The 64,525-nt window shown below is 41.8% G+C and overlaps 3 protein-coding genes across 3 annotated transcripts in view; 2 read left to right on the forward strand and 1 right to left on the reverse strand.

Annotated features, from left to right (window-relative positions):
- The first annotated feature begins 34,574 nt into the window (after positions 1 to 34,574).
- LOC133412586 (alcohol dehydrogenase 1-like) lies at positions 34,575 to 51,459 on the forward strand. The gene is made up of 9 exons (XM_061696014.1): positions 34,575 to 34,651; positions 39,070 to 39,171; positions 42,683 to 42,824; positions 42,936 to 43,023; positions 46,318 to 46,537; positions 48,225 to 48,485; positions 48,570 to 48,702; positions 50,817 to 50,955; positions 51,049 to 51,459. Exons 1-9 carry the CDS (start codon positions 34,634 to 34,636, stop codon positions 51,080 to 51,082), a joined length of 1,137 nt encoding a protein of 378 aa, XP_061551998.1. The 5' UTR covers positions 34,575 to 34,633; the 3' UTR covers positions 51,083 to 51,459.
- A 1,870-nt stretch (positions 51,460 to 53,329) lies between these two features.
- On the forward strand, positions 53,330 to 59,269 carry LOC133412428 (calumenin-B-like). The gene is made up of 7 exons (XM_061695612.1): positions 53,330 to 53,475; positions 54,111 to 54,326; positions 54,754 to 54,947; positions 55,031 to 55,200; positions 55,285 to 55,345; positions 57,490 to 57,683; positions 58,687 to 59,269. The coding sequence occupies exons 2-7, from the start codon at positions 54,112 to 54,114 to the stop codon at positions 58,789 to 58,791; spliced, it is 939 nt and encodes a 312-aa protein (XP_061551596.1). The 5' UTR covers positions 53,330 to 53,475; position 54,111; the 3' UTR covers positions 58,792 to 59,269.
- Positions 59,270 to 63,454: 4,185 nt separating this feature from the next.
- The window catches only part of metap1 (methionyl aminopeptidase 1), a 22,018-nt gene continuing 20,947 nt past the window's right edge, over positions 63,455 to 64,525 (reverse strand). Inside the window, exon 11 of the mRNA XM_061695611.1 lies at positions 63,455 to 63,873. Within this exon, the coding sequence (XP_061551595.1) occupies positions 63,707 to 63,873 (167 nt within the window). The 3' untranslated portion in view covers positions 63,455 to 63,706. The remainder of the gene's footprint in view (positions 63,874 to 64,525) is intronic.

Here is a 64,525-nt window from a genome sequence, read left to right on the forward strand (position 1 = left end):
CAATTTTTTTTTTTTTAGATTCCCTGCACTCCAACTGTCTTGCCTGCTTCCATGCACTTATATCCACCTTATTTTTTCCTTCGCTTCACCAAAACAAAAACCTCCCCTCTCACCACCACCCTATCCCCTTCCTCCGTGACAGTTCCATTGCAGTGTTATTTATTTCTTATTGTTTGCTTTGAAACAAAATGTTGATAGGTACACTTGCTTAAGAAACTTCACACACACACACTCTTACTCATAATGTCAGACTGATGTTAGACACGTTGTGTTAGAGTCGCCTCATGGGAAGTAGGCTGTGTAGAAAATGGGGGGAAAAAACACCACTTGCAATCATGAAGTAGTTTCAAGGGTTGTTAATCTGCATGTAATTTGCATCTATCGCACTAAAAACATCAACACGAAGTCAATATTTCTAAGGAGTTATCTCTAATACTTAGGTAATAATTTTTTGACAGTAAAGCTGAAGTCTGCACCTCCATGGGTTCATATAGTTTTATGAAGCTAAAGGCCTTCAACAGCATTGTACCTAAAATGAAGTACTCCCTGCTGTGCCCCATTCCAAGTTCTCCTGAAGGTGCAACTTTTTAGCCATAATACTTAGTCATATTTCAATAGCACCTATGGAGGTCGTGCAGGTCTGCTTCGAGGCTGCTGCTCTATCAAAGTCACTGAAGCCATCAGCAGTACATCAAAAAATATTTATCCCCTCTGTCTTCTCACCTCCCTTCTCTTAATTTTCTCGCTTCAACTTTTTTCTTGCTTTTTCCTTTTCTTTCTTGTGTTAATGTTGGAGTCATATAGTGGGGTTTTTACATCAGGGGCACATGCCAATGAATAATATAGGTAATGTTTTTTTTTTTTAATGCATATTCATGTCACAACTACACTACTGCGTGTATTTGATGTATTGGAAAGATATTGAAAAATAATAAAATCCACTTGATCTCCCTGCCCATAATGCAGCATCAACAATGCATTGGTATACACAAAGATATTAAGCAGCAAAAATAAAATGAAGGAAAACATTAAAATAAAAGCTTATGAGCACAGTGCAAGTTACCTTTCAGTCAATGAACTTATCCTGTTCAGGGTCGCAGTCAAAGGCGACTTAAGGCGAAAGGTGGACTACACACTGACGTGGTCGCCTTTCAGTTGCAGGGCACATAAAGACACAGACAACGATTCGCACTCACATTCACACTGTCACTGAGTAGCAACTGAACACACCCTGCCTACACCGAAGTCAGGCGAATATACCACTACACCATCAGTGACTTATTACGCATGCAATAATGGATAAACAAAAGTAGCGAATGGGATATCGATCGTAATGGAGTAAAAGTATCGATTCTTCTTGACATAAATACTCAAGTAAAAGTAAAAAGTATGGTGTATTCAAACTACTCTGGCAAGTACAATTAATCCAAAGTGTTACTTGAGTAAATGTAACGGAGAAAATGGAGCAAGTTACTACCCACCTCTGTTTACATTCAGCACATTTTCATGTAAAATGCAATTGATATAAATAGAGCTGTGTGATACAACGATATACAGTGGGGGTACAATGGTGGGAACCCTTTTATTTCTCTATAAATTGGTCAAAATGTAGTCTGATCTTCATTTAAATCAAAAGAATAAACATGACATGACCACAAAATCGATCATCGAACTGCGGTCGAGGGAGTTCTGGTCCCAAGTGTGCGAGTGTGTGTGGACACCCTCATGTCTGAACATGGTGTTTGTTATGAACAATCCATGATGAGCACACAAGTCCAATAACAGTACACTGCTTCAATTCTGATTAGGGGGGCGTTGTTTACCGATCAGTCCCCTCCAGGTCTCACTGTCATTGCCCACATGAGTATTAAAGTCCCCCAGCAGAACAAGGGAGTCCCCAGCAGGAGCAGTCTCCAATACCCCCTCCAAAGACTCCAAAAAGGGTCAGTACTCTGTGCTGCTGTTTGGTGCATAGGCACAAAAAACAGTCAGCATCCATTCCACCCACTCAAAGGCGGAGAGAGGTTACCATCACATCCATTGGGGTAAACCCCAACATGCAAGCGCCTAGGTTTGGGGCAATAAGAATGGCCAAACCTCTTTGGCGCTTCTCACTGGGGCAACTCCAGAGGATATAATATATGGTATACATAGTAGAGTCCAACCCCTGTCAATGAGGACTGGTACCAGAGCTTTCAAGGTTGGTCTGACTACTGTACATCTAGTTGGAACTTCTCAAACTTGCACACAGCTCAGGCTCCGTCTCTGCCAGAGAGGTGACATTCCACATCCCTAGAGCCAGCTTCTGTCGACGGGGATCAGATCACCAAGGTCCCCAGCATCAGCTGCAACCGAGCTCTCTAAGCACCCGATCCCCTTATCCCCTCCCACAGGTTGTGAGCCCATGGGAAGGGAGACCCACTTTGCCTCTTCAGGCTGTGGGTCCGTCCACCAGGCGCTTGCCATTGAGCGCCACCTCCAGGCCTGGCTCCAGAGGGGGGTCCCGGTGACCTGCGTCAGGGCGAAGGAAATTCAGGTCCATATTGTATTCATCAGAGGAGGTCATTGAACCATACTTTGTCAGATCCCTCACCTGGGATCTTTTTGCCCTGAATTACCTTGCCAGGGGCATAAAGCCCCAGACAACTCAGCTCCTCGGATAATTCGGACACACAGAACCCTTTCACCACAATAAGGTGATAGCTCGGGAAGGGGACATATCGTACATATTTCCTTTTTTAAACAAAGGAGATCTGGATTGATTGTTGTTGTTATGGTGGTGTAGGAGTTGGAGAAAGAAATGTAGGATTTTCCTGGAATGTTTTAAAACAATAACATTTCCCACTTTTATTTTATAACAAAGGCCCAACTTGAATTATTGTTGTTTTTATTGCTTAAAATGATCTGGTGTGATTAAGATGATTTAAAATAAATCAATTCAGATACCATGCTTTGATTTTGTGTTTGAAAACAAACTCTTGTATATTTTAATGCGTTTGATTACTTTCATCATCAATTATGTTTATGACGTCTAAATTAATGAGTATGTGAATTCTAACTTAAGTAAATGAAGTTTGATTAAACACATGCTATTGTACTTCATTCAAATAAATGCCATAAAAACATCAATAAAGTGGAAAAGGAGGAACAATCTCTTTATTGAGCCAAAGCTGGCATAGAAAGCTTCTACTGCACATGGCACTGAAAGAAACTTGCTCGGATAATATTGCACATTACTGTCAAATATTCATCATATAACTGTTGCTACTATAGAGTTTCTCAGTCCAAATGTTAATTTGACCTCTATCGTTAAACATTTTTACTATCCCTGTACATTCATAAAACTGTGATATAAACAGAGTCTGTCCTCTCACTGAGCAAGCAATAAAAGAGTCAGCCTAGCTCATTTGGGACTGACCAATTCCCCTCACCTTGACAGGAATAATAAATCAGTTATGGTCCCGAAGTTGCATAATTGCAAATTATCTGGGTCATCTAGATCTTGAAGGTGAGGTCAAATATTGCAGAAGAAGAAGCACACCCTCTCATGTAACCGACTGGTGTAGCCAACAGTGTTTCCACTGCAATGGCATGTTTTGTTTCCATCCATTTTCTGAGCCGCTTCTCTTCACAAGGGTCGCGGGAGTGCTGGAGCCTATCCCAGCTATCCTCGGGCATAAAGCGGGGTACACCCTGAATTGGTTGCCAGCCAATCGCAGGGGACACATAAATAACAACCATACGCACTCACATTCACACCTACGGGCAATTTAGAGACTTCAATTAACCTACCATGCATCTTTTTGGGATGTGGGAGGAAACCGGAGTGCCCGGAGAAAACTCACGCAGGCACGGACGGGGAGAACCTGCAAACTCCACACAGGTGGGGCCGGGGATTGAACCTCGATCATCAGAACTGTGAGGCAGACGCTATAACCAGTCTACACCGTGCCGTGCATTTTTTTATATATATAAGTTAAATTAAATTAATATTTTGATTTTATTATAATCTCTTAAGGGGAATCACAAACTCATACTGTGTTGTTAATTTTTTTTAAATACGTAGAAAACCACATCATCGGATAACTGGACAGGCCTCCTGGCGTGCCCTGATGGTGGATTCGCTCATGTTCCATGGGTGCTGGGGTGGTGCCAACTGGCATCCAATTTGGTTCCCCATTCTACCTGCTGGTGGGGGACTGTGAGGCCCCCCTTTTCACTCCTCAGGCCTGCTTCCTCCTCTTCTCTCCGGTCCTTGCGTCCGGCTGCGGTCGCCTCCCCCTCTTGCGATGGGTTCTCTGCTGACCATGGGGCTCGGTGTGGGGTTATGTCACTGCCTGGTTTGGCTGGGGCGGGTAGTGGGCGCTGGTTGGGATGGGGGAGTAGGGTTCCGGGGGGGGGGCGGTACTGCAGGGCTGGGTGTCGGTCCTCTATCCTTGTGGTTGTCCCACCGGATGGGTCCGGCCTGCAGGAGCCATATCCTCTTAATCACTAATTTAGCACACACTCACACCATTCACTGTAAATATTTTTTCACTAATCACATCTGGACACACACACACACCTACACACACACACACACACACACACACACTCTTATTTCTGGTTTCTTTGTCGGCAGGTGCGGGGTTGGTGGGTGCGGGTGTCGGACTGGGATTCAGCACGAAGGTGCTGGTTCCTGGTCTTGACGCTTTGCTCCTCCGCAGTGCCTGCCAGGTCTTTTAATGCATTACACAAACCCATCCCCGTTTTATAAACGCACTACATACACTGATTTCTGGGGGGCAGTGGGATTTTGGTCAGGGGGGTCTGGATGAGGCGCAGCAGTGCCCAACAGCCCTGCACTCCAACCCCCACCCCTCATTATCACGGGTCACTCCAGATTTGAATGCACTACACCACTCAGGGGGCATTTATTCACGGGGTAGGGCCAATGACTGCCAATCAGGAACCTGGCAGTCGTAGTAATGGTGGGGGGGCTGAGCGGGGGGCGGGTTCCACTAGACTCAATGCAGTGCTCCTGTTGCCGGGCCGCTCTGGTTGGATGGCTACTCGTGGTGGGGGCTCCCATCTCATGCCCAGTGGCTGCTCTCCTTGGTGTCTTGTTATCATGGCGGTGGTGGAGGGGTGGCGGGGCACGTGGGGCTTTGGCTTTGGGCCCATGCGTTGTCCTCCGGGTGATCTGTTTTAGGGCGCCTTGAAGGGGCCAATGGACCACCGTGGGTATCTCGGTGTGGCTGATGTCCCATCCACTGGGACACTTTTGGGTGGTTCTCCTGGACCCAACCCTGCCTCTCGGCTGTGTAGGGTGGGGTCCTCAGCCCCTACTGTGCAGGCGCAGCAATTACAGGTCACTTGCGAAACAGTGTCAATTCTCTTGCATCTGTCTGCAGATACTCGCCTCTGGGACTTATTCGCTTGGTGTGGGCCCACTCACTCATTGCAATCAATAACTCATAACTATGTGAACTTGGACTCTATTTATTTAGATGTTTAGAAGACTTCAGCCGTACAGCCGGGTATACTACCTCTGTCCTGCATGGTTCCCCTCCGATCCTTGTCCTGTCTAGTCCGACCCTCTATTGTCCTGTCCTTCCTTTACAGGGTACAGTACTACTGCCCCATACAACACCGTCTCATAATAGTAGCCATATATTTATAGATTATATATGGATTTACTTTCCTGATCTTTATTACAGCTAATGACCTGTCTTTAGTTGTCTTATCATCCTATATTATTTAGTTATCTTTTCACTGTCTCTTCCCTTTGTTTTTTGGGTTATTTCCCTTTAAAACATTGTTCTGTCTGACTGAAATTTTCAATACAAATCCATCAGAATGCAAAGGACCACAGTGGCAGTTTAAAAACTTCACTGTACCACAGTAAAACTGTTCCAGCATAAAAGGGATACAGATCCTCCTTTCTGTTTGACCTAACAGCTGAACAGGACATAAAAAAAAGTTGCTATTTATTTTTACATTTGTCTGCAGCAGGACTCGAACCAAGACCCTCCAGTTCAAAGCCAAGTTCTGACAGATGAGCTACTGCAGCTCATGTTTCGTAAAATAGAGTGACAACATAATCCAACAATGTGAACATGACAAAATATTTCACAAGAATGAGGTAATACAATTGAAGGTAAAAGATCATGCAAAATATTATATGTAGAATTCTGTAAATATCACGCAGCAGATATTTTTTAAACAACTGTTATTCCAAAATATTAGTTCTGTGAGGTAATATATTGTCAGAGCATTCTCAAAAACTACATACTGTACATACTTTTTAACCTCTGATGTTCTCTAATTTAGTCTGTTCTTGATATCTTAGCTACACTGCTCCTCAACTGTTTACCATCCACATAAAAACAGAGCAGCCTTCAGTTTCTGAAAACCTTTGTAAAATCATTTGAGACGTGCAAGCAGCCTTGTAGTGCATAATAAGGATTATTCACCTCAAGAAGTTCCAAGCAGGTGAATTTCTGGAGGATTTAAAAAGCTGTAAAACTCTCTTTGGTCCCATAAGTTTACTCTGATTCAGCTTGAAGGTTTTGCATCCTAAGCTGGAAAATTAGTATGGCAGCAAAGTGACAAAGTCAGAGCAAAGCTGCTATTTCATGGCAGACAAGTAGCCTAAGCTTCCTCCTTGTAACTGTATGTGTATATGCCTGGAAAATGCTTTTCACTTTATTGCTTTTGAAAAAATCGGCATAATACACAATGAATATAAAGTATACACACCCCTGCTCAAATGCCAGGTTTTTGTCATTTACAAAAATGAGACACGGATAAATCATTCCAAAACTTTTTCCAGCATTAATTTGACCTATTCCCTTTACTGCCATCCATCCATTCATTTTCTTCCGCTTATCTGAGGTTGGGTTGCGGGGGCAGTAGCTTTAACATGGAAGCCCAGACTTCCCTCTTCCCAGCCACTTCATCCAGCTCTTCCGGGGGATCCAGAGGCATTCCCAGGCCAGCTGGGAGACATAGTCTCTCCAGTGTGACCTGGGTCGTCCCGTGGTCTCCCCCCGGTGGGACATGCGCAGAACACCTTATCAGGGAGGCCTTCAGGAGGCCTCCTAATCAGATGCCGGAGCCACCTTATCTGGCTGCTCTCATTGCGGAGGACCAGTAGCTCTACTCAAATCCCCAGATGACTAAGCTTCTAACCCTCTCTCTAAAGGAGAAACTCATTTTGGCCGCTTGTATCCAGGCTCTTGTTCTTTCTGTCACAACCCATAGCTCGTCACCATAGGTGAGGGTATATACGTAGAACGACCGGTAAATTGAGAGCTTTGCCTTATGGCTTAGCTCCTTCTTCATCACAACTGACTGATACAAAGTCCTCATCACTGTAGATGCTGCACTGATCTGCCGTTCCATTCTTCCCTCAGTCGACCGTGTCCCTCAGGGAGCCAGCAGTACAGGGTACCGAACCCCCTGATTCGGTCCCTGTACGACCAGTGTCAGAGTTTGGTCCTCATTGCTGGCAGTAAGTCGGATTCGTTTCCGGTGAAGGTTGGACTTCGCTAAGGCTGCCCTTTGTCAGAGATTCTCTTCGTAAATTTTATAGACAGAATTTCTAGGCACAGCCAAGACATAGAGGGGCTCAGGTTTGGTGCCCTCAGTAATGCATCTCTGCTTTTTCCAGATGATGTGGTTCTGTTGGCTTCATCAAGCCGTGATCTCCAACTCTCACTGGAGTGGTTTGCAGCCGAATGTGAAGCAGTGGGGATGAAAATCAGCACCTCCAAATCTGAGACCATGGTCCTCAGTCGGAAAAGGGTGGAGTGCCCTCTCCAGGTCGGGGATGAGATCCTGCCCCAGGTGGAGGAGTTCAAGTATATTGGGTCTTGTTCACTGTACTGCTCAATTCAAAAAATAAATACGTTTTCAAGGGGGCGAAGTAAAAGTAACTGGGATCATGTGCTTGCGTAAGGGTGCACAACCTCTTATAATATATGATGTGGCTGTGTTCAGAATTAACTAGTCACATTTAAACATTTATCTTAGGTGGGAGTCACCACACACTTGCCACATTCAAAGTGTCTTTTATTCACCCGCCTTGAAAGTTAGGCTGTTCCAGCATGATTTTTCTGATATTTTCTAGGAAGCCCTGGTCCACCGAGAGCTTCCACAGGCACAGCATCAGAGGGATCTTGTTGTTTAAAGGTAAAAGTCAGGTGAACGGTAGAAAAGAAGTTCCAAGCAATTAAATATATGATGGACATGAAGGCAGTCATCTTAAAGTGCCACAAAACAGGTGAAAAAAAGGTCTTTAAATTTGACACATCACAGTAAAGAGTAATGTTAACAAGCCGGACACTAAATAAATGAATAAAAAAAAACGCAACATACAGTATGTGAAATCAGGCTTCAAAATGGTCAAGAATTGAAACATTCTTTGAGCTTGTGGTGCGTGTTGCTGGACGCTCTGAAAATCCCCCCTCTAAGCTGTCGAACTAAAACAGTGCACAGCTCGCACGCTTTCACAGGCCACAGAGAGTCATTCTGCCACTTTGTTTCTGTTGAAATTCAGAGGGCCGTTAGTTGACGCCGTGACTTGTCAGGCTTGGAAAGAAAGCCACTGAGTTCCAAGAGGTCGATCAGAAAAAGTGGAATGAATTGATTTCAGCTACAGCAATGAGAAACAAAATCAGGGAGTCTCGAAGATGTTCAAATATCCATCTATCCATCCATCCATGCATCAATTTTCTTCTGCTTATCTGAGGTCAGGTGGCAGGGCAGTAGCTTTAATAGGGAAGCCCAGAGTTCCCTCTCCACAGCTACTTCACCCAGCTCTTCCGGGGGGATCCCGAGGCGTTCCCAGGCAAGCCGGGAGACATAGTCTCTCCAGTGTGACCTGGGTCGTCCCGTGGTCTCCCCCCAGAACAGCCAGCATTCCGTCTCCCTTCCAAGCAATTTAACTCACGGAACATCTTTTCGACTAACACCTCAAACATTCAAACTACGGTTAAAATCTTCATTCAAGCCATTTACCCTTTCTCAATCACTCTGCCTTGGTCAAATGACATGTAAGCGTTTGTTTACTTGTACTACCATCAGCGATATTTCCATTAGTATGTGTGATGTCATGATGATAATGTCTCTTAGTTCCAGTATTGCCAATAAAACACCACTAGGTGGCACTATTATTGTGCAAAGAACTTCCTGTTCCCTCTCCATTACATATCTGTCAGGAATTTTCAAAGGAAAATGATTTGGCCACATTTTGAGCCTTGAACTAATGAATTCACATGATATCTTATGGAAGGTTGTTAAATAATTAAACCAATTTGGAAGTCAACTAAGGTCACGTAATATATTGTGTTTGACTTTGGTGGTTCCAAAGCATCTTAATAGGCTGATAAACTACAGGCTGTGTTCATGCACAGCTCATTAAAAATAAAGTCACCGTGGGTAACACTGGTCCCACATTCTATTTGTCTAGAAAGGTCAGAAGCATACAAGTAGGGGATATTTAAATTGACCTGTTCCATTAAGTCACATTCACTTAATTTTTCACAAAGGTGGCTTTACCAGATCCTTTTGGCGATTCAGTAACATGCTTGTGAACTTTCTTTTTCACATATCATGTCTTCTATTTTGGGGTTACCCTTTTCACCATCTTTACCTGTTGTCAGCTCAGTCACTGCGCTGCATCCCAGAAATACCAACCGAGCCGGCTGTCATCTTTTTGTTTTGTTTATTTCAGCGTTTCATGCGAGAAATGCCTTAGATCTTGTTTTTTCTTGTCTGTCGTCCTCTGACAGTCTAAAAGATTAATTTCTCTCCAGTACTCCATATTTTATGTTTATAACGCTACCATCCTATATACTCCGTCAGATTTTATGTAATCGTTCGGCATCCCGAGGAACCGTTGTTTTGTTTTAAAAAACAAAACAAAAACAAAAAAAACGTATTGCTTTACTAGCCATGAAGTTAATAACATTAAGAAAGCCTGTGAATATTCTTATTCATCCAGGTAATTGTATTCTCATCTCCACAGTTCTGGTTGTCTTTGAAGATGTTTTGCCTCATCTAAGTAGGCTTCATCAGTAGGCCCACATGCACACAGGCTAGATAAAACAGCTGACGCCTGAGCGTTGGTGTGGAAACCCAGGTATACTGTATGTCCTCTTCGTTAGAGGCACGCACCAACCACAAATGCTATCACTGTTTTGAGATACAAATCCAGTCATTAAGATACATTGGAGAGAGGCCTCTGCCCTCCAACAACAATTGTTTGGGTGGAATCACCCTTGTTAATATTCCATTCAGTTGTAACAGTTGTTGTGGAGGCACCTAAAGGCCAAAGGTACCTGTTTATTTGCTTGATTGATGGTTTGTTTGTGTCATTTGCTAGAGGCTAAAATATTGAAGATATAAAACAAAATATTGTTAGAGGCTAAAATATTTTCTCAACCTTTCTAAAAATATGTCTTCTCTGTGCACAACATGTACATTTGTGTCTTCAAAAGAGTGTTGTTTCTATTTGCGGTGCAGGTAGACAACTGAGTCTTATCCTGACGTGTTAGCCCGTCTGTGTTGTGACATGTGCCTGCTCAGTGGTTGCTTGGTTTCCCTAATATATACACATCAGTGCATTCCTCACTGCACTGGACAGCATATACCAGATTGTTTTTCTTGGTATGAGGTGCCCTGTCTTTGGGGTGTACTTTTGTCTCAGGATGGTACTAAGTTCGAAATCGACCTGAGTGTTATGTTGGTTAAAAATCCTTTCTCAAATAGACTGGATGCGGAATTAGAGTGTTGCGGTGTCTATCACTCTTTCTCCTGATCCATCTTGCTCTTGTTCCTTCTCGAACGAGACGACCAGCTGAGGTAACCACAGGTTTTGAGGGAATCGCTCAGGTGCCTCTGCTCTTTCTTTTTGACCTGTGAGCTGGTTGGAACATTATTAAAGCAAAGCTCATTTATTTATATAGCGCATTTCATACACGAGGTAACTCAATGTGCTTGTGTTCCAGTAACTTGTTAACGTAGAGACACACACATGCATTTCCGGGTTTAAAGAAAGTGAAAGCCTCCGAAGCCATTCAAATAATGCACATCATAAAGTATAAATATATTGTGTTTTACAATTTACAATGTACCTGTGGATAAAAAAAAAAAAAAGCAAAGCTCGTGGCCAAAATGTAGATAGGCAGTCTGTACGTACCTCTCACAGGCCATTCAAATAGCGAGGCTGTTTTACAATACTGTGTCACTCCTTTGTCCTGTTTCTGTAGCAACCCGGTTTTTCCTTAACTATTAATCCATCTTTTTATGGTTTAACAAATGTGATGAAGTACAATATACTGTATGTGCAGCATCAAATGCTTATCCAAGCTCGCCGTGCAGGGCATCCATTGTTATCAAATCGCTCAATGTGCGTGGTGGGGGTGACTGGGGAGGGATTGTTTCTGACACGAGGCCCTCCTCCTCTACCTAATTTTATATCGCAATCATGCTTTTCATGTCACATCTCCAGACCTCAGCTGTTTGTCCGATATCATATGATAAATTTCCGTAGGGAGATCAGGAAGTTGCGCCAGAGAGAAACTCTCCCCAGTCTGCGTTCCTCCACATCATGACAAGTAGGGAACGCAGCAGCGTTACAAAGCTCAGTTACAATCAAGTGGATAGAAGTTCTGGCAAACCACATTGCTGGGTCACTAGCTACTTGCCTTACACACACGTTACAAGAAATAAGATAAGGATCAATAAAAAGCAATAAAAACGGATACTGTATGTAAGGACGAGAGGATTGCTGGGTCGCACATGAATGTCCACACAGCTGTTGAGAGCCAAGGTCCCCTCAAAAAGAGGTAGGTGTTGTTTATTTGCTGCAATTTATATGATTATTTTCATTTATACAGTAATTATTGCTTTTAGTGTTTTACAACCACGCTCCGCCTCTTGCTCGGCAAAATGCCTCATTTCTGTGCCGTTAATCTACTACGTCATTTGCAGTGCAGGAATTTAATCGGGCATTCACTAAATATAAAAAATAAAATATTGAAAAAGAAGAAGTTGACAGACTTTCAGCTTAAAAGGTCACATATTTTGACTATTTAGATGTCCATAGAGTGACTCACTAACATGGACATAGTATAAAAGTGTCAATTTCATTAAAAAAAAAAAAACACTTTGGTTTTGTCATCCGAGTGTTCAGAAAAGGCTCCTCTGACAGCTACTCCTATTTGACCCAGTTTTGTTTTGTTTTTATTTGACTAAGACCGCCCCCTTTCCTCTGATTGGTTGCCTCCGTGTAGAAGACCCACTTGTGAGAGCGCACATATTTTTTTAAGTTGACAGTGCTGGCTCGGGGCAGAGAGGTAGCAGGAGTTCTTCACTAGTGACATAGATAAGCTCGAGAAGTTCAAATGACCTGATTTCAGGCCTCTCGGCAGAAAAATGTCTGGAACTCAGAAACGCGTGGATGATTTTAATTCATATTTCACATGTTTACTGAGCCACCAAAGAGACAATATTACATCCCAAATATTAGAAAAAGTTGGTCACTGGGAGAGAGGATCCTTTGAGTACCTGTTGATCTTGTAATAGTTACTGTTTAAATAGCTGATTATTTGTTTTATAAGTCCATTAATGGAGAATTGTTTTCCATTTTGAGTGTTGCAATTTAATCATTCAGTCTTTTATTCCCCCTCATCTTCATGAAAAGAACAGCGTTGATCTTATTTGTATTAATATACATATATTTTATTCGGTAAATGTTAGCCATTTGGGCAGAAAATGGCAGCGGACAGATGGAGCCGGGATTCGAACCGGCAACCCTTCAGTGACTCGACAACCCACTCTACAAACTGAGCCTATATGTACATACACATACTGTAGATACTAATATGTACATACATACGTAATTTCCTCAGCCTTTACATTTTACTTAGATTATTTCCCTGAATGTGTTTCAAATAAAAATATTGAGAACTGAAGTTTAATATATGAAGTTTATATATATATACATATATATATATATATATATATATACATATATACACATATATATATATTAGACTTCTATGTATAAAAAAACTATATTGTGCTGCACTTATTAAATCAATGAACTGCTACATAGAACACACAATTTTATTTCTACATTTTGAACGCTGAAAAAAGATACTTGGATTAAAATGACTTTCAAATATATAATAGTTGTCTGAGTCCTAATAATTATCCACCTGCAGCGAATTAAAAAACAAAAATGCCGTCAGCTTCTGTGTTCTGTCATCATCTTATCGCATGCGGCGTGTGCAGTCTGCTATCAACTTGAATTAAAAGGGACTAGTTTACTTAACAATGCCAGATACAAATTTGCAAAATAATAGTGAATTACAATACTTAATTTGCCTCTTTAATGTGATGTTTGCTCCTGAACCTCAGCGTACAGCGTCAGCACATTAAGGCTAGAGACCTCATCTTCATTTTTAAACACGATCTGTCACGTAATCTGTCACCTGTTGTTGTCTGCGTATCGTTTTTAAACACGATTGTAATCTGTCACCTGTTGTTGCCTGCGTATCGTATTAAAAGTACGTGAACATACCTCAAGCAAGTCTTAAACGAACAACCTCTCCTGAGCACCGGTGACCACCAACACACGTTTTTCCCCATTTTGTCCTTATAATACAGTCGGCGCGAGCCACTCTGGTTGTTGTCGCCACAGCAACGAGTGTATCCGGTCACACTTGAGTTGACAAGATAAAGCCCAATGATCGTAAAAAAATGGATGTGGTGGTATCGGAATACAATATTTTATTGCAGTAGTCTGAAATAGTGCAGTCGTGAAAGAACAAATTTGTCTTGGAGTCCGGGCATTACGTGTTGTCTGTCTCAGGGTCTGCTCACCATCCCCCCAAACAAGCCGATGTTACTTTTGGGGACAGAACCCTCCAAAATTCCCTGCTCTCCACGATACGTGACGCCCGGACCCTGGACTCACTCAAATCAGCCCTCAAAACCCACTTGTTTGCTTGACTTTGGCCCATAGTTGGAACCTTTTAAGTTAGCCACCTGTTTGTTTAGTGTTGTCTTTGTTTTTTGTTTTGTCTGATCTGTTAAGCGTCCTTGGGTGTCATGAAAGGCACTATATAGATTACATTTATTATTATTATTATCCATCCATGCATCTTCTACACCGCTTATCCTCGCTAGGGTCGCAGATATTGTGGAGCCTATCCCAGCTAACTGCGGGCAGGAGGCGGGTGACACCCTGAACTGGTTGCCAGCCAACCGCAGAGCACATATAAACAAACAACCATTCTCACTCACATTCATACCTACGGATAATTTGGATGGATAATATGGTCAGGATGGTGACAAAGCTGCCTACTTAGTTGAGTGCACCAGTGGAAAGCAGGGCTCTGGAGTTCTCTGTTCCCTCCTGACTTTTATTCTGCAGCGGCACCAGCCATTTTAGTTGGACCAACCGCCTTTGTTTTGTTAAAGTCTTCCCCTAAATTGAACATAAGCTGGAGTAAACGTGTTTCTTTTCGTGAGTCACGTGCATAATTTATAAACAAGCATATACAGTTGCAAAAAAATAAATAAATAGTTGTTATTTTGTTTACTTATTGCTTGATCATTGCAATGGCAGGCAAGTGGGCCAACAATCTTCTGAGAAGAGTAAACCATTATGATCATAGTAACCATACGTTGTTGTCATGTGATTTATATCTCCCAGTCTCCTCTTTCCTTTTTCCTCTCACCGCTACATCTCCTCCTCTCTCTTGCTTCTGTATTTCGGACAATACTGAGTTGCACATAAAATATTCATAGCAACGCACCGGAATACACACACAATGCACTCTTGCACACACATGCAAACAGACTCAAATGAATTATTCGCCTTCTGCGCCTGGAATGCGTCCATACACACGTACAGCCCCAACAAATTCTTTCACATGTTGTAAGATAAAAGAACCAGTTCAAACCAAGCGACGATGAAAGTTGAATCAGTGTGGTGTCCAAAGGATTCATAAACAGGCACAGTTAAGCTCTATGGTGTGCCCTGGCAGCAACACTGTCTCTTTCATTCACAACTATCAATCCATCCATCCACTTTCTAAGCCGCTTTTCCTCGCTAGGGTCGCAGGCGTGCCGGGGCCTATCCCAGCGATCATCGGGCAGGAGGCGGGGTACACCCTGAACTGGTTGCCAGCCAATCGCTGGGCACATAGAAACAAACAACCATTTGCACTCACATTCGCACCTAGGGGCAATTTAGAGTTGTCAATTAACGTACCATGCATGTTTTTGGGATGTGGGAGGAAACCGGAGTGCCCGGAGAAACCCCACGCAGGCACCGGGATAACATGCAAACTCCACACAGGCGGGGCCGGCGATTGAACCCCGGTCCTCAGCACTGTGAGGCAGACGCTCTCACCAGTCGGCCAGCGTGTCTCATTCACAACTATTAAAGTTTAATTTACAGGATGTCAAGCAGACGGTAGTAAGATCCTGAAAGCATAAATAAATGTCGTGTAAATTTGACACACCACAGAGATGAATGTTGCCAAATTTCAACGATTGAAAAAATCAGCAAGTATATATTAAATCAGCTTGAGAGCGTCTCCGCTCTCAAACGCTGTGGACGTGTCCGCTGAATGCGCTGAAACCACGCAGTGTCCAAAATTAACTTTTTGACTCACTGACCACGTTGGGCAGTAGACAGAAAAGGTCCACGGGCATATTTTTTTTTACTGGCCAAAATATTAAATCATTTTATATAGGGCTGCACAATAGAATGAAGAAATATCGTCATCGCTATAATGGCACATGCAATATGTGTATGTGTGCAGCCCTAATTTTCTATTATTTTGATAAAACTGTATTATGTTGAATGCAAACTGAGAATAGAAGTCACAGCACAGCAATAAGAAAAGAAAAAAAAACAGTGCCACATTGTGTCGTGTGATTTCAAAAATGAAACTGAAGGTCTGAGCAGATGGCTGCAAAGTGCAACAGGCTTAAGGTCATCTTGGCCCTAGAGGGTTAAATCACCCTGTCCCAGTAGTTTTAGTACTCCTGACCCAAAATACGATTTATTTGGGCGTGTGCATGATTTCACAATGTAAACACAATTAAAAAATCCTAACATTTTAAACTGCTTGACTTTAGTTCTGACATTACAGTGTCAGACTGTAGACTGTGCAACGTACAACCATGAACTTTTCACACCTTTAATCGGGTGTCATACACACTCACACCTTTCTATCTAAGCTTCATTTTCTTTCTGCTGCCTATTGCTCTCAGTTTCCAGACTCATATTTCATGTCATTCACTTAAAAAAAAACATTTACAACAACTCCATTCCCTTGAAATTCTCCCCAAGGCACTGTTGAAAAATAAAACCAAAATATTGGACATAAAACATACTTTATTTCCTTTCAAGTACTTAACATGTTTTGCAGTGTTTTGAATGTTGCTGCCTACAAATGTTTCCTAATTGTAATTGATTAAAACAATTATTGAGAACACAAAAAAATCGAAAAGGGCAAAAAGGCAGAGGCGCCCAATCTTACGTAATAACCTTCTACCACCTTTAATAGGAAATCTAATATGAACTTTACATTCTATCATAAACACTTAAATGCGAAGGTGCTGTGATGGGACATACCTCTCCGCAATTCATGTGCCATCCGGAGCACTTAGATATTAGAGGCCTCATGACAGACACTTAGGTGTGACCTGAATAAAAGTGGCGCACTATAAATCCATATCCTGACTTGATCATCAAGTGGCCACCACGGACATGCTCTATTAGAACTCATTAGATATCCACAGTGGTCAATGAGGCAGAAGCAAACAGAATGTGCCCTTGAGACTTGCCTGATTGTAATTCGTGACCCTAATTGAAAGCTGAACGGCTCACGTGTAAGATGTCTGACAACATCCTTGAGAGTGAATCTAATATCCAAAAAGGGTCATTCTGAGGCAGCTGCTGTCGTTAATATCCACAGAATTGCCTCTATTTGGTCTTCTACCCTCAGGGAGGGTTCTTTCTAGGGGTTGTACTGTGCTGAGGCAGTCTTGAGCAAGGCTCTGCAAGCACACTGTAATAAGTTCAACATCTCGTATGGCCAAGAGGGGATTCGAAGCTGGATTTGAAAATACATACCAGCATGGAGAAAAAAAATTGGTTAGACTTTAAAAAGGTGTTTGCGGTATCATTCGCATTTATTATTTGTTAATTAGTGACTGTTAAAACTGTATGATTTGTAAATAGTCATGCTCGGACTCGGGGTCTATATCGCCACTCACTATTCCTTGTACTATTCCAAAATAATAGTCCAACAAATGAAAAGTCCCGTTTGATTATTTGCAAGCTGTTTATTACACCAAATTATTTTCAAACTATTTATTAAACCGGTAAGAGAGTACTTATGACTAATGCCGTTCCATACAGAAAAGTATTTTTTCTTTTTAGTTGAAAATGGCTTACTTTAATGTTTATCACTCGCCATAGTTTGGCTACAGGTAGAATCCCGATTCAGTGAACTCAGAGCTTTTCTGAGGCGGTATCAGGACCAGTATCTTGCTCAAGGATACTTAGCTGAACATGCGACATTTAATTTGTGAGACCTCCACTCTACCATCTGACTCTGTCCCCCTTTAAAAGTTGTCATTGTCTCTTGCTGATAAGAAGTTGAGGGCATTTTGAGTCCCTCGAGCGGGACAGGCAGGAATTGAAGAACAGGTTAAAAGAGAGCAAGTATCATAAAAAGTCATCAATCTAAGAGAGAGAGAGAGAGAGAGCAGTATGAGGTTGCGGCAGGGTTTTGCATCAAATTGTGTACTTGACAGCAGTGGCTCTGCACTTTGAGGTACCTTCAATTGTAATCACTTTGCGGTACATCTTACAGTTTTTTTTTTTTTTTTTTTTTTTTTTACTGAGGACGCTTGGTTTAACAAAAGCAGCCTCTAATCTAACACAGACAAACAGAGGGGGGAAAAAATCTATGAATGAATAAGGGCCCTACAAAAGTCTTGTTTACAAGCGGATATGGATGACGGACTCAGAAAATCTGCGTGGATTGTTTTGCATTTATTTACCACAGAGGTGAAAATGGCAGTTTGTGTGCATGATAACAACATTTAGCCTGAAAATGTGTCTCTTTTTTTTTTCTTTTTTGAAAACGACTGTACTTGTTACTTGTTACATGTTGTGTACTGTACTGCCAGTATGTCAATGTCGCAGTTCCAAGTCCTGGGTTCAAATCCGGCCTCCCTGTGTGGAGTTTCCATGTTCTCCCCGTGCCCGCGTGGGTTTTGTTCGGGTAGTCCGGTTTCCTCCCACATTACTAAAACATGGATGGAAGGTAAATTGAAGACTCTAAATTGACCGTAAGTGTGAATGCGAGTGTGAATCGTTGTTTTTTTTTTATATATGTGCCCTGCGATTAGCTGGCGACCAGTTCAAGGTGTACCCCGCCTCTCGCCCCAAAGACAGCTGGAATAGGCGCCAGTAGAGATGTGGGGACTCAAGTCAATTGACTTGACTCGAGCGGCCAGTTTCGTTCCTTGCGACTTACTTGCCAAATACTTAAGAACGACTTGACTTGACTTTAGACTTGGCAGCCAAGAAACTTGAGTTGACTTTGACTTGAACTACATGATATGACAAGTCATCTCTTTTAGAGTTGTACATCTGGATTATAATTAAAACAATTCACCTTTTTTTTTTTTTTTTTTTTTATAAAGACAGAAAAGTGCATTCTTGCACACTTGCCAGTGTGAAGCAGCCACCAGCAATGATGGAAGAAGCTCTACAGATAATACAATTTGGATTCAAGGATTATGTTGTCGATGAAGTATGCAAAAAGAAGATGGCAACCTGCATGGCTTGCAACGCGCACAATAAAGACACAACAACAACGACGTCGAACTAAATCCGTCACTACAAAACTCACAAAGACAGGAGAGGTAATTTAACATATTTGCTAGCTGCTCAAACATTAAGTTTCATAGACTGGTTTGGGCCGATTAAAACTCCAAAAATGATGTGATTGTGAACATTTGAATACAGCTAAATAATGTCAGGGGTAAGACGGTTTCTGACAAATTTCCGAACCTTTCGTTTCCGTGTGCACTCTAGGACAGAAAGTAGCATCTAAAATGTAATGCCAACCATTGAATACAGAAGAAGTGAAGTTGTGTTGCTAGCCGACAGTTGTTGAGATTAATAATAAAAAAAAAAAATTTTAAATCAAAAATTTCGAAACAGTCAGTACTCGAAAATCCCAGATTTGTTACAGGTCTGTTGTATCTGATCACTTTGCATTACGGTCACGGCGATTAAAAAAAAAAACAAAAAAAAGTCATTGACAAAAGTGTTTTCTACCATTAGTAAGTACAATACAAATGGTGAGTAGCTACGATAAGTGTGAATATAATTTTCATGCGACTGAACGTTTTTATTGAAGTGGGATCATGAAAATGTCAGCTGTTGTGTCGGCTCTGTGATAAAGCTGTCTGCACTATGTTTATAAATTCAGACCACGGCATATGAAAAATAACTTTTCATCTAATGACTATTGCCAGTTGTCTAGAGTCAGTGCTTCTAAATGAGATTAATTCTGAACACAGCCACATCCCTAGTCATGAGAGCATGTGCACAAGCAAACAACCACATTATCTTTGTGGTTTATTTGTACTTTTCTCGAAAAGATTTAAAACATTTTTTCAAATGAGGTTATGTGTCACATTAAAGGTGAAAAAAGTACATGACTTTGTTTAATGGTGTTCTCTGAAGACTGGTGGGGGTTACAAGACCGTCACCACAAAGTAAACAGCATAGTTTGTTCCCCCCAAAAAAGTTGCATTGAGCTTGAAACACAACTTTACAACAATTCAGTGCAATAAATTCAATCATTTTATTTATACATTATTATTATTATATTTTATACTTTTATTGTTCATTTAACTTGAAAGCGTGAGTACTATTTTGGAGCAAGACTGTATGACTTGACTTGCAACTTGCTTAAACCATGTAATGACTTGACTTGCTGGAAATTTAGTGGCGACTCGACTTGACTTGCTAGATTTTTCTTCCCACAGTGACTTCGGACTTGCATGAGACTTGAAGGTTATGACTTGAGACTTGGTTCTGACTGGTACATATGTGACTTACTGCCGCCTCTGGGCGCCAGCATACCTGCGACACCAGTAAGGATAAATGGTTTCAGAGAATGGAAGGATGGACTTATTAATTAAACAGTCAGCCAAACTGAGCATTTGCTACTTTATCCTGAATGGATGACAAGTGAAATCTGTAAATGTAATACAGTGCCTTGAGATACAAATTTAATTTGTTTCATGGCCACATTCGTAACTCAAATCATCTTTCCCCATGGAACTGAATGAGATTGCCATTAATCTGTTCGATCCTCTCAAAACCAACAACAAATTTTGAAATGTATGTTTTTGTCACGCCGGCGTTGTGGGCGACTGGTTGGCACAACTGCCTCACATTTGTGAGGACCCGGGTTCAAATACGGCCTCGCCTGTGTGGAGTTTGCATGTTCTCCCCGCGTCATGGGTGTGTGTTCTGGTTGCATTTAACCTCTTGTCTCATTCTTTCTGGTCGCCAGTTCGTGGTATCTTGATGTCACGCTCCAGTATTCCACGTCACCGACTCATAGTAAGACTAGACCCTGTTCCGATTACTGACTTTGCCTCTTCGGCTCACGTTTTTGGGATACTGTTGCCTTTTCGGATTGCCTGCCTGTGTACCGACCTCTGCTCGTTTATTAAACCTCTCTTTTGTGAAACTGTCCATTTGTATTGGAGTCATGCATTTTGGGTTCTGTCCTCTGTTCCGTTCATGACACCCCGTACCTGCGTAGCTTTTCTCCGGGTACTCCGGAGGAAAACGTGTAAAAAGACAGGGAACTTCTAAGGTTTTGGATCATTTCACACTTAATAAAATAAGATAAAGTGCAATGTGCCCATTTGAAAGTACAGCCGGGCATAATTTACACAACTGAACATCTGCGGTAAAGTAAACATCGTTATTGATTTCAGTGAAGCGAATCACTTCAGCAAATGACTCCCAAAATCAGTGACTTTTAAATCACTTCATAAAACTTACTCTCGTCTTGTCTCTCAAAATAATTTGTAAATGCATGTTTGCAAATGTTCTACATGAAATAAAGTTATTATTACTATTATCATCCATCCATTTTCTGAGCCGCTTATCCTCACTAGGGTCCCAGGCGTGCTGGAGCCTGTCCCCGCTATCTTCGGGCGAGAGGGGGGGTACACCCTGAACTGGTCGCCAGCCAATCGCCAGGGCACATATGAGCAAGCAACCAGTTGCGCACACATTCACACCTATGGGCAATTTAGAGTCTTCAATTAACCTACCATGCTTGTTTTTGGGATGTGGGAGGAAACCGGAGTACCCGGAGAAAACCCACACAGGCACGGGGAGAACATACAAACTCCACACAGACGAGGCCGGATATGAACCAGCGTCCTCAGAACTGTGAGGCAGATGTGCTAACCAGTCGCAACCGTGCTGCCCAATTGTCGTTATTATTATTATTCGGCCAAATTCATATTTTAACACATACAAAATATATTAACTTGATGTATTTAACTGCTTAATGCTATTAATTATTCTGAGCCAAGTCCAAAACAGACACCATCATCAATTCTATGCAAGTGCTGCCAACGGAAGCCCTAAGAATGTACAACATTTGTGTGTGTGTGTGTGTGTGTGTGTGTGTTTGTTTGGGTATTTATTTATTTATTATGTCCGCGATCCTTGGGAGGATAAAGCGGTAAAGAAAATGGATGGATGGATGAATTTATTATGTATAATTTTTGTCTTATGACCTTATTAGCTGTAACATTTTATATTGTGCTTCTTTCCAGTATTTTATGGATGACTTTGTGAGTCCTCTCTGTGAAAAGCACGATATAAATACAAATTTTGCTACTAACTTACTTACAAAGTTGAGTCTTTAGTCATGTTTGAGTATGTCAAAACCAAACACGACATGAACAAATATTGACCCACCATGCATATTAGAGCATTATCAGTAATTTTTTTCAGGTCTGTATGAACAGGGATCTATTTGACATGTTGTCGTCTGCAGTAATAATAAAAAAAAAAAAAAACATTCCTTTTTTCACTAAGCCATTATCATGTAAACATACCGCTAGATAAGAGTCAATTTTATTATTTATAATTCTGACAAATATGTTATTAATATGTAATCTTTACTGTCCATAAATTACTCCTTTTTTGCATAGCTTTAAAACACTCCCACTTTCTCCCACGAAGAAAACCCGCATTGAAAACATGAGCATGAATGAAAGGTGTTTTTTTTTTTTTTTTCCTCCAAACTTCAGCTGCTGCAATCCGTCGCCAGTATTATTGAGTAAACCTAAATGATGGAAGGGAAGTATGTGAAAACAAGTCAGCAATTAATACAGACAGGGCAAAAATAAAATTGTATATGATAGCTGATCAGAGTTACTGTACCAAATGCCAAATAACAGCATCTGAAATGGTCAATGGCTATAGCGCCATGATAAATCTGTTGTCCAGAAAATTGATGCTCCAGAAGAACAATCTAATCTCTGATTGGCTGTGAATCACCAAAACAGAAGAGAGAGAAAAGAAGAGTTTTGAGGCATATTGATATACTGTAAATTCCTGTCAACTTTGTTGTTTTGAACCATCAATTCAATCTCGGAAAGAGAAAAAAAAAAAAATGGATTCAGGGAAGTGCTAAGGCTGGTAAGACTTTTAATTGCAAATAACAAGCAAAGATGCACTGAAAAGGTCAGATCATACCTTTGACAAAATACACAAATACTTACTTGGCTACACCATATTTAGAGATTATTAAAACAAATAATAATGAGTGACACAGGCTGCATTATGGACCTGGAGAAATTACAGTAACGCAGACATTCGCCATTTTTGACCTCCTATATATGCAGAGGTTAGCAGGATAACGTTTGAAACATCGACGGGATGTCTACAAAAGACTACGTATCTATAGATATGCAATGCAAGCTTTTCTCATGGTTGCGGTGCAACTATTTGAAATGATAAGTAATCCATGATGTCCATCTAGTGGCCCCAAAATAATATACCTCTTTCAAGAATAGTGCCAGCAGTTTTGTGCCAGATTAAAAAAAAATAATAATAAATTCGATAAAGAAAATAAAAATGTGTTATGCCAAAGGATCAGGATTTACAACCACCGAGAGGAGCAATGTCACATTAAGCTGTTCCAGTCTTATCTGTAACATTGTATTATGTTCTGCATTTGACTCTGCCCTTTTGCTGTTGTGAATTGCATGTTTTGCAAGGTACGCTGCATTTGCGCTTACCTGATGACAGAATTTTCATTAAAGAAAAAAATTATGATAATAAAATAATAATAACACCTTGAACTTCGGAGGTAAAACGCAATCTGTTCCAGCTTGACATCCGTAACGCTTACACAAATGACATAAGAAGTAATTACTGTAAAACGTATAAACAACAAAATACTCTGCTTTAACTGGGGAAAAGAAACAATAGTAGTCATACGTCATATAACATCAGGGGTATATTATTTTTATGTTTGTATGTTATTGAAACTTAAATAAAACCTCTGTTGAGGTTTGACCTTATTTTGGAAACAGTGTTGCAAAAAGAAAAAGATAAACGCACATTCAGGATTGAATCATTTTATGTCTACTTTACTTAGCTCACAAGCGGTAAAGAGGTCTTATATTACATCAAAATCATAAACAATGAAAACTATTTACGAAGAACAACTCTTATTCACTAAAACAAAATTAGCAGTGAACTCAAAGGCTAAACTTTACTGATTAGCGTTAAAACTTTATAGCAACCTAGAAAAATGTTGTACATTGATTGAAGAACCCCTATCGTTTAGAATGCATGAAGTTCTACATCAATCTTATCCCGACTTCAATTCTGCCACAACTTTTTGGATAGAACTTGTTGACCGAATTAACTAGAGCTTCTCGCCCTATCTCAAAAGAAGCGAACCCGGACACCCTGCGGCGGAAACTCATTTTGGTCGCTAGTATCTGGGGTCTTGTTCTTTCGGCCATGACCCACAGCTCGTGACCGTAGGTGAGTGTAGGAACGTAAGATCGACTGGTAAATTGAGAGCTTCACCTTTCGGCTTAGCTCCTTTTTCACCACAAAGGAGCGATACAAAGTCCGCATCACTGCAGAAGTTGCACCGATCCGCCTGTCGATCTCCCGTTCCATTCTTCCCTCACTCGTGAACAAGACCCTGAGATACCTGAACTCCTCCACTTGGGGTAGGAGCTCATCCCCAACCCGGAGAGGGCAGTCCAACCTTTTCCGACTGAGGACCATGGTCTCAGATTTGGAGGTGCTGATTTTCATTCCAAGCGCTTCAGACTCAGTTGTGAACCGTTGCAGTGAGAGTTGGAGATCATGGCTTGATGAACCCAACAGAACCACATCATCTGCAGAAAGCAGAGTTGCAGTACTGAGGCCACCAAACTGGATCCTCCCTATGCCTTGTCTGCGCCTAGAAATTCTGTCCTTAAATGTTATGAACAGAATCGGTGACAAACGCTGCCGTATTCCAACCCTCAATGGAAACAAATCCCACTTACCGCCGGTAATGCGGGCTAAACTCTGACACTGGTCATACAGGGACCGAACAGCCCATATCAGTGGGTTCAGTACCCCATACTGCAGAAGCACCCCCCACATGACTCCCAAAGGGACACATTAATACGTTTTCCCCAGGTTCACAAAGGACAAGTGGACTGGTTGGGCAAACAACCACTCCCCCTTAAGGATCCTGCCGATGGTATAGAGCTGGTCCACTGTTCCACGGCCAGGACGAAAACCACACTGCTCCTCCTGATTCTGAGATTTGACTTCCTGACGGACCCTCCTCTCCAGCACCCCTAATAGACCTTATAAGGGAGCCTGAGGAGTGTGATCCATTTGTTGTTGAACACACCCTCCGGTCCCCCTTTTTAAAAAGGACCACACTGCTCCTCCTGAATCTGAGATTCGACTTCCCGACGGATCCTCCTCTCCAGCACCCCTGAATAGACCTTACCAGGGAGGCTGAGGAGTGTCATCCCCCTGTAGTTGGAACACACCCTCCGGTCCTCCTTCTTAAAAAGGGGGACCACCACCCCAGTCTGCCAATCCAGAGGCACTGTCCGCGATGTCCACGCGATGTTGCACAGACGTGTCAACCAGGACAGCTCCACAACATCCAGAGCCTTTAGGAACTCCGGGCGAAACTCATCCACCCCCCGGGGCCTTGCCACCAAGGAGCTTTTTAACCACCTCAGTGACCTCAACCCCAGAGTATGTGCCCACCTCACACTGGACCCGACCCCTATGACCCCTTCCACGGGTTGTGAGCCCATGAGAAGGGGGACCCATGTTACCCTTTCGGGCTGTGCCCGGCCCGGCCCCATAGGTGCAAGCGGGGAGATCACAGATCCTTCGCGTTTATTGCAACAATAGGGCTCCCTTGAGTCGCATTAACAGTAAAGACAGCTTGAGTGACATAAAAGGACCATTTGGAAAAGAACCCAAAAAGGGAACTCTCAAGACACTAAGAGGCATATTTTCATGGAAAAGGCATATGCAACAGCAATATGACAAAAATCCTATATATCAAAACATCTAATTAGCATCTTCAGAAAACATTACGGACACATAACTGTAAATATATTTTGACATTAAAAGTGTGAAAAATATGGGATTTTGTTTCTTAGAAACGTTCTTAGAAATTATTACCTTTTGAATGATAACAACTAACAATAATTCAAATATATGGGGGGAGGAGGGGATCTGAGAATAATCCATGTGCATACTTTTCTAGGTGGACTGTTACTTATCAAAGCAAGGTTTCCGACAGGTGTGCGTACCCACTGTTTAATTGGTCAGATTTGTTTTCATCATACGTCATTTTCGGCGTACGTACACTTTAAGCAAGAATCCTGTGCACTGTTTAGTAAGTGAGGCCCGAACTGAAGACAGCATATTTAGCCACATACCTGTTTACTATGTACGGTACATGCTCCTCCAAAGGATTAGGAATTTAAGCCAAATCCTTTATTTTGCTGTATACTGAAAACATTTGGGATGAAGACTAGTCAAGAGATTAACAGTTCAGGTTTTATTTCCATTTTTTTAGAAAACACAAATCATTTACTTGCAACAACCTGACATCACCAAGCTTATTTTTTTAGGCTTTACGAAACCTCTTTTGATTTTTTTCTTACCTTTGAACTCCTCTTTCGCAGTTGAAATAAATACTCTCCAGGGTTTCAGACTGGAGATTGATTTAGCCAGTTTAAAAGTGCTTCTTGCCCCTGATGAACTACTTTGTTGTTTTGGCAGTGTTTTTTGGGTCATTATCTTCAGTGTTGTCACAGAACAAGTTCAATGAATAGAAGGTCATGAACTAGTTCATTTCTTTGGAAAACGTGAACTGAACTTAATTTATTTCTGCCTGATGAATGTGATTGTGAACATGCTCATTCTGGCATCTGTGAATGGTTTTTCAACAACAGTTTATTTTTGTTCAAGAGTTTGATTAGGCTCAACACACTATATACGAGCCTTCATATGACGGGGGATTAATGGCGTATTTGACAACTGTTATCTGAAAAGGAGAGGCACTTCAGGATCCCACGAGAGAAGGAAGAGAGATCAGTGCGCGCTTGTCTCCTTTCACCCGACCAAACTTTGTAAACCTGTATAATTGATTTTGTTGTACAAAATACTCAAAAGACAAGTTTAGTGTATCAGGATTGTTATTATTATTGTTATTAAGATCACCATCAAATATTAAAAGAACCGGGAAGTAGGAATTACATCAAGGACTTTTTCCTTGCAAGACCAGCTGGGCAACTCCCAGGTCTCACCCAGGATTCCTAACAGCACCCCGCTCTTAGTTGGTCTGTGTGGGTCTCCCCACGTAACAGAGACACAGGAACGTTGTCTGTTTATTAACCATAACTACAGCACACGTTGTTCAGCCAATAGTTGACTACAGACACTTGAGCACATAGCGTACAGGTGAATGTATTTGATTGGCTGCCTCCAACGCCTTCAGCAGGTACCCCCACACAGTCCTGGAGCTTGAGGGCGAGTCTTATTATGATTTGGGAGGCTTATTTTACATACATGATGATTTTTTTATTCATTCAATTTGGTAGGCTTTTCAAAGGCTGGTCTTAGGTCTTAGCCAAATATGAACAAAGTGGATACAAAACTTGGTCAAAGAGAAGGAGCTGTCAGAGGGACCTTTTCTGGACACACGTATGACAGAGCCAAGGTGTTTTTTGAAATAAAATTGATACTTTTGTCCTACGTCCATGTTACAGAGTCACTCTATGGAAGTCTAAATAGCCAAAATATGGGAACGTTAATATGTTTGGAATCAGATTTGTGCCAAAAGGAAGCACACAAAAAACACAAAATAAGACTATCAAACAAAACGTCTTGAATTGCAAGCAAAAAAAAATAAAAAATAAGACATTGAGAGATATAATCTTCCTCAAGAAGAAGATTCAGCCCTATGGGGGGCACAAGCCAGTGCAAACTAGGCCGGTCCCAAGTCTGAATAAATGCAGAGCGTTGCGTCAGGAAGGGCATCCGGCTTAAAACTTTGCCAAACCAATATGAGCGTTCATCCAAAGAATTCCATACTGGATCAGGCGTGGACCAGGTTAACAACATCCGCCACCGAAGCCGTCAACCTGCAGGTGGTGCAGATTGTAATGGACATGTTGGTAAAGGAAACAGGGGTGGTGAAGAAGTGATGGGTAAGTTTGGCATCCTGGAAAGGATCTTGGAGGAAACAGATGGTGGTAGACTTTGCCAAGAGGATAGAAATGGCTGGAGTGATAACTTTTTTTACAAAGAGGCAGGAACATAGGGTGACCTACAAGAGCGGAGGTAGAAGCACGCAAGTGGATTACATCTTGTGCAGACGATGTAATCTGAAGGAGGTTACCGACTGTAAGGTAGTGGTAGGGGAGAGTGTGGCTAGACAGCATAGGATGGTGGTGTGTAAGATGAGGAAGACAAAGGCAGAGCAGAGAACCATGTGGTGGAAGCTGAGAAAGGAAGAGTGTTGTGTGGCTTTTCAGGAAGAGGTGAGACAGGCTCTCGGTGGACAGGAGGAACTTCCAGAAGACTGGACCACTACAGCCAAGGTGTTTAGAGAGACAGGCAGGAAAGTACTTGGTATATCTTCTGGCAGGAAAGGGGAGTAGGAGACTTGGTGGTGGACGCTCAAAGTACAGAAAATCATACAAGGAAAGAGGTTAGCTAAGAAGAAGTGTGACACTGAGAGGACCGAGGAGAAAGGAATATATTGAGATGCAACGTAAGGCAAATGTAAAGGTGGCAACGGACAAACAAGAGGCATATGATGACATGTATGCCAGGTTGGACACAAAATAAGAAGAAAAGGATCTATACAGGTTAGCCAAACAGAGGGAAAGAGATGGGAAGGATGTGCAGCAGGTTAAGGTAATTAAGGATAGAAATAGAAATGTGTTGACTGTGCCAGCAGTGTGCTGGATAGATGGAAAGAATACTTTGAAGAGTTGATGAATGAGGAAAATGAGAGAGATGGGAGAGTAGGAGATGCAAGTGTGGTGGACCAGGAAGTGGCAATGATTAGTAAGGGGGAAGTTAGAAAGGCATTAAAGAGAATGAAAAATGGAAAGTCTGTTGGTCCTGATGACATTCCTGTGGCGATATTGAAGCATCTAGGAGAAGTTGCTCTGGAGTTTTTGACCAGCTTGTTCAACAGAATTCTAGCAGGTGAGAAGATGCCTGAGGAATGGAGGAAAAGTGTGCTGGTGCTCATCTTTAAGAACAAGGGTGATGTGCAGAGCTGTGGGAACTATAGGAGGAATAAAGTTGATGAGCCAAATGATGAAGTTGTGGGAAAGAGGGTAGACTCAGGACATTACTCAGTTTTCTACCTGGCTGTAAAAAGCATGTTTTAGTCTGCAGGCTATAACTTATTTGTTTAAAAAATGATTGATGATCATGCTTTTTCAGTATTTCTACATCTTGTTTTTTTTTTGTTTTTTTTTAAACTGCTGTTGTTGCTGTCTAATCTATCTAAGCAAGCAGCCGTGGCCCAATGGTTCAGATCATCACCTGCCACTGTGGGGACCTAGGTTCAAGACCCCGACTGGACCATGTGCCAACATCCCCCGGACTCACGGCTGTGGAGTCCTTGAGCAAGCCACTGATACCCCAAAATGCTCCCCGGGTGCTTCAGCTGCCGCTGCTCCAGTGTGCTCCAGTGTGCTCCACTAATATGTGTATGTGTTCACTGTGATGGGTTAAATGCAGAGAACAATTTTCGTATGCATGCATCTTCAGGACAATAAAAGGTTATTCTTCTTCTCTATCTATCTATCAGTTAAGAGTCTTTAAAGAAGTGTATTGAGAATGGTATGGTTGTTTAGTTACTTCCTGTACTCTGTAGGCATGTCAAGTCTGCACTAAGTTGCTGATTTAATGTGGCTTCAATTTCACTAATATGTAAGTTATTGGTTCATGTTGTTCTGTAACTTGTGTGGCGTGCATTACCAAGTAATGGGCACGGTTCAGCTAATGATTTTTTTTGTACTGTGGATAAATGATATTCCTGCCACTTGGCAGCTGCTGAAAGTAACTAAAAAGTTACTTTTTTTCTAACTTAGTTACTTTTGAAATCAAGGAATCAGTAAAGTAACTAAGTTACTTTTTCAAGGTAACCGGCAACAGTGTTAGGTACACAATCCAATGCAAGAGCCCCCTGGCTCTTGCATTGGATTGTGTCCAAAAAAAATTATGGGATGGTTGTAACTTGATCTTTATTACTATTATAATTATTATTATTATCAGGCCTAAATGGCAGTATTTTCTAAATCAGACCCATTTTTGTTTTTTTCTTTTTGCTGGGCGGAGAGTGTTGATAATTACTTTATATCTGATATTTGTTCTTGAAATTCTTTATACCATGGCATTTTGTTGCAGCTTTTTGTGCTGTTTTGGCTGACTTCAGTTTGTCAGACAGGTTCTCTTTCAGTGATGTTTTGATTGAACATGTCTGGAGGTAATCAGGATTGGGCCTGGCTTTTAAAAATGAACTTAGCTTTAAAAAAAAATGTGTTTAGATGTTATTCATTGTTTAACAAGGACGGCGATTACTTTACAAACAGGGTCAGGTAGGTTTTATTCGTTTTTCCCCCCTTAATTTTCACCAATTAAAAATGTTTGCATTTTATGTTGACTTATTACTTACTTATCTTTGTCTGATATTGACATTTGTTTGATGATCCTAAACATTTAAGTGGAGAAACTATGCAAAAAAAAAAAGAAAAGAAAATAATTTGAGAGGGGGACAAATACTTTTTCATGGCACTGTATGGTGTATTTTGATTGGAAAAGAGTTTATCTGCTTATTTATTAGTAGTAGTAGTGGTGGAAGTAGTTTAGTGTTTTGTATATATATGCTGTTTCGTTTAGTGTACGTCACATTGTACAGTTTTTTTTAGTACTTCTTTATTTGTATGTACTTTTATTATACCTTGTTTAATTGTATTGTCTGCTCTGCACCCAGGTCCTTGTTGTGAAAGAGAATCTGTTCTCAATTGCCTACCTAGATAAAGGTTAAATTATAATTATGATTTAAAGTGTATCATCATGACTCAATTTGCACTCTCATTACTTATGATCCTGAAAGTAATGAACAGGACATGAACGGATCACATAGATAAATGATTAGTGTTGTTTTTCATCAAATCGTGCAGAAAGTGTCAAGGCAATTTAAATTTTGGCTTGTTGATATAGGTGGCCACTAGAGAGCGCTAAAGCTGCATTTGTCGATGATGACCCTTTTGAGAGCTGTGTCCTGCCTTGAAAATATGGTTTTAAAATAAAGAGCAAAAAATAAAATAAATATAAAAAATTATAATAATATATATATTTTTAAAAACAGTACAGAAAAGTAAAATAACTTAAAAGCATTTAAAACCAAAAAGACTAAGATTACTAAAAATGTATAGTCACATTGCAAGAAAGATAATTTAAAAATGGGACATGCACAATCATAAGCATGAGAAAAAAAGAATACTTTTTAACCTGGACTTTTTCACCTGGACACTCTGGGATGACTTTACTTCTGTTGGCCACTTATTCCATTTGTGTGCAGCATAAGAGCGAAATGCTGCTTCACCGTGTTGGCCTTGGACTCTCTGCTCAACTATTTGACCTGAGTCTGTAGATCTCAAAGCCCTACTAGGTTTATATTCCATTATGTATTCAGGACCTAAACCATTTAGTGATTTATAGACCAGTAGCAGAAAATTAAAGTCGATTCTATAGCTGACTAGGAACCAGTGTGGCATTATATGCTCTGATCTCTTTGTTCTGGTCAAAACCTGAGCTGCAGTGTTCTGAATGAGATGCAGCTGTTTAATGCTCTTTTGGGGGAGTCTAGTCAGAAGACCATTACAATAGTCAAGTCTACTTGAGGTAAAAGCAGGGACGAGGAGGCAGGCAGAAACGTTAAGGGGACATTGTGTGACAGCACGTTTTTATTTTATTATTTTTTTACAATCATTATTTATTAGGCCGCTAACTTAGCGATTTCCACACAGCATCTTACACTACTTAAGGTTGTGTAAAACACAGGTACTGGCTTTTGTTAACAGGGCACTTATACATGTACTTGTGTGTCGCTGTATTCACTTCTCATTAAAACACACAGCCGAACAAATGTATAATCCTGTACACACTATCTTCCACCAACTGCATCGCAAGCTTAATTTACTCTTCCAGCCACTGTGACATTACCACCCATGCACAAATCACATAAATTGGACCACTCGAATAACAATCCTACAAAAGCTACCCAAATTTAATAGAAAAAACATTTATAGGGCACTCATCAAAATACTTGCAAATATAAAATTTGTGACATTTTCTCCTTTACGTCGGTTTTTCCTTGATTAGATAGTCAGCAACATCAAGCAGCAATCACTGCTTCCTGTTATCGCTCTTACTTTGAAACTCAAAATTGCATGACTTCTGGTGGCGGGTTTTAACCACGATCGCCAAATGGCAGTCGAGCAGGATCTGTGTGAACGTCACATATGCCCAAATCACGTAAATTAGACTCTAAACAATAACACATAATAAATATTTAAGGCACTGAAATTATAAAGATTGACATATTTACAAAGCAATAAATGACTTTGTGCCCAAATCTACAGTCTCGATTCAGACAGGAGAGCAGACAGCCGACAACACATCAAGAAGCGCAGGAAACTTGAGGAAGGATGTGCAATTGGGCGGATTAGATTTGAAGGGGCACGGCAGGTGGGGTGGTGTTAGGGGGGGAATTGTGGAAAAAAAATCGTCGCGGAGTTGGGGCACGAAATTTTTTTGACCCCACCCCCACCATTTTCACATCAAAGCTCTGCCACTGAACAAATTAGTCGACTAGTTGACATGTCAACCGCGTAATGACGGTTATAGCTTATAGTCGAATAGCCGCCAGTCACGTGTTTTGGACACGGACAGCTCGCTGGCCAGGCCTTTCCTAGTTCCTCAATGTCCCAAATGAGCTGGAAGTGATTTGACCTGATTTGCTTAATGCGGAACTAGTTCAGTAGTTAGTTAGATAGTCGAAGTAGTTAGTTAGTAGAAGTACACCGGATTCTCATGGACAGGCCAACGGTGCACGGAGGAAAATTTGGTGAGCAGCCACGCTATTGAGTGTAAATTGTGTCATTAATTAAGACTTTTAATAAACCGTAAATTTGACTATGTAACTAGTTCAGCTATTATGAGATTGGGAGACATTCTTGGCCTTTGTGTTAAGATTATTTGCCCACGTGACCCATGACATTGTTTTAAGACTCATTCATTCATTCATTCATCTTCCGTTCCGCTTATCCTCACTAGGGTCGTGGACATGCTGGAGCCTATCCCGGCTCTCTTTTGGCTCAAGGCAGGGTACACCCTGAACTGATCGCCAGCCAATCGCAGGGCACATATAAAAAAAAAAAAAAAAAACATTCGCACTCACATTCACAGTCAATCTTTGAAACTGTCTCAAGCAGAGATTAAGTATACTGAACAATCTTGTTTCCATTTTAAATCTGGCACATCAAACAATATTGTTCAGCACAGTGCTATTTCATACTTTTGGCTTAAAACACTGTTGTACAGTCCTCACGAACAGACTCATCATTAAACCTGCAGAATAAACACATTAATGACATAGAAATCAAGACGCACATTCAGGGTACTCACGCAGGCCTGTACCGGTTCATGCAGATGTGGGATTTCCTTAATTTCATTGTTCATTCTCGACACATATAATATAAGGTGAGAAGGCCTCCATCTTACAGTGTTTTCGGTCACCAGTGGGGGATGTCTGTGTTCCATCGATGAGGGGTGCACACTCATCCTGAGAGTTGGGGCTCTGGCATCTATCAATCTGCTGAGAGAGCATTTTGAGGCAGATCAAAAGGGGAATTGTTCAGTGGTGAACAGTCATCAGTCATTCTTGTTGTTTTAAGTGTCCTGGTGAGCAAAGACAGACATCCTGCCGGCCTCCGGCCCCGATCCAAGCAATGCTGGAGGTCTTGCTGAGTGGATTTAGACAGGCAAGGCAGGCCAGTCTTTTGTAGTCTTTGTGTTGAGATTCAATATCCATTGTAACAAGTTATCGAAAAAACTACCATGTCAATTTTATTTAGCGAACGATAAGTCGCTATAGTAATTATTGTGACAGGCCTAAATTGGCAAACCCACAAATGCTGTGAAAAGGAAAAGAAAATTCCATTTCGATATTTGACAGGGAGGCTACACAGCAGCATTGCGGCCAACTGAAGAAGAAGAAGAAGAATCATCTTTCATAGTCATGAACATGCCTGCATGCTCATAAAATTTGTTCTTTGCATTTAACCCATCAAATACACACATACACATATGAATATATGAACACATACACGTGTTAGTGGAACACACTGGGGCAGCAGGTAGCTGAAGCGCCCGGGGTGCATTTCAGGCTGTCAGTATCTTGCGCAAGGACACCACAGCCGTGAGTCCGGGGGAGTTTGGCAGATGGTCCAGTTGGGATCTTGAACCTAGGTCCCCCACGGTGGCAGGCGATGATCTTAACCATTGGGCCACAGGAGGTGAATGGACGTGAACATAAAATGGACAAAATTAATATGTATTTTCAGTGTTCTGTACGTGTTCTTAGGAGTCAACTTGACCCCAGGCTGTTTTAACTGTATAAAACACACAAGAAATACAGTATATTTAGGGCTATTTAAGTAGTCAATTAACAAACAAATTAACTGATACATACTTTTTCATCTTTCTGGTCAATTAAATATGAAGGTTACGTGGGTTAAAAGAACCAATGTTGTGATCTTTGTGATTTAAACTACATTCGCTCAACTTTATTTCAGAGCCTGAAGCTCCGCCCATTGTAACATGAAGCTCTTGCATAAGTCGGCCATGATCAAGGCTCCAGCTTGTCCAGCAGCTGCAGCTGTCTTCTGTCAGTTCCTCCCTTCACTGAACATGGCCACAGCTGGTAAGGTAAGTGGTATAGCCTTGAATATTCCTTGTGTATGCACTCACGCGAATGAATATTATGCAAAACTGGATCCTGTGGTTCAACAATTCCTGGATAATTATTCAACAGTACTATGGGAGATCTATGATGTATTAACATTTTATCTGTTGAAACACAGGAGGGAACCATGATACCAGTATACAGTCAGATTATATACTGCAGGTGTTATTGTATGTAAAAGACAGTCACAAACGTCATTTAACCTAAAAGAACCTTGTCTCTACTTGTCATTTAACCTTAAAGAACCTTGTCTGTACTTTGTTTTTGTTCATTTTCACCCATTTCCTCTTGCTCTGTTTCGACCTTTGAAACGGTCATATCTGCCTTCAAGTCACCAGTTGCTAATTTGTTTACGAAGGTAGTTTGCATTGTGTAAAAGGTAGGTGCCCTTGTTTTCACTGTGGATGTGTCTTGATTGCCTAAAGCCTGTTACACACAACAATTCTTAACGTGTTACTGAATTTTTGATGGCCATTCCGAAATTGGAGAACAATACGGCAGCAATATTTAAAAAAAAAACAAAAAAACTGACCATTAATTTTATAGTTGTTTCTCTTTTCAAGACAAACAAGCAAACTAACCATCATATAATTGTATCCATCCAGCTCAACCATCAACAGTACATCCATCCATCCATCCATTTTCTGAGCCGCTTATCCTCACAAGGGTCGCGGGAGTGCTGGAGCCCATCCCAGCTATCATCGGGCAGGAGGCGGGGTACACCCTGAACTGGTTACCAGCCAATCGCAGGGCACATATAAACAAACAACCATTCGCACTCACATTCACACCTACGGGCAAATTACAGTCTTCAATTAACCTACCATGCATGTTTTTGGGATGTGGGAGGAAACCGGAGTGCCCGGAGAAAACCCACGCATTCACGGGGAGAACATGAAAACTCCACACAGGTGTGGCCGGGGCTTGAACCCCAGTCCTCAGAACCGTGAGGCAGACGCTCTAACCAGTCATCCACCGTGCCGCCTAAAATAATATAAATATATATATTTTTATAACAGTGAGTTACTTTTCTATCACCCTGTATAATACTATGATAAGGCGATTAAACATTTATATGCTTTCAGTCATGTAGGCCCTCTGAGGGAAACCATATCAATAATGTAACCCACGGTAAAAATGAGTGTGACACATCCCTGATATACAGTATTTTGCTACATTTGCCATTGGGGTGCGTGGTATAAGCGGTGTATGCGGTATATGCTGGAGACGCAGTAGACCAGGCGTGTCAAACTCATTGTTGTCACGGGCCACATCGTACTTATTTCCTTGGAGGGCCGTTACGACTGTGAACCCATATAAATGAAAGATTACATCATATAATTGCATACACTGTACACAACACATTGATGAATAACCAGTTTTGAAATCAGAAGCCTAATGTGAAATGTAGACTAGCAAAACAGCAGAAGTACTTGGGTGGAACAGTATATATTTTTAACAGAATCCTGATACTCACAGCATTGAACTCTGTGTGACTCAGTAACAGGCTGTTTGCGTATTGCTGCCATGGCGACAGTTTCTGGCATACACATGTTGACCCAACCAAAACATACAAACTTCATTTCATGGTGCAAAGCTCGTGCCTGGCTTTTGCGGCATTGCGTTGTGTTGTTACGCTGCGGCAGCACATACTGTACACGATGGATGGGTTGGTTGGCGGAGCACTGCACTGTGCTACGGTCAGTGCAGTGTGAAAAGGCCTTAAGAGACTGGGGGACACAAGTAGGTGGCCGGCAGGCTACCTATGAGCACATTGACAAGTGGTACTTGTCAATGTGCTCATTAGATTATTCTTATTATTTAACCCAAGTTTGTGTTCACTTGCTAATATTTATTTGATTATTCTTTCTCACATTCAAAACGTTAAGCCTTAGTATATATGTCCTTCTTTATTGTGGTTCTTTATATTTATATTTAGAAATAAAATTGTTCTTATCCTCCTCCTGATATATTTGTTTTGGATTCATGACAGGGGTCATGTTTACTTTTTCTTAAAAAATGTATTTTATGTCAAAATGGAAACCACATTTTATTTCAGTTCAGATTTTTTTTTTGTCTTATATGAAAATGAAATTTAGTTTTGAATATAACAGTATTAGAGCCTAGAGAAGGGATTGGCAACTTAAATGACGGAGGGGGCCGCAATTTTTTTTGTCACTATGACCAGGTGGCCACAGAGAAGAAGACGGACAAGCCATGGTAACTGCTAAATTAATGTTAAATGTAGACAAGCAAAACACCAGACTAAGTACTTGTACAGTATATATGTTTAACAGAATCCTGACACCCACAGCAGTGAACTCGTCCTAACCAGATGTATGACAAAAATTCAGTTTTAAATATGGAAAAATATGCACATATGACTGTTTGTTATTTTTATTGCGCCAATGTACATCACAGTATCTTAATATATTTCATGCACAAAATAAAAGATGAAAGAAGTGTAAAAGATACAGTCGTCAACAACAAAGGGTTTGAAGCAAATAACAAAATAAGCGCGTATTGTTAGTTTTTTTACTCCAGTGGAAAGGGCTCTCGTGAATAAAAATTACTATTTAAAGATGGCACAAAACTGCTGAAAAGCAAGTCACCATTAAGGGGCATATTCTCCCGTATGCTTAAATATCCTATGTTATACCAAACCAACTTTTTCTTGTATTTGGGATGTTATATTGGCTCTAGGGTGCCTCAGTAAACATATGCAATATGAATCAAAATCATCCACGCATTCCTGAGTTCCAGACGTTTTTCTGCTGAGAGGCCTGAAATCAGGTCATTCGAATTTCTTAAGCTTATCTCCGTCACTTGTGAAGATCTCCGCCAACCTCTCTGCCCCCGAGCCAGCGCTGTCAACATAACAAACACGTGTGTTTTCACAAGTAGTGAGGATTGGGTCTGCTACATGCAGGCAACCAATCAGAGAATGAGCAGAGAGAGCCAATCACAAGCATCGGTTTTAGAAGGAGGGAGAGATAGGGGGAAAAAAAAGTTTTTGATGCTATTTTTCAAATGTAACTAAAATTGTAATCAAGGAAATTTCCAAAAGCAACAGTAATTTAATTTTACATTTTTTACCAGTAATGTAATGGAGTACAATTAGATACATTTTATAACCAATTTTGTAACCAATTGTATTTAGTTATTCCCCAACACTGCTTCGAAACTATTATTAAAAAAATAATAAATGTTGGTGGGCTTTAAATCCTACGACTTTTGAGGCATTAAAATTAGTTCATACTGTGTTTGTAATGCAATATTGAAGAATCCTCATTTTAATCTCGACTACAAAGGTAATGTTTTTCTTTTTAAATTTTCAAATAAGTGAAGTGGAGGGGAAAATGACTCGCACCCAACCTTTTGTATCTCTGAGTCATGTGGTTTTTATTCTGGTTGGATTAAACACCATCACATACATATTAATCTAAAATTAAACTGGTTCTATGTTGTTCAGGACACACACTGCCTATGATCACTCATAGTGTTGCAACCACACTGTGTTCCTCGTGTAGGTCAATGTTTACCTACATGACCTTTGTATCAGTTTTGACTTCATCCATTAATCCATATTGCTTACCGCCATATTCCATATCCTCACAAAGGTCGCGGGAGTGCTGGAGACTATCCCAGTTGATACTCTGAACTGGTCGCCAGCCAATTGCAGGGCAAATACGAACAAACGACCATTCGCACTCACATTCGCACCTACGGGCAATTTAGAATCTTCAATTAACCTACCATGCAGGTTTTTGGGATGCTAGAGGAAACAGGAGTACCCAGAGAAAACCTACGCAGGCATGTGGAGAACATGCAAACTTCACACAGGCGAGGCCTGTGAACTCAGAACTGTGAAGCAGATGTGCTCACCAGTCGGCTACCATGCCACCATCCATCCATCCATTTTCTGAGCCGCTTCTCCTCACTAGGATCGCGGGGTGCTGGAGCCTATCCCAGCTGTCATCGGGCAGGAGGCGGGGTACACCCTGAACTGGTTGCCAGCCAATCGCAGGGCACATAGAAACAAACAACCATTCGCACTCACATTCACACCTACGGGCAATTTAGAGTCTCCAATTAATGCATGTTTTTGGGATGTGGGAGGAAACCGGAGTGCCCGGAGAAAACCCACGCAGGCACGGGGAGAACATGCAAACTCCTCACAGGCGGGGCCGGGGATTGAACCCGGGTCCTCAGAACTGTGAGGCTGACGCTCTAACCAGTCGTCCACCGTGCCGCCATCATGCCACCGTTTTGACTTCATTTCACAGTAAATTCAATGCAGGACCAATTTTAGACCTCAATTATTATATTTCCTATTTCCTGAGAATGTTGTGCGTTTTTTCTTTTTTCATTTGTTCTCAAGGTGATCAGGTGTAAGGCAGCAGTGGCCTGGGAACCAAACAAGCCTTTGACAATTGAAGAGATTGACGTCGAACCGCCGCAGGCCAACGAGGTCCGCGTCAAGGTGAGAAAAAGGGGCTTCCATTTTCTTTGTGTTTGTTGCACAACAAATCATAACATACACTACACACAAAAAGTTCCAGGTTTTCGGGTTTCAGGTGAAATTTCAGGATGGACCAAATATGCACTTTTACCAACTAAGCTAATAACCCATAACCTTCTCAAAGCACTTGTCCAACTGTTCATTGTTTCAGTGCTTTTTGCAAATAGCTGTTTCCACTACATTGTAGTACAACAAGCCCGGCTTAGTTACTCAAATCATAGTGTGCGGTACACGGAGGATAATGTAAAACAATAATGTAAAAAAGACAGGACTCAACAATTTGAAAATATGGGATTAGGGGTATGCTACAGAGACTCAAACAGAACGAAATAAAACTTTCGAAAAATGTTCTACTTCTGATTCTGTTCGGGTTCACAGGTGAGCTGGAACCTTTTGCAGCTGATTTTGAGTGAAAGGCAGGTTGTACCCAGGCCTCAGTTATATAAGATATAAATAGGAATAAGCAAGGCAAGGAAAAGCATTTGTACAATATTTGTACTTTACACATGGCATAAAATGCCTCAAGACAAAATGTGAAATGTGATAATTTAAGCAAACACAAAAAATCCAAAGCTTCAAAAGTCTATTCATTTTTAAAAAGCAAAAGGTTATTGAAGGAGATAAGATGAAAGTTAAATTCAATTCATATTTCAAAAAATTGTTAAGACAGTTCAATAAAAGTTACAATGCAGTGATCTTAAATTTCGTCTACTATAAGGCATCAGTAAAAAGAAAGGTCTTCAGTCTTATTTAAAAGAATTTAGAATTAGAGATTCTGTTTTTTGGGGAGTTTGTTCTCGAATGAACGCTGCCTCCCCGTGTTCAGTTCTAACTCACATTACGGAAAGGACAGCTGTCCCAGAGGATCTGGAAGCTCTGCAAAATAAATGGTTCATATCATTGGGGCAGATCAGAAATGTATTTAGGGGCTTAACCTTTCAGTATATTTTATACACCAACAAAAACATAACTTGCCTGGTGAGGTGCTAAAGGTCTTTTGTCAATGAATGTTCCAACATCCACGATTAGGTATGCCAGCTTCACAGAGAATAACCCAAAAAAAAGAGTCCAAGGAACTGGAGAAAGAATAATTACCGTAGTTTCTCGTGAATAATGTGCTCCCATGTATAATAGGCACCCCGAAGGTTGACCTAAAAATTCTAGAAAAGCCTTCTACCTATGTACAATGCATGATTTTGCTTCTACCCATTTGATGAAAACATGAAGTACTATCTGTATTTTGTTAGTTTTTTCAAATAATTATTCTGAAGTTAAGCACTTTATTTGAACACATGATTCTTTTTATTTACATCCTCTTATTTTGAAATTCACAGCCCTACTTTTATTTCGTAAATGAGAAAATTCACAGTTTTGCTCATATGTTTGATGACCCAGGCAGAATTTGTAAGATGGGTACAATTCTTTAAAGAAAACATGAAGGGCCAGGCTAAACACCTCGCCAGGGAGGCGTCCGGGAGGCATCCGAATCAGATGCTCCAGTCACCTCATCTGGCTCCTCTCGATGTGGAGGAGCAGCGGCTCTACTCTGAGAACCTCCCGGATGACCGAGCTTCTCACCCTATCTATAAGGGAGAGCCCGGACACCCTGCGGAGGAAACTCATTTCGGCCACTTCTATCCGGGATCTTGTTCTTTCGGCTTAGCTCCTTCTTTACCACAACGGACCGATACAAAGTCCGCCTGTCGTTCTCCCCTTCCATTATTTCCTCACTCGTGACCAAGACCCCAAGGTACTTGAACTCCTCCACTTGGGGCAGGATCTCATCCCCGACCCGGAGAGGGCACGCCACCCTTTTCCGACTGAGGATCATGGTCTCAGATTTGGAGTTGCTGATTCTCATCCAGCCGCTTCACACTTGGCTGCAAACTGCTCCAGTGAGATCATGGCTTGATGAAGCCAACAGAACCACATCATCTGCAAAAAGCAGAAATGCAATACTTGGGCCACCAAACCGGAACCCCTGTACGCCTCGGCTGCGCCTTGAAATTCTGTCCATAAAAGTTATGAACAGAATCAGGGCAGACTTGGCGGAGTCCAACCCTCACCGGGAAATTACTGCCGGAAATGCGGACCAAACTCTGCCTCCGGTCGTACATGGACCGAACAGCCCGTATCAGGGAGTTCGGTACCCCGTACCCCCGAAGCACGCCCCACAGGACTCCCCGAGGGACACGGTCAAACGCCTTTTCCAAGTCCACAAAACACATGTAGACTGGTTGGGGGAACCCCCATGCACCCTCGAGGACCCTGCCGAGTGTGTAGAGCTCGTCCACTGTTCCACGGTCAGGACGAAAACCCCACTGCTCCTCCTGGATATGAGATTCGACTTCCCGACGGACCCTCCTCTCCAGCACCCCTGAATAGACCTTACCAGCGAGGCTAAGGAGTGTCATCCCCCTGTAGTTGGAACACACCCTCCGGTCTTCCTTCTTAAAAAGGGGGACCACCACCCCAGTCTGCCAATCCAGAGGCACTGTCCCCGATGTCCACACGATGTTGCAGAGGGGTGTCAACCAGGACAGCCCTACAACATCCAGAGCCTTTAGGAATTCTGGGCGAATCTCATCCACCCCCGGGGCCTTGCCACAGAGGAGCTTTTTAACCACCTCGGTGACCTCAACCTCAGAGATAGGAGAGCCCGCCTCAGAGAAGACAGACTCTCCTCCCTCATGGGAAGGTGTGTCGGAGGAATTGAGGAGGTCTTCGAAGTATTCTCCCTACCGAGGTCAGCAGCGCCCCATCCCCACTATACACAGTGTTGATGGTGCATTGCTTTCCCCTCCGAAGATGGCGGATGGTGGTCCAGATTTCCTCAAAGCCGTCCGGAAGTCTTTCCTCACCGAACTCCTCCCATAGTTTTTGCCTCAGCGACCACCAAAGCTCCATTCCGCTTGGCCAGCCGGTACCCATCAGCTGCCTCAGGAGTCCCACAGGCCAAAAAGGCCCAACAGGACTCCTTCTTCAGCTTGACGGCATCCCTCACCATTGGTGCCTGTTGTGGCAATTTTTTTGTCAGAGCCATCACAGAACTGAACAAGCCACCACCTTTCACCTGAGCCAAAATAAATGCACTATTTTAAACTAAACACAATCATGAACAATGAGTAATATGTTTTTATAACGTTTCATATTAATGCAATACATAGCTTAGCTGTGGTTATGCTACTTTGGATCCAGGTTAAAAGCATTTTAGGCACTATTTATTGATACTAAAGTATTTATTTTACGAATTACTATAACAGGCATGCTGTTGTAATATGAAGGGAAGCCAATCCACATAGAGATGTTGAACTAGAGATTGCTAGCCACTTTCCACTGTGATGCGCTTTATCGCTCGGTTTATTTAGTAAAAGTAATAGACTAAAAGTAATAGACTACATTAAATGAATATGCGATACCACCAAGTGCTCAAGCGGGTGTTTTTACTGACAAGTCACTCTCTTTGGAGCAGATCGTGGCAACGGGTCTCTGTCGTACTGATCTCTTCTACCTGGATGAGACTGACAAAAAAGACATCTTCCCAATGGTTCTCGGCCATGAGGGAGCAGGCATTGTGGAGAGCGTTGGCCCTGGAGTCACGGAATTTCAGCCAGGTCAGTTTCTGAGGATCTCCGACCTCACATTTATTCCAAAACATGAAGGAATTAGACACTAAAGTTAAGTTTATATGTTTCCTTAAATTAAGCCTTGTTTTTGTCTTTTAGGCGACAAAGTTATCCCCCTGATCATCTCCCAGTGTAGAGAGTGTCGCTTCTGTAAGAGTCCTAAGACTAACCAGTGTGAAAGCGCATGGTGAGCTCCATAACCAACCACCTTCTTCTCCTGAAATATCCTAAATGCAAATTCTAAATACATTTTAGGAAGTTAATGATTTTAGGTGCCCTGCGATTGGCTGGCAACCAGTTCAGGATGTACTCCGCCTCCTGCCCGATGACAGCTGGGATAAAAAAATGGATGGGTACAAAATCAGTATCCATCAATCCATCTTCTGAGCCGCTTCTCCTCACAAGGGTCGCAGGAGTGCTGGAGCCTATCCCGGCTATCTTCGGGCAGGAGGTGGGGTACACCCTGAACTGGTTGCCAGCCAATTGCAGGGCACGTACAAACAAACAACCATCCGCACTCACATTCACACCTACGGGCAATTTAGAGTCTTCAATTAACCTACCATGCATGTTTTTGGGATGTGCACCATGCAAACTCGACACAGGGGGCCAGGGATTGAACCCCAGACCTCAGAGTTGTGAGGCAGATGCTCTAACCAGTCATCCACCGTGGGACCAAATACAATTACTGGCCAAACACAAGAGCTGTATCATAAATTGGGGTTGTGCGCAACCAAGTTCCGCATTCATCTCAACTGGAACCTTTACAGAAATATCATTAATCATAAACAAAGTAGGGCTAATGACACTACCTTGTGGTGTCCCACTCTCTAATGATGTTTACTTGATAAGGCTGTCCTGATTTTAACTTGTCGTCTTCTTCTTTGTCTTCGTTCTTATTTTCCTAATTCTCTCTGTTTTGGAGTGTGTGCTAGCCAAAACTGCTCTCCACGAGTTTAGCTGATTGAGCCTAACAAGAAAGCGGGGTTAGGGAGGGATCACTCATTTTATCCCTGTGCATGTCTTGGGATGGGCTGTATGGGGTGCTAATTTAGCCTGGTCCTGAGTGTGGGAAAGCAACAACAGTATGCTGCCACGTTATAAAACTGGATATTAATCACATCACTGGTGATATTTACCATGTAACAATATAACTTCCCTCGATGCAACAATAGTTCCAATCTTAGAACACCCCCCCCTGCCCCTTTCTGCCTAATGACCTCCACAGATTACAACTGCCCGGTTGTGCAGTGTCCTTTATGTTACAGCTTTCAACCCATGTTAATGAATGGAACACTCCACTTTAACTGTATTCACCAATTTAATTTGATTGCTTCCAAATGGCATGTCACATTTGTTGCATCATAATACCATACATAAAACCATACATCTATTTTCTATATCACTTGTCCCCATCAGTGTTGTGGTTAAGATTGGGCCTATCCCAGCTGACTTTTGGAGAGAGACAGGGTACTGATTGGTCTGAAGCCAATTTAATTAATTTATTAATGTATCACACCCATTCTAATCTCTTATGTGGAAATTCAATTCCACTTTGCTCTATATTGGTGTTTCATACCACACAGAGAACCGTATCACACACAGGCAGGCAGGCAAGGAATAATGTCAGAGTGAAAGGGGCGTGCAAACCGTGATGCACCTCAAGAGCTGGCGGGAGGGTCAATGGTTTGCTCAAGGACAGCTCGACAGTAGTCAGGAAGCAGACGACCATTTCCCCAACAAGTTGCCATTTTACATTTTGTCCACATCCACAGTGGGGCTAAAACCAAACCCATCCAGTTCCAGAGCATTAGTCCTCTCCGATTACGTAGTTTAAGAACACTGTGTTTGTTGATTTTTGTTACTGAGATGAAAATCAGTCTATTACCAATTCATATAGATATCGCAGCAGAACTGCTTCTCTAAATTATGTATGGTTGTATGGTTGTGTCCCCTGGGATTGGCTGGCAACCGGTTCGGGGTGTACCCCGCCTCCTGCCCGATGATAGCTGGGATAGGTTCCAGCACTCCCGCGACTCTTGTGAGGATAAGCAGCTCAGAAATTAGATGGATGGATATTGATATAATACTTAGGCGGCACGGTGGACGACTCCTTCTTCCTTCCTTTTTCTCCTTGTGAAAAAAATCTAATAAACTGCATTTCCATCATTTTCTACACCAGTGGACAATTCAAGCACGTGCATGGGATGATGTGTGGAAACATTTAGCTTTTTTAGTATTGAATAGTTGAAACCCAGGAGGCGGCACGGTGGACGAATGCCTCACAGTTCTGAGGACCCGGGTTCAAATGCCTGCGTGGGTTTTCCCCGGGTACTCCGGTTTCCTGCCACATCCCAAAAATATGCATGCTAGGTTGATTGAGGACTCTAAATTGCCTGTAGGTGTTAATGTGAGTGTGAATGGTTGTTTGTTTATATGTGCCCTGCGATTGGTTGGCAACCAGTTCAGGGTGTACCCCGCCTCTTGCCCAAAGATAGCTAATGAGGATAAGCGGTCCAGAAAATAAATGGATAGTAATATATAGAATATCAGAAATTTTGTGTGTCCCCACAAAATTAAATTTTGAGATCTGTACTGTGAATGTTGTAAAAATTACATCATATCTTTGTTATTTGTTGTTGATCTTATTTTTTAGCCTTTTTTTTTCAATTTAGCTTTGCTAAATTAAAACCCATTTAGAAATTAGATGGGGCTGTACTAGTGTGGTGTCCTTCGCAAACGACTTGTGGTGCAAGGTTAGGTGCAAGGTTAGCGAGTGCTGCTCTAGAGAACTGCGCCAAATTAGCTGATCGTACGGTACCCTGCTGTGGGTCTTTAAGTTCATCCAATCAGGTGGGTGAGTCATGAAAAAAATTAGCATCAAGCAACAACTTCAGAAGCTACTTTGAGAACCGGTCCAAAATTGTTGTGTGCACCTCGGAAAGTAATATATTTTAGAATGTGTTCATTTGGCAACAAACATTCAATAGAACATCTCAACCAGGGCACAAGACAATTAATGATATTGGTGAGGAAATGCTCTATTTAGCAGTGTGCCACTCGTTATGTGAAGTGATTGCACAGTGCTCATTGCCAAAAGATGAAGGTCAAATCAGGGATGAAATGAGGGGTTCTTTCTATCTTCCATCTATCCATTTTCTTTACCTCCTCATTAGGGTCGCGGGCTTCTGGAGCCTATACCAGCCATCTTCGGGCGGGAAGCGGGGTACACCTTGAACCGGTCGCCAACCAATCGCAGGGCATCTTGTGAAATATAATACTGTATATTGCGGAAACAACTATTGGAATGAATACAAGTCATTTAAATATATACTACTTCTTGAAATAGGCACAAGGCTGACTTAAATAGACCAGTTTCAACCGTTGTTTGTTGGTTCAACCATAAACCCTCTCTATGACCAAAGGTAATCCTTCAATCTGTAATCCTGAATATTTACACCAGCACTTCTATTTTGTCTAGGGATGTTGTTCCTCACAATGTGAGCAAAGCACCTGTCTCCAAGTTAAACTGCAAGGGAAAGAAGTTGCTGCAGTTTATGGGAATCAGTACATTCTCACAGTACAGTGTGGTTAACCAGATTGCTCTGGCCAAGATCGACCCTGCTGCCCCTTTGGATAAAGTCTGTCTCCTTGGCTGTGGGATCTGCACAGGATTTGGAGCAGCAGTCAATAATGCTCAGGTGTGACGATACAATCCCTTCCATGTTTGTGTCATTAAAGACACAATATCTGATTGTCTTTATATTTTAATTTCATAAATTGACATTTGTGAAAGAAAGAACAGATGTGTAACTAAAAGAGCGAGCAAAAAAGTGGTTGGAAAAAACTGCATTGCTCTTATCCCTTGCAAGCCATTTACAAAATATACTACATGACCCATCAATACAGTACATAAGCAGAAGACCTCAATAGCGGGCGACTACAACACAGATGATACTCAATGCAATGCTTGCAGTTGCTTCTAACTTTCACACTATGCCGATAGCTACGACCTTTAAATAATCATATAAGTGGATTGGTGGAGTAATTTAAAGAATGGTGTGCTCAGTGTTCTTGGATTGCCTGAAGTCCATGATGATCACCTTTGTTTTAGCTGTATTCAGGTCCAGGTTGTTGATTTCATGCCATTGCTGGACCTCCTCCCTGTAGGCTGATTCAGGCTGACTCGTCGTTGTCCTTGATCAGTTCTACAATGGTGGCGTCGACAGCTAATTTGACAATGGTGTTGATGGGGTGCATGGGGGAGCAGTCATGTATAAAGAGGGAGTGGAGGAGGGGACTCGGGACACATCCCTGAAGTGTCCCCTCTTTCAGGATGAGAGTGGCGAGTGCTGTGGATTTTCAACTTATTTGTGGGGAACAACATGAAGTCAGATAAGGCGTCATTCACACAGACTGACAATGTGGCTCAATTCCTTTGGGCTAAATTAATCTGTTCAATCCAACACTAGCAAGAAACAAGTTGAGAAGATGCAAAACAAAGAGATTCTCCCATCTGTTGGTTGCAACCTTACACACAAATGAAATGTTAACACAATAAGTTTACCTAGCCAAGTCAAGTTAGCATGTAGGCTAGTGAGGTAAGTGTAACCCTTTCTGGCTATATACAAGTGGTATCACTCTTTATTTATTTTTAATACACACTAGATATATAGGCTAGTTCTTTAGGTTCGTCTCTAGGGGGGAATAGATTTCTAAATTGACCCACTAATCAATAACACACACAATAAGCAACTCGAGCCACAAAAGTGTTGAATGGAAAATAGATTTTAAACAATTGAAAAAAAGTATTTCTAATCCCTGCCTATCTAAGACGACTTCCTAGCGCACAACACGCTTAACCTGGGTTCAAAATAATAAACCAAAAAAATGTTATGTCAAATGGGAAAATCCGTTATTCTCAGTTTTGGATATCCAAGTTAATGTCAAGTTAGGTTTTTTTGTCAAAGTGCACTTTTTGTTCAGTCAGGTCCACTACAGTTGCAGTTCAAAAACCTACCACATTGGAGAGGTAGGAATCTTGAAGAAAGTAGTTCAGTAGATCAAGTGTAGCTCACCATCTCCCTCGTCAGAGAGAATGCATTATATAATGCAGATAAAATGCATCCCAACCCAGAAACTCTCAACTGTGAGACGCAGGTGCTAACGACTACCAGCTGCTGAGCTACCTTCTGCAAAAAAATTGGTAATTTTTTAATATAGATATGGAAGGAAAATGTTTGTCATATTTAGAGTATATATATATTCATACTATCTAAAAGACAACTCATCAACTGTCTCAATAATTGTAATATTCTACATAAATTTGTCTCAACGGGCCATCGCTAATGATTCGTAATTTTTTTGTTTTTGTTTTTTTTCTTTCAGGTGGAACCGGACTCCACGTGCGCTGTGTTTGGCTTGGGAGCTGTGGGCTTGGCTGCAGTCATGGGCTGCAAATATGCTGGCGCCAAGAGAATTATCGCCGTGGATATCAACGTAGACAAGTTTGACAAAGCCAAGGAGTTCGGAGCCACTGACTTTGTTAACCCAAAGGATCACAACAAACCTATCAGCCAAGTTCTATCTGAGATGACTAATGGCGGAGTTGACTACTCCCTGGAATGTGTGGGGAATGTAAAACTCATGGTGAGGAACATTTGATTCAAGAATTTGATCAAATGACTTTTTTCAATGTCTTGCAAAATAATCTGTTTGTCCTTTTCTGTCGAGCGTGCTGCCTTGGAGTCCTGCATACAAGGCTGGGGAGTGAGCGTGATTGTTGGCTGGACCGACAAGGAAGAATTCTCTGCTCGTCCTGCTGACCTCATAGGTGGACGCACATGGAAGGGCTCCATATTTGGAGGTAAACGAGCTGAGGGATTCGGCTGGATTTGTATTGGGGAAGAAGATGACGCCATCTTTACTTGTTCATTTCCTATCCAATAATCTCTCGCATGGTTCACTTACTGCAGATTCAGTGCATCGCAGATTTTTTATTAATTTTTTTTTTATGTCAAAATCGTGCAGTTGTTCACCTGCACATCTCTGATACAGTTAACTTTATTGGCTGTATCATTTTAATATGGCAGCAATGACTCACATAAGGTTATTTGAGCTCAATTCTTAGCAGAAAACTAAACCTTACTGAGTAATCTCAACTCATACATTTGGTCAGTCACCAAATTGCTTGAGTATGCAAAGAACATCCCAGATCAGAAAGCCACTGCTAAAACACAAGCCATAGTCAGTATTTTATGAAATAAATTCACAAATACGAACCTTAGCCTGACGCAAAGCAAATGCACACACTCACAACAATATCAACAGGAACAAATGCAAGTAAAGAGCAACATTTAGCTTGAATTTCTACAAGTACAGTATTGTGGTTAAAAACATTGCCGCAATGAATTCTGGTTTCCGATAATGCTTTTCGCTGACTACGTCACCAGGACCGTCAGTGTGGGGAATGGTGCCGATGCTTAAGGCAGGAAATCACCTTTTCACACCACGTCCACATCAGCTGTTGCTCACTTCATTCAAGCAGAACACACCTGCCTTTAATAGGGATGAGCTTCTGTGTGGATGGTGACCTCCAGTTGATAAATGAAATACTTATGCCCCTCTAACGTATCACATATTGGCATTGAATTGCATATATGAAAGTTATAAATGTATTAATCGATTCATCTACCATAGTGTTTGTCCTCACTACGGTCATGGGTGTGCTGTCGCCTATCCCAGCTGACTCTGGGCAAGAGGCGTGGTACACCCCAAACTGGTCGCCAGCCAATCGCAGGGCACATATTAACAAATAACCATTCCCACTCACATTCACACCTACGGGCAATTTTGAGTCTTCAATCAACCTAGCACTCATGTTTTTGGGATGTGGGAGGAAACCAGAGTACCCGGAGAAAACCCACGCAGGCACAGGGAGAACATGCAAATGTTACGATGTCAGAGTTACTTCTCAAACGCTGACCTCATCACCACAAACTGACAATGAGTAATTGCTGCTTTTTCGACCCTTTAATACGATGGCCTGGAAGTGCAAATCCATATAACAAATTGTGAAACCCTTTTACATTTCAGAAAACAAATTCACAAAAACCGAAACACTTTTTCATTTCAGAAAACACATTAACAAAAGCAGAAACACTTTTATAAAAGACGAAACAAATTACAATTGCGACAACCCGGAAAGGGAACGTCCTACATTATTAGGAATCCAGCGCATTTTCCTGGAAGGACACGCCCTGCTCCAATATTACTGGCTCCAGGACACGCACCGCTGCACTATGATTGGCTGCTGTATCCCTGTAGAACACACTCTACTGCTTCCGGATGGTAGAAGAAGTATGTGACTTATTAATGTGGCGGCGGTAATATAAAATGCCATTAACCCTAAAGCCTGTCCAACACTGTACAACGTGGTTTAACCCGATTGGAACGAACCATCGCATAAAAATAAAAGTTGCCGACTCACCCCCGCACATTGAGCTATTGTTCACATGGAAGAACCTAACTAATCATGTTGCCAAGCAGATGTGCGCCAGAGGCTCCGCCCATCCACCATGGACAGTGAATGGAAAAATACTGAATGTCAGCAGGCCCAGAGTGTAGAAAAATATACAATATCAACAATAGAACACAGGATCATGACAGGTTACACACAATTGTGCCTTTGCTGACGTGGATTGGAAAGTTGGGGGAAAAAAATGCTAAAATTCGATCAAACTAACAGTTTGCGTACCCCGCTAAAGAGGGGAACAATACTGTGGTCTCGACCTCTGTGTTCAAGTAGCTTTCTGTGGTCATGTTTCGTGCGTTTTTGCATCTTGTCTAATTGGTTTTACTTGATTAACTGATTCAATTATGAGGGCATAAAAGAACAGACACCTTCAGCATTCAAGGCAGCTCATGCAATACAATGTATTCTCTTTTTCTCTGTAATATTTTTCGTCATTTCTGAATCAGGCTTTAAGGGTAAGGATGGCGTGGCTGAAATGGTTGTAGCCTACATGGACAAGAAAGTTAAACTGGATGAGTTCATTACTCACAACATGCCTTTGGACCATATCAATGAAGCCATCGAACTGTTGAGGCAGGGCAAAAGGTATAATTACACTCTAATTATTAAATCATTGTTATGCAGTAATTAATGACTCTACATCAAGCGTGTTTTTCATCTTGTCTTTTTGTTCCACAGCATCCGGACAGTCCTGAGTGTTAATCCACAATAAATTGATTATATAGGTTTCAATAAGTCCTAAATAGTCAATGTATTTTTAATTAAATGATACGTCAAGTCTTAATACATCACTTCATGCTGAATCAGCACACTCGATCCATATGCATTTAATGAATGTAAATAAGGACTTTATACAAAGCACACAACTCCAAAGGGATTACTGTTTATTTACATTTTTGAAATGGTCACATGATCTTATCATGCCATATAGTCTGTGTGAAGTAAAATAAATGAAAGAGGTCCGTGACTTTTTGGTGTTCTGTTTTTATTTTGTACCATATGAGTCAGCTGGGATAGTTTCCAGCACGCCCGCCACCATAGTGAGGATGAGCGGTGTGGAAAATGAATGAATGAATGCTTATCGTTTTTCCTCGTCTACAGCAGTGTCAATATTGTCTCTGACGACTCTTGACATCATGTTAAAGGAGCCGGCCTTATGATGTCAATGATTGCTCAACTTAATTATATCAATGTTTGCATGGTAATTATTATCATTCACCAGAGATATGGCCCCAATTGGTACTTCTGCCTGTGTGGTGACAAAAGTATAATTAAGAAGAGGATATTGCAGCTCAACACCAGACCCACTGAATGAAAGGACATTAGACCACATCATGCGCGAGCACCTGATATTTTTGCATTTGATGAAAAGATGGGACTTTAAAAATACAAGCCAATACCATAAAAGACTGGCCCACCACCATGATGGTTTGAGGAAAACACTCGATGTAATAGTAGTAGTAGTCTCGGAAGCATGTATGTTTATGTGCTTGGTCACTCAGTAGCCTGCTCACTGATCACAAGACTGGGATACTCGACTGGGAAGACTGGATACTGCACAGCAGCCATCTCACCTGCCATCACGGTGCTGAGTTCGTACCATTTTATCAGCCTTGGATGGTTGGAAAAAAAAAAAAAAAAGTCGTTTTGGACAATGACGTTACACAGGTCCTGAGGAGGCTCGACTTTCACAAAGGCATCTACCTGCCGTGCTTCATCTCTATAAATGGACTTTCATGCTTTTTCAGCTATCATTCTACAGTACCATATTATGTGATCATTGTTACTCTCTCTGCATCCATTGCAGCCTCATTATCCTAGAAGTAGGATCCCTCCATCTGTGGTTTTACAGTGGTACGTTGACTTATGAGTTGAATTTGTTCTAGGACCTAGCTTCTAACTCAATTTACTCATATATCAAACAAATAAACTGTCCCCTTCGATATGCCATTAAGCTGTTTCAGCCCCCAAAACTATTTTTTGGTACGTTTTTAATAAGCAATAACAACACTGTATTAAAACATAATAAGAAGAACGTACAGAAATAAACTGGTTTTTATGAAGTGTAATTAATGTAGGCACTGCAGTACTCAAATGGCACCATTGTTGCCATTTTGTCATGAACAACTTTACGGTTTGTATTGGGAGACAAGTGTTTCTTTTAGTTTCTTACCTCAGGAAAGTGAGCAGTTATGGTTTGATTCCCCTAGTGATGGAAAGTGGTTCACAAAGTGGATGGATGGATGGATGCTGTTAGTTCCGGAATAAAATTGCAAAATGAAGCTTTACAAGAAAGGTCGAAAGGCCAGATCAAAGAAGAACGTGTTGCCTTTTGGTAAGGATCCTGTTAAAAATTGCGGATGTTTCGATTACGGTTACTTACACAAAAATGATCCATCAAATACATCAGTGATTTGTATGAAAATTTGTAGAGGCTGGACAAAGAAAAAGCCATTATATGTTGTTGCAGAGGCAGATAAAGGTGCAGATTTGTTTTCCCTTACTTTAGAAAATGGTCTTTAATAGCAAAAACATAGGCTCAACCCTGTCCTTTTTTGAAGTTATTAGTGTCATTCTTGTGCATTTGCTATTTGAGAATAATATAGCAAAGACATTGTAACGTACACCGAAATCTGAATTCCTGAATGCTTGCTCATGCAGGCTTCAGTTCTCTGAAGGTGTGAGGCGCGTGGTTCAATCTTGACCTGCTCCATATGTAAAGTACCCTGAGATAATGTCTGTTGTAAATTAGTGCAATAAAAGTAATTTAGAATTTAATCCCGAAAGTGAAAACTGTCTGTTAATGAACTGTATCTACAGTAAATTTATAAAGTAAGACTAGGACATATGCTGTAAAGGGTATTTTTTTTTAGTGTCCTTGATGTTCTGATGTCTTCTGACCCTTTATGACATTACATTAACGTTTGAATACAAACGCACAAACACTTTTACCTTTAACCTTTGTGACTCACACGTTTATTTAGACTCCCAGGCAGAGCATCTCAGTGATTATATTCGCATTAACACCGGCTCCCCATCATCAACTGTCGACAATACAGAGAAGCACGGAGAGTTGGGGAGAGAGAAAAGGACTACAGCGTGAACGTAAGTTAAGTTAAACTTTACTTTCTTTATCTCAGACCCAGTGGGATCCATATTACAGAGTAAGGAAAACTATTTAAAAAGAGAAACAAATAGAAAAGACAGAGAAAGGGAGAAAAGTTGGGAGTGGAAAGTGGAACAGCCAGTCATTTTGTTTGTACGTACTTCCGGGGAGCACTTTGTGCCATTATGAAACAAAAAGTTTTGAACATCATAGCAACTCAAAATCTGAAAAAAGGTGACGAGACGATCGTGGCAGGACCAGCCCGAGCTCAATTCTATTACAGAGTAAAGAAAGTGGGGCGTTGAATATAACAGAGGAGGAAAATCAACCTCTAAAACGATTCAATTGTTGAGATGTGTTCAATCAAAATGAGACTGTTGTGTCGGGTTGCTAAACATAAAAGGGTAAAGTCGAAATTTGCCTTTATTTTTTTCCTGAAGTTAAGCACTCTATTTGAACGTGTACACTTTTTTTTTAAATTTGCTCTTATTTTGAAATGCAGCTCTACTTTTATTTAGCAAATTAGAGAGCATTATGAAGTTACGACGACCACGCTACTTGAATATATAATGCATCACAATAAATACACTATGATCTTCTGGACCTTTGCTTCAAGAAATGTCTACATTGGCAGGATGGAGCTGCAGCTGTTTGTAATGTACTGTGCCCTCTGCATGGTGTACGCCATCAGCAAGCCCATAAAGGACCGCTTCAACCCTGATGAGCCCCTCAGCAACCGGGAGCACAACGACCGTGAGAACTTCGATTACGACCACGAGGCCTTTCTGGGCCAGGAGGAGGCCAAGACCTTCGACCAGCTCACTCCCGAGGAAAGCAAGGAGCGACTTGGGTAAGTAAGGTTGCTCTCCTAAATTAGGGACCATTTTTGGTACAAGATAAGGAAAGGAAATTCCTTTTGGGTGAGTTGCTGGAAGATTTGGGGAGTTTTGATTCCTCGTGGCAACATTGTAACATTGAAGAGAAATGACTCAAAAATGCACCTTAGCGCCACAGTCTCCACTTTGCTGCAGCGGCTTTCAGTCTCCACTCGAAATAAAAATGGTCTCCTCCGACAGTGCCTGCTTTGCAGCGTGACCACATATTCTTACTGTCAGTAACCTTGAAACGTCGTTTGTCAGGAAATTCGTAAGGATTTACTACATTTTAAGCACAACTCATAAATCGTATTTTTAAACAGGAATTCCCAAAAGAATGCCAATATTTCCTCCTTAGCGTAGATCTGCTCTTCCCCGATTTGTTTTCGTGTTGTCGGGCAGCATGCTGGTGGAGCGCATCGATGAAGACAAAGACGGCTTTGTGACCACGGAAGAGATGAGGAAGTGGATCAAAGACATGCAGAAGAGGTGGATCTACGAGAACATTGATCACCAGTGGAAGACGTACGACCTCAATGGCGACGACGTGGTGTCGTGGGAGGAGTACAAGAACGCGTCGTACGGCGACCTTGTCGGTAAGAGCCTTGCCCCGGAGTTCAAAAGTCCGTCTTGGTGCCGCAGCCGACGCTCATGCTCAATCGCATGCCTTTGCCCGCAGATGAGCCAGACTCCGATGATGATGGTTTCAGCTACAGAAAGATGATGTTGCGCGACAAGAGAAGGTTCAAGTTGGCCGACTTGGACGGGGACCAGAACGCTAACAGACAAGAGTTGGCCGCCTTCATTCACCCCGAGAACTTTGACCACATGCATGATATTGTGGTGGTTGTGAGTGATAAACGCCACACAGATGAAACCACTGTGACAATCGCTGTTAATTTACATTGCCCTGCCCTCTTTTCTTCCTTGTAGGAAACAATGGAAGACATGGACATGAATGGAGATGGTGTAATCGACCTGCAAGAGTACGTTGGTAAGTTCATCTAATAAAATTGGGGTCTGAAAACAGATTGAGTACACTTATTGTTCTGTGTAAACACTGAAAACGGTAAGAGTATAAAAATAGCAGAGAGGCGCTTCTTTGTGTTTGAGTACAGTGGAAGGGTCATCATCGTGGTGTAATGCAATATTTTCCAATCTTGACTGAGCCAAGGCACGCGCATTTTACATTTGAAAAGTCTCACAGTAAACCCCCACAAATCTTTGCACACACACATACATACATGTCAGAGATCTGATAATGAAACAGGAATACAACCATCACAAATAAGCTGTAGTAATACTACATGGAGTTGGGACATTGTGTTAAACATGAATAAAAACAGCAAACAATGATTAGCAAATCATGTTCAACCTATATTTAATTGAATACACTACAAAGACAAGATATTTAATGTTCAAACTGATAAACTTTATTGTTTTTAGCAAATAATCATTGACTTAGTATTTTATGGCTGCAACACGTTCCAGAAAAGCTGGGACAGGGTCATGTTTACCACTGTGTTACATCACCTTTTCTTTTAACAACATTCAATAAACGTTTGGGAACTGAGGACACTAATTGTCGAAGCTTTGTCGGTGGAACTCTTTCCCATTCTTGTTTGATGTACAGCTTCAGCTGTTCAACAGTCCGGGGTCTCCGTTGTCGTATTTTACGCTTCATAATGTGCCACACATTTTCAATGGGAGACAGGTCTGGACTGCAGGCAGGCCAGTCTAATACCCGTACTCTTTTACTACAAAGCCACACTGTTGTAACACGTCCAGAATGTGGTTTGGCATTGTCTTGCTGAAATAAGCAGGGGCGTCCATTAAAAAGATGTTATGTTTCACCAAAACCTGTATGCTCCTTTCAGCATTAATGGTGCCTTCACACAGATGTGTAAGTTATCCATAACATTGGCATTAACACAGCCCCATACCATCACAGATGCTGGCTTTTGAACTTTGCATCCATAACAGTCCAATGGTTCTTTTCCTCTTTGGCCCAGAGGACACGACATCCACAATTTCCAAAAGCAATTTGAAATGTGGACTCGTCGGACAACAGAACACTTTTTCCACTTTGGGCCCAGAGAAGCCGGCGGTGTTTCTGGGTCTTGTTGATAAATGGCTTTTGCTTTGCGGATGTAGCGCCATTGGTTTTCTGAAGTGTTCCTGAGCCCATGTGGTGATATCCACGTTGATGTCGCTTTTTGATGCAGTGCCGCCAGAGGGATCGAAGGTCACGGGCATTCAGTGTTGGTTTTTGGCCTTGCCGCTGACATGCAGTGATTTCTCCAGATTCTCTGAACCTTTTGATGTTATCGACTGTAGATGATGAAATCCCTAAATTCCTTGCAATTGTACATTGAGGAATATTGTCCTTACACTGTTCAACTATTTTCTCACGCACTTGTCCACAAAGAGGTGAACCTCGCCCCATCTTTGCTTGTGAATGACTGAGCAATTCAGGGAAGCTCCTTTTATACCCAATCATGGCACCCACCTGTTCCCAATTAGCCTGTCCACCTGTGGGATGTTCCAAACAGGTGTTTAATGAGCATTCCTCAACTTTGTCTTTTTACCACCTGTCCCAGCTTTTTGGGAACGTATTGCAGCCATAAAATTCTGATTAATGGTTATTTGCTAAAAACAAAGTTAATCAGTTTGAACATTAAATATCTTGTTTGTAGTGTATTCAATTAAATATAGGTTGAACATGATTTGCAAATCATTGTATTCTGTTCTTATTTGTTTAACACAACATCCCAACATCATTGGAATTGGAGTTGTAGTTTTTTGCATGTCAAAAAGAATAAATCCCTGAGTATTGCTGTATACTGTGTTCAAATATCAGTTGTTTAAAAGTATACAACTATCGCAATCCAATGACTCCATCTCTTCTAGTAGACCTAAGTGCTTGCTGCCTGGCATGATGTAGCACAATGTACTAGTACACAGAAGGTGGCCAACTCTTAAATTCGGCCTTGCCTAGGTACTGTACAAAGCTGAAATGTTTCAAAATCTGATAATAGTGAGGGCATGAATGATCCATTAGCTTGTTAAGGGCACGTACGAGAGTCAGTCCAGGGAAACATGAGTACAACCGGATTATGTTGTTGTTCACCTTGTCAGGTGACACGTACAGCCAGGAGGGCACGGTGCCCTCGTGGGTGAAGACGGAGAGTGAGAAGTTCACCGCGCTCCGGGACAAGAACGAGGACGGCAAGATGGACAAGGAGGAGACCCGAGCCTGGGTCACGCGCAGCGACTATGACCACGCTATGACCGAAGCCAAGCACCTGGTCAACGAGGCTGATGCAAACAAAGTAAGCCCTCATGCCTCATACCTCCCTTCTGTTCCAGCAATATTACTAGCTAGGGATGGGCAATATGGCCTTAAAATAAAAAAATAAAATCTCTTGATTTCTTTCCACAAAATCTTATATAATCTGATATCCCCCCCCCCCCCCTGGTGACCTCGTCACCAGAGGGTTTGAAAACGTATCTAAACCTTGGTACGCACATAAGGATATTTCAAAAGATTTTTTCTCTGACAGATGCCCCACACAGATAAAAAAAAATCAGGCATTTAACAGTAGTCAGATTGTTTGTGGTGAGCTCCAATAATTTTAACAAATAACATCACACACATAGGTTTTCTGTTTCACCACTGGTCCTGGAAACAAATCACACAAAAAGCAGCCATTTGTAGGTATGCGCCGATGTTACCTGAGTGGTTACACTGGGGCCAGAAAATGGCCATGTCATTAAAAAATAAAAAATATCGGCACTTCTTGTCATGTAGGGAACCCACTTATATACAAAACAAAAAAAAGATATCAGGTAAGATGTATGTTTTTACTAAGGTCGCTTCCTTGTTCCTGAGTCAGGTTGCTTCTTGACTGGTTGCGTTTTGTTACACGTCACAATACACAGCGCCATGTCTCAGAGAGATGTCAGCTTTCCTCACAAACATGAAGATTTCTGGCCATTGTTGAAGGCGTTCAATTTTTAGGATTTTCATCCGGACCCATTTCGCATCCAAAATAGGGACAAATCCATTCTTAACACATCTCAGGATGCACCTATAGGATAATCTTATAAGACAATAGTCTGGTATATGACGACCTTGGTCGGAAGGGGTAAAATCAGAACAGAAACAACCCTTTTTGTGTACCAGGCCTAATTCGGCTTACTAACCCACCCTCTTTGAAGCCATTTTATTAGTGAACAGCTTTGGACTACAGGAGCTGCTAAGAAATGCATTTAAAAAGAAAAAAGAAATTCATTCTCTACATAGTAAATTTATGTGAACTCTGCTTTTTCTAGGATGGCCGCCTGACCAAGGCTGAAATCCTGGACAAGTACGACCTGTTTGTGGGCAGCCAGGCCACCGAGTTTGGAAAAGCCCTCACTCGACACGACGAGTTCTAAATTTGCAGCAGTCCACAAAGGCTTTGTCTCCGCTACGCCTTCTTATTTTTCTTCAAAGTGAACGTCATTGGTTTTTATACACACGCCACAAGGTCTTCCATTTAGTTTATCGAATGTTTCCCATCATGTCATCATGCACGCCACTGCATTTAGCCAATTCACACACACTTTAATAGATTTGACGAAGCACCAAGAATGCAATTTTGAAATCAACTGATTACATATGCTTACTCCATTGATGTAGTGAGGGAAGACATGAGTGCAGTTGTGGAAAAGGATCCTGCACTGGACGACCCCTAATGGGACAAGCGAAATGGAGGGGGAAAAAAAATTAAAAATGACATACATACAGTACATAGCCGTGAAAAAGTATTGGCCCCTTCTCAAATTGTATTTTTGCATGGTTTCCTCACGTTAATGTTTAAGATCATCAAACAAATGTACAAATCAAACAAATATAGCCCAAGTGAATTTAAAATGCTGTTTTTAAATGATTTAATTTATTAAGGAAAAAAACTATTCAGTTACCTGGCCCTGTGTGGAAAAAGTAATTGCCCCCTAAACCTAATAACTTGTTGGGCCATCCTCAGCAGCAACAACTAGAAAGTTTTCGAAAACTGGCCATGAGTCTTTCACACCCCTGGAGATATTTTGTCCCACTCTTCCGTGCAGAAATGTTTGAATGCAGAAAAAAATGAGGGTTTTCGAGCATAAACGGCCTTTTTGAGGTCACGCCACTGCATTTCAATCGGATACAAGTCTGGACTTTGACTGGGGCACTCCCAAACATTCATTTGCTTTGTTTAAGCCTTTCACAAGTTGAGTTGGTTTTGTGTTTTCAATCTATTTTTTAATTTTTTTATTTTTTGTGTTAATTATCACCAGAAGATCAAGTCAGCAATCAAAACTGCTATAGCACCAGTGTTGTAATAGTTACCTTGAAAAGCAATTTAAGTTACTTTACTGATTTACTTGAGCTTCAAAGTAATTTAGTGATTTTACTGATTACTTGATTTCAAAAGTGTAAAACACACTTTACCGATTACTTGCTTTCTAAAGTAACTTACGTGAGAAAAATGTTTTAGTGATTACTTGATTTCAAAAGGAACAGAAAAAAGTCACTTTAGTGGACTTGAAGCCACATTAAATCAGCAGCTTAGTCCAGAGTTGACATGCCAACACAGTACTAACTGATAGATGGATGCCGATTGTGGTCCATGAAGGCAACCTATCGCGTGAAAGTGAGTACATTTCTCGAGACAACTTAAAACTGATTGCTGAATGCCGAAATTGTGGTCCATGAAGGAAGTTCTTTTCCCCTTGTAAATATTTAAGCTAGGTATTAAGCTAGGCAAGTCAGTCAGTCCATATTGTATGACGATTTATGACCGCGCACTACGGTATGAATAAACCCACAATGCATTGCGTGCCGAACATGCCAGTAAAACTAATGTGTAAAAAAAAATGACTTTGGGTTATGATACGATTATGATTATTTGTGCAAATTGTTAAGTTAATTTGATATTTGATAAATTTAAAACTCTTTAGTGGTCAAATTTAAAAAAGACTGACCACATCAGCTATATTAGTACACACTTCAGTTAACACAGGGATGTCACTGCATTATCCACAGAATTGAAAAAAAATGCTATACTCAAGAATAAAATCACAACTATATAAAACATAATTTTCAATCAGGCTCCTCCCAACTGGTCGCCTTGATGTAGTTCATCTACATCTACTGAACCGCTTATCCTCATGAGGTTCGCGGGCATTGGCCTTTTATTGTGGCTTAGCGATTTAACACTTCTCAGGTGGGTAGCTTCAGTGTACAGTAGCTTAGCTACATATAATGTACACTTCTCAGGTGGGTAGCTTCAGTGTACAGTAGCTTAGCTACATATAATTTACAATAGCCTGTAACTTAATAAATTTTCCAAGTACCTTTCACACAACTGTCCAAAGGTCAAAGAACCGTTGCAACGTTGCAACTGTAAAAAGTCAAATCTCACAAAACTATGTCAAACGTGCACCACAAGGCCTCAGTTAAGCAAGTGTCGAAGGGTGAATTGGTTTTTCCTGTCGACAAGTTGTTACTGAAGTTAATATAGAGACCTTTGTGCTCAAAATGACTTTTTTTATGGCTTCTAAGAGTCCGAGACCGAACAGCCCCCTTGAACAGGGCTGTAAAAATAGGGTGCAAAGTGTTCTGTAATTCATTGCACCGAGATGTTGTGTAATCCAGTTCTGTAATTCATTGCACCGAGATGTTGTGTAATCCATCCATTTTCTTTACCGCTTATCCTCACCAGGGTCACGGGCTGCTGGAGCCTATCCCAGCTATATTCGGGCGGGGAGGCGGGTTACACCCTGAACCGGTCGCCAGCAAATCGCAGGGCACACAACCATTGGCACTCACATTCACACCTACGGGCATGGAGTCTTCACAATCAACCTACCACGCATGTTTTTGGGATGTGGGAGGAAACCAGTCCCCGGACCGTGAGGCAGATGTGCTAACCAAGTCGTCTACCGTGCCGGCACTGAAACGGACTAAAGGCCGACCACTCAGCATCACAGTTCAAAAAATATTCTTTGATGTACACATGAATAACAGGTTATTAGTGGAACCCAACTCATTTTAGTTCTTTCCGATTCTGACGCGTTTGGAAATCTCGTCAACGGAGGTGCACAAGTATTTTCCGCGTTTCTAAACCGGGCCTCTTGCCTGGCCCTCGTAGTTCTGTTGGGTTCTGCATCATGGCCGACCACCTGAACAGCCCAGTTAAGGACCTCACGTCCGGCGTCCTTGGGTGGCCACCAGACTTGCTCTGATGGGCATACCTGGAACCATGTTGCAGGGCACCTTCCACCTACCCAGTTGTGGAAAATGTCTGGTGACTTTGGGGATTTCTGGAAGCCATCCCTTTGGGGGTGTGTGTCGTGGCATGGTCTGTTTACCTTAGCTTTTATTTAGTTTGGTTTCATGGTTTCCTGTGTCCCATGGTGTCTTGTCTTGCCCATTAGATTTTTGTCACCACTTGTTCTCATCAGTCCAGTCCCTAGTGGTACCCCCTCGTGTCGTCAGTTTCCTTGTATTTGGTTCCCTTCTTTCTTTCAGTCGGAATTGGTTATGTGTCATGTTTTTGTTCCCCCCAGTGTTTCTTTGTATGCTGAGGAACATTGTCCTGAAACTGTTAGACAATTTTCTCACGCACTTGTTCACAAAGAGCTGAACCTCGCCCCATCTGGACTGTTAGACAATTTTCTCACGCACTTGTTCACAAAGAGCTGAACCTCGCCCCATCTGGACAGCGTGAGGGGCAACTGCGGCCCCCACCGGGTGGCCAATTGTCGGGGCGCCTCGGTGGAGCCAACGGACCGCCCTGGGTCTCTCGGTGTGGGACGTGGCCCGTCCACCGGGCTGCTGCCGGGTGCACCCCTTGGGCCGATCCCGCCCCTCCGTGGTGCGAGCACAGCAATTACAGGACACTTCCGTGAGTCTTTGTGCATGTAAAACGGTGTCATGTCACTTGCATGTGTCCGCAGGCACATACCCCTGGAACTCTCTCACTCTTTGAATAACGATAACTCAGCCTATCACAACTTGTTAATTTATTGTGCAACCCCAATTCCAGCTGAAGCTGTACATCAAGCAAGAATGGGAAAGAATTCCACCTCCAAGGTGTCCTCAGTTCCCAAACGTTTATTGAATGTTGTTAAAAGAAAAGGTGATGTAACAGTGGTAAACATAACCCTGTCCCAGCTTTTTTGGAACCTGTTGCAGCCATAAAATTCTAAGTTAATGATTCTAAAAACATTAAATATCGTCTTTTTAGTGTATTCAATTAAATATAGGTTGAACATGATTTGCAAATCATTGCATTCCTTTTTTATTTAGGTTAAACACAACGTCCCAACTTCATTGGAATTGTATCTTTACTAATAGACATTATCCTGGGTTTCATCCATTTTCTGAGCCGCTTCTCCTCACTAGGGTCGCGGGTGTGCTGGAGCCTATCCCAGCTATCGGGCAAGAGGTGAGGTACACCCTGAACTGGTCGCCAGCCAATTGCAGGGCACAGACAACCAACCATTCGCACTCACACCTTGGGGCAATTTAGAGTCTTCAATTAACCTTACCATGCATGTTTTTGGGATGTGGGAGGAATCCGGAGTGCCTGGAGAAAACCCACGCAGGCACAGGGAGAACATGCAAACTCCACAAAGGCGGGGCCGGGAATTGAACCCCAGCCCTCAGAACTGTGAGGCAGCCTCCTGGGTTTCAACTACTCAATACTAAAAAAGATGAATGTTTTCACACACCATCCCATGCACGTGCCTGAATTGTCCACTGGTGTAAAAAAATGATGGAAATGCAGTTATTTTTTTCACCAGGAGAAAGTTTCATACTGTAAAACTCCATTTGACTTTCAAAATGGATTTTGAGCTGCAGCATAACAGGACACCAAAACTAATAACCTTTCAGCATTCTCAGTACACCCAAAACCTTTCCTTTAAATTTGAAAATCTACATCAACTCCCGTTTGAAGTATAAGTAGATATTGTGCCCCCTGCTGACGATTTCATGAATCTTCATGTCTCTCCCGTCCAGCTCCCGTTCGTCCTTATCCATTTAGCTAAGTCTGATGACTGAAACAAATCCCTTTTTCATAAATTTTAATATTTCCTTCAGAGAAACAAAAACACTTCACTATCAAATCAATCCACATATGACACATTCAAGTACATCCATTTAATTTGAGGGCTGATATTTAATTGAAAGAACATGAGACACGGTGACACCGAGCTCCAGGATCAGTATTCTCGTTTGAACATATACATGAAATCCAGACATGCTGGATGTCACTACGTCCGTTTAGTCCAGTCCTCTGAGCGCGTGTTCCAGTCCAGCCTACATTTGGCTCAGAAAATGAGCCCGACCGTTGTCTTCGAGGCGGTGGGTGAGGATCTCGCAGCCTGTGTCTGTGACCAGAAGGGTGTGTTCAAACTGAGCCGAGCGCTTTCCGTCCCTGGTGACCGCTGTCCAGCCATCAGGCCAGGTCTCGTCTTGCCAGCCACCTGAGATATTGAATGCACAAGAAGTTGTTTGCTCAACACGTTAGCAGTTGAACAAGGTCTCACAAAAAAACAAAACCAAAAAATAAAAACTTGTTAAACATTTGACACGTGGGCCTCGGCCTATCACGATAATTACTATATCGACTTACTGTTCGAAAAATAAAATGCACAATACTTTTTCCACACATGCTAAATTCTCATTGTGGTGAGCGCGGCTCACACAGCGAGCTCACAGCAAGTTGGACGGCTGTGTCATTAGCCGCTAGTGGGCCCGTGGAACGCCGGCGGACCGGTGTTTACTCCGTCCAGTACTCAATAGCCTTGCTGTGTCACACGTAGACCCACACAACAGAGACACTTACGGGAAAGGTAACTGTTTATTATATTCGCCAGCCCGCGAGCTAACAGACTAGTGAGCAAAGGCGCAAAACAGTTTCTTCATACATTTGTTCATGTGTGATTATTTTTTGGTGGGGACACCTCAAGCCGCGTTCGAATGCGCATAGACCCCGTAACATTGGGCGAGTTGAGAGAAGCTATTGGCGTGGAAGTCACCCAAATCAACAGAGCAATGTTGGAGAGAGACACTTTCAGGAATGCGTCAATGAAAACGGACTCCACATGATCAATGTTGTTTTCCACACTTGATTGG

The sequence above is a fragment of the Phycodurus eques genome, chromosome 14 (assembly GCF_024500275.1).
Source record: "Phycodurus eques isolate BA_2022a chromosome 14, UOR_Pequ_1.1, whole genome shotgun sequence".
NCBI classification, from domain to species: Eukaryota; Metazoa; Chordata; class Actinopteri; order Syngnathiformes; family Syngnathidae; genus Phycodurus; species Phycodurus eques.

What these genes read in the sequence shown, in the direction of transcription:
- LOC133412586 (XM_061696014.1), top strand. An exon ending in AACCAGTGTGAAAGCGCATG is followed by an intron (nt 43,024 to 46,317) that starts GTGAGCTCCATA and finishes TATTTTGTCTAG; the next exon opens with GGATGTTGTTCCTCACAATG. An exon ending in TGGGGAATGTAAAACTCATG is followed by an intron (nt 48,486 to 48,569) that starts GTGAGGAACATT and finishes TTTTCTGTCGAG; the next exon opens with CGTGCTGCCTTGGAGTCCTG.
- LOC133412428 (XM_061695612.1), top strand. Translation starts at nt 54,112, where the DNA reads ATGGAGCTGCAGCTGTTTGTAATGTACTGTGCCCTCTGCATGGTGTAC. An exon ending in CGACCTGCAAGAGTACGTTG is followed by an intron (nt 55,346 to 57,489) that starts GTAAGTTCATCT and finishes TCACCTTGTCAG; the next exon opens with GTGACACGTACAGCCAGGAG. An exon ending in ACGAGGCTGATGCAAACAAA is followed by an intron (nt 57,684 to 58,686) that starts GTAAGCCCTCAT and finishes TGCTTTTTCTAG; the next exon opens with GATGGCCGCCTGACCAAGGC.